This window comes from Solanum lycopersicum, chromosome 12, assembly GCF_036512215.1.
Source record: "Solanum lycopersicum chromosome 12, SLM_r2.1".
NCBI classification, from domain to species: domain Eukaryota; kingdom Viridiplantae; phylum Streptophyta; class Magnoliopsida; order Solanales; family Solanaceae; genus Solanum; species Solanum lycopersicum.
Window position 1 is genome coordinate 52,462,296 of NC_090811.1, and position 72,089 is coordinate 52,534,384.

At 36.0% G+C, this 72,089-nt stretch overlaps 2 protein-coding genes and 1 long non-coding RNA gene across 5 annotated transcripts in view; all 3 read left to right on the plus strand.

The window, feature by feature from the left end:
* The first annotated feature begins 1,551 nt into the window (after positions 1 to 1,551).
* LOC101264599 (cleavage stimulation factor subunit 50) lies at positions 1,552 to 32,684 on the plus strand. Of its 3 annotated transcripts, XM_019211507.3 has the most exons (15): positions 1,616 to 1,734; positions 1,873 to 2,002; positions 5,458 to 5,541; positions 5,667 to 5,788; positions 6,621 to 6,693; positions 6,792 to 6,875; positions 6,949 to 7,035; positions 7,469 to 7,539; positions 7,626 to 7,677; positions 7,781 to 7,838; positions 16,247 to 16,347; positions 16,414 to 16,568; positions 30,946 to 31,054; positions 31,831 to 31,887; positions 31,956 to 32,684. In XM_019211507.3, exons 2-15 carry the CDS (start codon positions 1,889 to 1,891, stop codon positions 32,100 to 32,102), a joined length of 1,314 nt encoding a protein of 437 aa, XP_019067052.1. In that variant the 5' UTR covers positions 1,616 to 1,734; positions 1,873 to 1,888; the 3' UTR covers positions 32,103 to 32,684. The 3 variants fall into 3 exon arrangements, with proteins under 3 accessions (XP_069148738.1, XP_019067052.1, XP_010314210.1); XM_069292637.1 differs by having other exon boundaries at positions 1,552 to 2,002; XM_010315908.3 differs by having other exon boundaries at positions 1,616 to 2,002; positions 5,677 to 5,788.
* Positions 32,685 to 54,734: 22,050 nt separating this feature from the next.
* Positions 54,735 to 60,022, plus strand: LOC101264900 (uncharacterized). Its single transcript, XR_011213248.1, has 8 exons — positions 54,735 to 55,123; positions 56,355 to 56,494; positions 57,316 to 57,452; positions 57,591 to 57,705; positions 58,238 to 58,329; positions 58,421 to 58,601; positions 58,734 to 58,909; positions 59,779 to 60,022. It is a non-coding gene; the product is annotated as an uncharacterized lncRNA (long non-coding RNA).
* A 1,604-nt stretch (positions 60,023 to 61,626) lies between these two features.
* LOC101265106 (RHOMBOID-like protein 12, mitochondrial) overlaps positions 61,627 to 72,089 on the plus strand; it is a 20,853-nt gene continuing 10,390 nt past the window's right edge. The window contains exons 1-3 of the mRNA XM_004252203.4: positions 61,627 to 62,108; positions 66,344 to 66,464; positions 66,573 to 66,692. Coding sequence (XP_004252251.1) covers positions 61,789 to 62,108; positions 66,344 to 66,464; positions 66,573 to 66,692 — 561 coding nt within the window. The 5' untranslated portion in view covers positions 61,627 to 61,788. The remainder of the gene's footprint in view (positions 62,109 to 66,343; positions 66,465 to 66,572; positions 66,693 to 72,089) is intronic.

A 72,089-nucleotide genomic window follows, 5' to 3' on the forward strand; every position in this document is an offset into this window, starting at 1 on the left:
GGGGGTTGCAACCCCAAAACAATAAAAGTCTAAGTCCAAAAAATGGACTAGCTAGATGGAAAAAATTAACCCATAGCAGCTCGGAGGAAGCAACTCAAGTCACAAAGACGTCGAAATAAGTCTTGTACTCAACAAATAAAATGAAAGTACAATATCAATACACAAAATTCATACTGTACTAGTAGGATCATCGGCCAACTCTAGTTATATGAAATATGAATAGGCAACTACAACTTAGTTAAACAAATAATATATGCAATAAATGTAATCACCAACATTACAACCAGTCAACTTGATTCACTCATGGAATCCATACACAAACAATAGCATGTACCAGACATGGTACCCGAGCCAACAATAGTAATTTGTACCGATGTGATACCAGAGCCAACCATATAGATGATCCATATCATGTATGGTATATAAGTCAACCAAATATGTATTGAGTGTGATATTTGAACCAACCAAGATATGTAATGTACTAGGCATGGTGCCCAACCGTTAGTATGTACTAGACGTGGTACTGAGCCAACCAACAATCACACATCACAATTTCAATGAATAAAAGTCACACTTGTACATCAAGTAATCACATTCAATATATGGTTGACCACAAGTTAATCATCTTAGTTTATACTTCTCTGATTTCTTAACCATACATTATATAAATAATATTAAAGAAGCAGTTAGCAATCACATATAACATAAACGGAATTCAAACAACCATCACTTACCTCAAATCAAACTTGAGTTTTCACCTCATGTTCTTGGTCAACTAACAATCATATAACACATAACATACCGAAATGGTCTAAATACATTCGAATAATATCCTGATCCCAAATCCCAAACTTTTCTTATAACTATCCCACCTAAATCAGGTTTATACCGCCATTAAGTTAAAGAAACCCTCCTATCATCATCACCACGTATTCGAAGGCTCTAGAATCGAATTACCAAGTTAGGGGAGTAGTTTACTTACCATTTTGTAACGGGAATCAGATCCACCGCTATAACAATGTATCACCCACTACAACAACCTAATTTCACTATAGCAGCATCATTGTAGCGGGAATTTAATCCATCGTTATAGAAGCGTATCACTCACTATACCAGCTTGCAAGAGACAAAGACTCACAATTCCTTCAAAATTAGCCTATTTCGCAACACACCTTCAAATCTTGACATTTCAAATCAATCCTTTCACGAAAAGTTCATAACTATGATAGGAGTTCTATTCTCCTGAATTCACTTCCGAAAACCCATATTATCTTCTTAATGTCTTAGCAACAAGGAAATTAGACTTTACCTAAACAGTTCTCTCAATCCTTTTCTCGGACTACTTCAGACCTTATCTTATTAAGATTTCAACCAAGAAAATTTCAACTTTTTAACCAAAAATTTTCTCACCCATTTTCTTTTAGGTATAGTTCGCTTATAACGACAAAACAATTCATTAGTACTAAATACTATATAAACAATTTCGGAGTAATAATATCGGCGCATCGCACAGATACCCATACTAATAACATGACTAATAGCAACTTGCTTATTGAATACTTAACTAAATCACTCCAATTATTTTAAAAAGAAAAACTTAAATTAACTTTTTCCTAAATCAATTGCAAAAGCAAAAAAAAATTGGACTACCAAGAAGCATTGTAGTGTACTCAAATGGCGGCGGTAGAGTTCTGAAGCTCATTGTACCTCAGTTTCATCCTCTTCCAAAAATCTGTACGAGCTTTAAGAAAAGGGTTTGCAGTTCACCATTATTGCTTTCTCTCTTTCAATCCCGAACACTGCAAAGCCAAATTTGTGAATCAACAAAGATTCTGGGGGTATTGTTCCTGATTGTTTCATTGAATAAATTAGGGAAGCAATAACTTAAATGGGGAGCAACCATAACAATGATAACTTGGAGCACAAACTGCAAGCCGGGAAATTGTTCCGTCATGTTAATTCTCTCATAGTCGCTCATCTTCGCGATAATAATCTCAATCAGGTACTGTTTCCTCAATTATTTGGTTTTATATACACATTCAACCTTTTGAAACTGCTTACCTTCTTTGGGTTCCTTGAGAACGTTGGGAGAAGAGAAATCTTTGGTGACTGTAAATATGTAACATTATAGTTGTTGGAAAAATTACAACTTTATTGAAACAAATCTTATGTTGTGGCGTTCGAGAGCGATTTCAGTCCTACTAGGATGCACATAGTTGTTAGCTGTTGCTCTCCGTGGTTCCACAGCTCAGAAATAACACAAAGAGGAGAAAATTTGGAGAAGAAAAGAGAATTTTTTTAGGGTAGGAAAATGGTCAAAATTCGTCTGCTTTATATAGGTTAATTCTGGAGGTGTTATAAAGGGGGTTTAGTGAGCTGTAACAAAATTAAGTTGATTGTCACAATTAACTTGGTAGCTACTAATTAAAATGGCTACTACAATAGTGATCGACTGTTCTTACAAAATTTATTTAGTAATATATCAGTATATGTTCTTGTAAACATGTATTTGGATACTTTATATGTAAATTAAAAAAAAAAACTAAAAATATTTTCTTAAAATCAGATTTGGGATAGGTCTCAGATATATACAGCATGCAGGGGAACATTGATCTGTTTTGTCTTCAAGCCACTTCTCATGTGCGCAAGACCACTCCTTTTTACTTGCTCGTTACAAGCCCAATAAAGGGCGATTACTCCTTTTTACTAGTTCGTTACAAGCGCAATAAAGGGCGATTAAAATAAGGAGAAAAGCAGTGTTTTTCTAATTAATGTGACTTTTGTTTCACATAAGACAAGAAATAGTTTGGGGAAAATGAACCTACAAGCATTCTTTATTCTTTGCATTATTTAAAAAGAAATAATGCCAAAGAAACGAAATGATAAAGAAATGATTCCAACAATCACTCACTAATGCTAAGGTAAAAAATGAGAACGAAGTTTGGGAAAAGGTTATCTAATGCTATTAAAGACAAAGGTAAAACTCGAAGCAAGGAGGTCAAGCTTCTATCCAAGCTCACCTTGCTGAGGGTAATGAAAGGAATTATTTCATCAACCCCCACTAATGCAGAAGGTCAAAAATAAGATCAAATTTTGGGGAAAGGCTGCCTAGTGCTATCAAAGATAAGGGAAAACCTTGAAGCAGGGAGGACAAGTTTCTATCCAAGCTCACCTTGTTGAGGGTGATGAAGAGACTGTTACCATTGTTGTCGAGGCAAACTCTGTAGCTAACAAGATTGATTGGGTATGGACTTTGGGGCCTTAAGACATGTTTGCATCAACTAGGAGTTGTTTCATTATTTTGAGGAGTCTACCGATGATGAGTGTGTCTACATGGGTAACTTCATCATTTCTAGAGTTATGGGTACATGAAAATTTTGCTTAATTTAACTTCTGGAAAAACGTTGGATTCTGTTTTTCCCTCCCTTTGTAAAACTTAGTTTCACTAGCACTTCTCCACAAAGCATGTCTTAAACTTGTTTTTGAAGCTGATAAAATAATTAATTTCTCACAAAAGGATTTGTTGGGAAGGGGTACCTCAATAAAGGTTTTGTTTGTGCGGAGTATGGTTCAAGAAGTTGTCAATAATGCAAGTAATTCTAGATCTGCTTATGTTGTTGAGTCTGCTAATTTTTGTCATGGTAGACTAGGTTGCTAATATTACTTTATTAAAGACTTAGAAAAATGAAATTAATCCCTGGGATAAAGTGTTAGGTGATTGAGTGACTCAGTTCAATTCAGACACTGGGGATGACCAAAATTGCATGCTTTATAGAAAATGGGAATTTGAATTGCAACTTACTGTCTTTCAGAAGAAAGTGTCTTTAATTGTTCCTCAAATACTACAATTCTCGTTGCCTCGTTGCAATTGTAATTAGTTATAGACTTATTGGAATAAAGAGCTTTTACATATATAACCTATGAAGGTTGCATAGCTTTGAAAAGTGCTTCTCTTATTTGTCCTCTATTCATGGTCTGTTTTCATACCTCCGTGATGCTCAATTGGTCATCATGACATGCTTATCATACCTCTTAGACCATAAGAGAAATTATTCTAACAGACTTGCCATGTCTTGTAATACTAGATACAGGAGCCTGTGCTAGCATAGGCCCAAACTATATTACTTTTGGTTACAATTTATGTCACATATAAAATTTGGAGAGTCAATCAAGTTTTTAAATATTTTAATTTGTTAATTATTATGATCTACAATACTTTTACGTAATTTTCAAATAATATATGTTACTTCCTTTGTCCCAATTTATGTGACACTAATAGAATTTAAGTGTCAACCAATTCTTTATATGTCTTCTAAATTTTTAAGTTGTATATTATCGTGATTCGATTTATAGTACTTTTTATGTCATTTTTATATTTTACTTCTTCTGTCCCAATTTATGTGGCACTGATAGAATTTCAAAGGTTTTTATATCTCTTTTGAATATTTTAAGTTGTCAATCATTGTGAATTATAGTACATTTTTCGTAATTTTCAAATAATATATGTTACTCTCTATCTCAATTTATGTGGCACTGATAGAAATTCGAGAATCATTTAATCTTTTTATGTCTTTTATTAAGTTATTTATTATTTTGATTTATAATATTTTTTTTCTGGCATTTCAAATAATACATGTTACTTCCTCTGTGTCCCAATTTGTTGGTACTGATAGAATTTTAAGAGTCAATCAAATTTTTTATGTCTTTTAAATATTTTAAGTTGCTCAATTATGTAATTTATAGTAATATTTATCTAACTTTCAAATATTTAACAAATTAAAAAGAAAAATCAGACGGACAAATTAAACAGAGTAAGAAATTGTTTTGCCCGAAATGACCAAAGTAGCCCTTGGGCAGCAAGCTTCCAAGGTGGTTCTATATATAGAGAAACATATTGGGGATTGAACAAATGATCATGGTTGCTATCATGGCATTTGGAATTTATCGCTACGTTGCAATCTAAGGTTTTTGATATTCAAACCTCACTTGGTGTTTCTTTTTGCGGTTTCAGCTAATAGGAGTCCCATGACTATCTTAGCTTCCTTGCTACAGAATTTCACAAAATTCTAGAGTTCACACTGCAATTATCCCCTAGAACAAGGAAATATCTACAAGAACTCCACAAAATTTGACTTTAAACTTTTCATTGCGGAGTCCAGCATGTGTATTCTTTGTTTTCCTTGGTCATTGTGCTGCATGTTTCTTGCTGTCTCTGATACATGATGCGGATACCTTCCATAGCATATCTGTAATAACATATGGGCTGCAAGTGAGGTCTCCTAACACAGTCATCTTTTCCTGGGTTTAACTGCTTGACCTAGCACTATGATTGGGTTCAAAAAAACAAAGTTGAGCACATCAGCTTGTGTGTCTTATACATGTTTTGAATATAACTGGTATGTAGCTAAGCTAAGTTATTTAGAGGTCTTGATGAATTCTGCTATGCGTGTATGACAGGCTGCAAGTGCTGTAGCTTCATCTACAATGACACCAATGAATGTTGAAGCTCCTCCCAACAAGCTACTGGAATTGGTTGCAAAGGTTTGTATCAGTTGGTAGCGTTTGACTTTGTTATGCTTTCACTGATTTTCTGCTGCTCAACATGGGGTAAGACTGTAAGAGAATAGATGTATAAAAACTTCTTTATCAGTCTAAGCCGTTAACAGGGTCTTGCAGTGGACAAAGATGACACACTGAGAGGAGTTTCTACAGCTATACCTTTTGATCCAATTGTAACTGCTGGATATGGCTCAATCCCGGCCCCTCGGGCTGCATATGTTGATTTCAGGCAATTTTTCTCCCATTAAACTATTTTCTTATTAACCTAAAGGGTTTAAGTTCTGTTTTATAAGTTTGAGTGCTTGAAGTACAATTAATGCGTTATCGGTTGACCAAGAGTTTAAAATCCTTATCCCATGCTGATGTATGCAGTTGACAAGTTCTACTGTGAGTGAAAAGGAGGAAGTTATCTGGTGATTGTAGGAAATTTTTGGATACTTGAGTTCTAATCTTCTGTAATCAAGAGTAATAACTAATAGGGAATGATTCCCATGTATGGAAAAACTAGAGTGTCCAATTGACTATCTTTTTCCAAAAGTATCCGATTGATCATCTTTTTTCCTTTTTTCATTATTTACATCTTTCTAACTGATTAGCTGCTGCACCTTTTGAACCAATCATAATTTTTATTCTGTATATTATTAAGTTCTGTACTGAATATATGCATGAGGGTGAAACTTTATTGTGTAACAGCTTTCATATTGAGCTAGGTCATGTCTATCATACTCTTCCTATGTAGACACTGTAACTTTGATCCTTTATAAGATCCTTTTGATCCGTGTATCAAGAGATCCAGCAGTGGCTTATACACTATAGCGAGCCATCAAAATGCATCTCATAGTCATTTGACCTAAGAATAATGTCTCAAGATTACCAGAGTGGGTTCACTTTCAGATTTCAGGATTCACCATAATTTAATTTATCTGTCTGGACCATGTAAGACCATTTCCTGGCTTGCTGCATCTGTGTGATAAATGTTTCTTCTTTCTTGTAACAAATTTATAAATGATGTTAAGCTTGTCATTTGTTGGAGTTCTGATAATCAATTTGTTTTGCAACAGTAGCATGAACAATACAAAAGGGCCGTCAAAAAATATCCCAAAGCATGAGTCACGACATATTTCCGAGCACAAGGTTGTATCTTAAACAGAACTGTAGGTTGTATGAGCTCTTGTCTTTGTTTCAATTGCCAATTCCCAGCAGTAAGTTTTAACACAAGAATTTTCTTTTAGAATGTTGCAAGGTGTGCCAGATTTAGCCCTGATGGAAGATTCCTTGCTACTGGAAGTGCAGACACATCAATTAAATTGTTTGAGGTATTGTATCATTTCTTTAGAACTCTGAACTTTCATTCTTGTACTTCTAATTCAAAAGCGTTAACTTGTGCAGATTGTAAAAGTTAAGCAAATGAAGCAGCCAGAAGCAAGGGATGGCCCAGTGAGGCCTGTTGTACGAACTTTTTATGATCATCAACAAGTAAGATCTTGATTGTGTGATACTTAAATTTCTTGAGTCAGATGTCCCTGTATACAACTTTTTAGGTCTGTTAATTTGAGCATTGGTTCAAAAGATCTCTCATTAGCCACTATATAGGTGAGACGTTTACTGGATTATTCTACCAAATTAAAGTTCACTGGACTTGTTTGTATTATTTTTTGCCTGTGGATGCTCCTCTCATTAAAATGGTAAAAAAATATAAAAAGTGGAGCATCCCTTTTATCATTTTTTTAAAGGGAGCATATAGCTGAGTAAGTTGAACATCATATTATCTCTGGCGATTTGATGGTGTGCTTCCCCTTAATTATTGATAGCACCCCCACACACTCTATTCCTGTGAATCTAAGTTTCTGATGTGTGATTATGTCAGGATTTTCCCTGTTTCTTACCCAAAACTTGTACATAACTGCAGCCTATAAATGACTTGGATTTTCATCCACAAAATACAGTACTCATATCTGGATCAAAAGATCGCACCATCAAGTAGGATTTATTACTAACTGTGAAGTTTCCTATTATGTTTGTCACTGGAATATTACCTAACTACTTTTTCCTTTGGCTTCTTTCAGGTTCTTTGATTTTTCCAAAGCGGTAGCAAAGAGAGCATTTAGAGTGATTCAGGTCACTCAAATGTTATTCAATTTTGAAACCAAACATTAAGCATGAATTTAGCTTAGAAAATATACTAACTGTTCTACTTGATTTGGATTAAATGTTTCAACAGGATACACATAATGTAAGGTCGGTGTCATTTCATCCTTCAGGGGACTATCTTCTGGCAGGCAAGTAAATTTCTTTCAAGTTATATACTGTACATTGGGCTACTATTTACTAGTTAGGTGAACTTAAAACTTATTTGATGATGCTATTTTAGAGGTGAATTAAAACCTGATTTAATGATGATATGTTGGACAACTTTTTATCCCTGAAGTTTTCTATGATCTTTTGCCCAATTTCTAGAGAAATGGGGAAGTCATACTTTACAGGTTTCTACCAGAACAAAAACGAGCAATCTATGCCTATGCTATGAAGTGTAAAAATCTGTTTGTTCATCTTTTTGGTATTGGTGATCAAATCTCGTAATGCAATATATTCTTATGTGCTAATCCATTCTCTGCAGTTACTTCTAACTAGATTTTTCGGTGTCTTTCTTGTTAAGTTGTTTTTTTTTTTTTGAAATAGGTAACTTTGATTTTTTGTTAAGTAATTACTTTTTGCATTATTCACCGCTGGACAAAGAAATGTAACCTTGTATTATTCACCAAACTCAGCACTAAGGAAATGCTGTGAATAACAGGAGTAAAGCCATCCCAAAAACAAATGTACAGAGCCTATGAAGTCCTAAATATTATTTACATCATCCACAAAATGAAAATTGAACTACAGTTAACAATGTTAAATTAGAAATGCTCTCTGGAACAGTTCTCTAGGCAGTTCTCTCTCCTCCCTCCTCCCTCCTACGTGGGAAAGCCCTCTCTCCTCCGGCACCCAATACCTCTGGTAATTACCTCATGTGATTATTCTTCTTTTCTTTCTACTCTCTTGCTTAGGCAAGCCATGGGGGGAAATAGGATTTGTTTTAATGCTAGTTTCAAGACTTTTGGTATTACCAGAAGGAATGATGAAGGCTCTGTTTGGTACGAGTGGGTGGAAAGAAGTCGAAGAATGATGCGAAGAACTACCGTGAGCAGTAAGGTAATGGAATGGATCTGTTTCCTGCTAAGAGAAGCTTCCACTGGTCAGAAGAAAGTCACAGGGAGATGGAGATATACTGAAAGAAAAGAGGAAACTTCTGCACTACGAAACATAATGAATATGGGAGATATATGAGCATTGTAGCCATTAATGTGGGGGGTAGATCTGTTATCATTATTCCAGAACCAGTCTTGAATGCTGGATGGTACAATTTAGCATTTAAGATAGAAAAACTTCATTAACTGCCCCAAATGGTCAATATCGACTAGTTTACCAAGACTTTTGAACTCCGGATACCCCTACTCAAAGGCTGTAATGGACAGCAAATGGCTATAAAAAAACCACAAGGAGACAAGCTCAGCAGAAAAGCAAGAGGATGGGCTTTTGGATAGGTGTCTTGTAGGGTATCTGGAGAAGGCCGCAAAGAGAAACCTTCTTTGTCTGAAATCAAAAGGTGGTCATCTTCTGAATGGAAGGCCTTCAGTGTCAATATTCACGAGCTATACGAAAACATGTTCCTTTTTGAATTTCCCAATAAATTCATTGCGGAACAAACTCTTCAAGGTTAGTGGAAATGGAGAAACCTGAGTTTCAACCTAGAATGGTGGAAGTTAAAAAAACTTGGAATATAAATTATAGGGATCCCCCCTACATCTATGGTCACAAGTATTTCAAGAAATAGAGCAACTATGTGGTGGTTGGGTTTTGTTGCAAACAGTGGTAGAAATATACCGAAAGAGGTTTCGATTTCGCGTGGTCGGATACCATTTTCTGATATGAGTTGAAGGCAAAGTAAGATATGAAATCTTGCCGGAAAAAGTTTTGAATCTCACCAGAGAAGAAGATAACAATTTGAAATCAGGGTATGTTATGGACCAGGAGATAATAAGGAGTAACATATGTACTGTAGTACAAAAATCCCCTTTTACCAGGGATCCTAGTACATATACCCATGTGGGGACTGGAAAGTTGACAGCTGTGGTGGTACCCACTGAGTCATATGAGAGCCATATGACCTCTTTAACGAAAGAATCTATTATGGGCCTTAGGTCTTAGGCCAGAACAACTAAAAGAAGAGTATAATGGGCTAGATCCAGCAAGCCTATTTATTTAATAGCATATCCAATTCCACCCAGCCCAATCCAGTAGAAGATTGGACTCTTCAAGATAAAGAAACACGGTTCTTCTCAAAGACATTGCAGGGAGCACAACTGAATACTGAGAAAGAGAGAACAACAACAGATAAAGTGGTGTTTTGGGTGATGTGGTTGTGCTAAATATGGAAGAATCAGAGGCACAAGTTCCAATTGGGGAGGAAAAAGAGGTATGCTATTGAAGACCAGAAAACTTTGACCTCTGTTGAAGAATGGGAAGTCGAAGAAGCAGAGCCACTATACACGCAACAACTGTTAATCGCAGAAAAAAGAGAGAAGTTTCTGCTTGGGTGAAACAAAATTTGATCAGACTGGGAAAATTGTTTGGGGCTGATTTCCCAGGTCATGAAGAGGAAGCTAAGGAACTCTTACTACAGGTGGACAGACAAGCCAGACACCAAGAAGCTGTAGCTGTATGCAAGAAGACGAGGTTCAAGGGCTCTAATGAATTGAAAAGTTTTGTAGCTTTTGATGTGAAGTTCAAAAGTGTGTGTGGTGGGGTGTGTGTGTGTGGGGGGGGGGGGTTAGAGATAAGGGGAGAAACTTCGTAACTATTTCTTGATGCAATTTAAACTTGTCTCATGGAATGTAAGGGGTTTAAACACTAGGGACAAACGGAGGGTTGTCAAGAGCATTATGGGGGATTGGAAAGCTGACGTTATTTGTGTTCAAGAAACCAAACTAGAGAGGGATCTTATGGGGCTAGTAAGGCAGATTAAGGGTGGTAGATGGATCAAAATGGCATGTTTGGAAGCTAGTGGGACAAGAGGAGGGATAATGATGCTTTGGGATAGTAGAATATGGAAAGGGGAAGTTTTATAGATCGGGACATATACCCTTTATCTGGAAGTTTGTGAGTTTGAATCACAGGTGCAGGACTTCTCATGCCATATAACAGGAGTATATGCTCCAAATTGCTATGTGGAAAGACTAGTATGGAAGAAATTGTCTCTATCAGAGGTTTAATAGAAGGTCCATGGCAGTTTGTGGTGATTTTAACGAGGCTAGATATGTATCAGAAAAGAGGAGAGGAGATGTATCATGAGAACAATAGGGTTGCGGGAGTTCTCTGATTTGATCGAGGATCTAAACCTAGTTGATCTTCAATTGGAAAATGCAAAGTTCACCTGGTTCAAAGGGGATAACCACCTGATAGCTTCAAGAATCGACAGGGTCTTGGTATCTCACGAATGGGATGATGCTTTTAGCAACTTGAAACAATGCACCATACAGAGAATAGTGTTCGACCACTCTCCAACACACTCCAAGGTGGTTCCCAGAAAATAGCAAGAGCTATTTTATGTTTGAGAACAGGTGGTTAGGGACTGAAGGTTTCATTGACAAATGACAGAGTAAGGATATGGTGGAGCTCTTTTTGATTATATTGGGAGGCCTGATTACATCCTTGCATCCAAATTAATAGCCTTGAAACACAAATTTAAGGAGTGGAGCAGAAGTGAGCGAGGGAATCTTGGCCAATAGAGGAGATCTTTACTTGAAAAGTTGGCTGATATGGAAAAGATTGCTACTGATAAAGAAGTAACTGAGGATGAGGCAACAGAAAAGACTAAGTTTAGTTTTGAACTTGGAGGATTTGATAAAAAATGAGAAGATCTACTGGAGGCAAAGATCAGATCAATTTGGTTAAAGGAAGGGGATAAGAACACCAAGTTCTTCCATAAGATAGCTAATGCACACAAGAGGTACCATAACGTATAGTAACTGCTAGTCCAGGGGAACATTGTCCAAGATCCAAAAATAATCCAAGGGGAAATAGTGGAGTTCTATTAGAAGCTTTATACAGAGGAGTTGCAGTGGGGACATGCCAACACATATTTTTTTCTCCCATTTGAACTTATTTCCATAATCTTTGTTGCTTTTATAGGTGCAATTGCTGTAGCTCGTCAATAAAATATTTCTATTAAAACTTGGAATTCAAATAAAATTTTGTGCTGTCTTATCACATTCACTTTTTTTCAATTCTATTTGAATTCTATCTGGATAAATAGAAAGACTCTAGGTCAATCTAGTACCAATATATTTATTTGTTCCAATTTTTTGAATTGCCCAAAGTTGACAGGGGAGGAAAAGGAGGATCTTGATATAAGCTTTGACAAGGAAGTTCTAAGGTGTTTAAAGCAGTGTGCAATTGATAAAGCACCAATGTTGGGAGGTGATGAAAGGTGACATAATGGAGAATTTTCAAATCTTCCATGAACAAGGGAGGTTGGAAAGAAGTCTGATTCTACATTCATAGCCCTAATCCCAAAAGAAGAAATGTGAAAAGAATTGAGGGACTTCAGACCTATTAGCTTTTTTAGGTAGTATGTATAAGATCTTTTCAGAAGTGCTTACCGAAAGGCTGAAAAAAGTGATGTACAAGCTTGTTGTATCACAACAATTAGCTTTTATTAAAGGGAGACAGATAATGGATGCAGTCCTCATAGCTAATGAAGTTGTAGATTCCAGGTTAGTCTAAAAAAATGACCAAGAAATGTATGCAAATTAGACATTGGGAAAGCATATGACCATGTCAATTGGGACTTTCTTATGGGTATGCTAGAGAAGAATTCTGCGTACCTTCAGTGAACTTCTCAGTATTGGTAAATGGCTCTCCAACAGGATATTGTAGGTCACATAGAGGCTCAGGGTGATCCCTTATCACCCTTCCTTTTCATACTAGTCATGGAGGGACTCAACAATATGATCAAGAATGCATGCAATGAAGGGTGGCTGAGAGGTTTTGAAGTTGCTAGAGCTGGAAGGGAAAGTCTAGAGATCACTCATTTACAATATGCAGATGACGCCTTGATCTTTTGTGATGCTGATAAAGACCACCTTAAAATATTAAGACTGACTCTAGTTACTTTTGAAGTTATATCTGGGCTACATGTCAACTAGAGGAAAAGCTTCTTGTATCAGTAAATGAAGAGTACCAAACATGGAAATTTTGAAGTCAATATTGGGATGTGAAGTAGCTGTCCTCCCAACCACATATTTGGGTATGCCTTTGGGGGCAAAATCCAAGTCTATGGAAATCTAGGATGGGGTGATTAAAAAGTGTGAGAAGAGGCTAGCAAGGTGGAAGTCTTAGTACCTTTCACTAGGGGGGAGACTAACTTTGATTAATTATGAGCTTGGTGCACTTCCAACATAAATGATGTCATTGTTTCCTGTCCCACTGGGAATCATCAATAGGTTGGATAGCATCATGAGAAAAATTTTATGGCAAGGCAACAAGGAAAGGAGAGGGTATCACTTAGTCAAATGGAAAACTGTGATCACTGAAAAGAGAGTTGAGGGTCTGGGGATCAAGAACATGAAGAATCAGAGCAAAGCTTTTAGGATTAAGTGGCTTTGGGAGTACTCAAATGATAATCAGAATTTATGGGGCTTAATCATAAAGGCAAAATATGAAGAGAGTGATAGTTGGATGACAAAGGAGGTTACCACCCCTTATGGTGTTAGCTTATGGAAATCCATTTGAGAACTCTGGTATGAATACAAACCTAATACCAAGATCAAAGTGGTAGATGGAATAAAAACTAGATTCTGGAAGGATGATTGGCATGCTGAAGGAAATATGGAGACTCTCTTCCCTGACATCCACAATTTAGCTCTTCAGCAACAAAGTACTATAGCTGACTTATGGACTCCTCAAGTGTGGAATTTTGTATTTAGAAGACACCTCAATGGGAAATTCCAAAAGTAACATAATTTTTTAGAAGCATTGATCAGTTTAGTGGTCTGGAAATAGGGTGGGACAGATCGCAGTGGTTGGGAAACAGTAAAGGGATTTTTAAACTAGGTGCAACATACGAGAAGTTGAACCATGAACCATCAAAATTTGCAGTTACTCAAGTGGCCCTGGAGACATATGGAAAGCCAAGATCCCCTACAAGGTGTCTTGCTTTGTGTGGTTATTGGCTAAAGAAGCAGTATAGACACGAGAGAATTTAATGAAGAGGAGAATTACACTTTGCTCTAGATGTTTTTTCTGTGGGAGAACTGCAGAAGTTCATCCAATATGAAGTCACCGTCCAGCTGTTGCTGAGACTTAAAAGCATCTCTTGGTCCATGCCTAGGAGAATTTCAGAAGCTATACAGGGACACGAGCAAAAAAACAGAACTAACTAGAGAATTGTCCCTGCCACTATTTGGTGGACAATATGGAAAGAGAAGAACCTTAGTGCTTTTGAGAATAGGGAGAATAGTATGCAACAAGTTAAACTGAATTGCATTTTGACTCGGCGTTTTGGTGTAATCAAATTTACTCTAATGATACCATCTCTATTATTGATGTCTTAGACTCATTATAGGGATAAGTCAATATAATTAGAGTTCTTGTGTAAATACGGGTTTCAATACAACCTATGTACTGTTGTACAGAAATAGAAACAACTACCATTTTCAAAAAAAAAATGAAAATGAAAATTAAACTAAATGTTAAGGCAGTTAAGGAAAAAAAAAGCCTTCTATCTGATATGATACCTGGTTTGATTGAATCAACATGTGATATTGACTTATAAATCTTAAAAGAGAAATGAAGCTCCGGAGGGCAGCTCGTTGATGATTGGTCTCAACTTCAACTAAGAGGAAATATAGATCCAAAGGTGTTGTAAGTTGTAACTACTTAATATGAAGTACAAAAACTACTATAACAACATACAATATAGTTCCACGACTAAGGTATGGGGAGAGTAGACTGTACGCAAACCTTATCTCTACCCGAGTTTTCGTGAGACCCTAGACTCAGAGAAAGCATAAACACAACATTTATGAATGCATAAAAAATAGCACTATAGTAAGATAATAGAGGCATGCAATACAAGTAGTAATAGAAGAATAATAACAATACAGAAACAGTAAAATAATAAATTTATCAAAAATAGTACTAATGCTACTAGCCAGAAAGACCATATGCAAAACTATTTATTGTTATTCTTCTGCCCGAATCCTCGACCTCCATACCCCTCCCATCAAGGGTCATGTTTTTGGTAAGCTAAAGTCTTGCCATGTCATTACCTCTCCCCAAACACTTCTTCGGCTACCCTTAGTCCTTACCTTCCCTCCTGCCTTCCAGTGTCAACATCCCACACCTTCTCACTGGGCATTTGTACATCTCCTCTTGACATGTCTGAACCTTGTCAGCCTAGCGTACCATATCTTGTCCACCACAGAGGCAACTTCAACCTTGGCCCGCATATCATAATTTATACCCTATAACATCCCTAGTCTTAGAACCCACCCATCTGGTCTCCTGAGCACAAGTTGTGATCTTCCTGTTCTTGAGAATCTTCACTAACTCTATACACTTCCCGTCAGAGTTCCTATGTTCCAAGACACTAACACTACCACTAATATACAAAAAAGAGAAGTGTCTTAAGACAATGGAATCTGCACGCAACACTACGCTATGCTAATGCAATATATATCTCTACAAGAGCGGAAGATAAGGGCTGAAAAGTGCACCCAAAGGTACCAACTCCTGGCGGATAGAACGTGGTATAGGCTGGAGATATCTACGCTCTGCTGCTGGTCTAGACTGAAATGATTTGCTGATGCTCACGCTCCGACACATACTGCTGCTGCCCCTGCAACTGGAGATTACTGTTCGCTGCTCAGTGTGCACCTGTACTACCAGACCACGAGAAACAAGGAAAAAAAAAGAAAAAGAAGAGGAAAGAAGCAACTATAAAGGAAAAGAACAAGAGGACAGAGAAGGTGGAGCGATGACTGTGGCTGATACTAAAACCACAGCAGCGGACTGGTGGTTTATGGTTCTCGGTAAAGAGAAAAAGAAACGAAGAAAAAGAGATAAACTAGAGTCTAGAGGGAATAAGACTGTTGCAGATCCTAGATTAGGAGCTAGGGTTTCTGCAAAGGAGAGAAGAAGGGGTGGAGAGGAGAGAGAAGCGGTCTGAGAAGATGAGAAAGAAGAGGAGATGACTTGCCTGGTGCAGCTTCCTGGTGGTCACCAACTGGAGTTAGGTCCAAGGGAGGTGGGGAGGGGAAGAAGACTGTTCAATGACATTGAGCGTTAGAAGAGAGAGAGAGAGAGAGAGAGAGAGAGAGAGAGCATTAGGAAATATTCACATTAGTGAAATTACTTCAAGTGCAAGAACTGTTAATAAAAATTCCAACCATAGTGGACGGTAAGCTTTCTTCTTAAGACTTGAAATCTAACAAGTTAAAATTGGTTAGAGAAGCAATTATTCGATTATGTATCATAAGATCATCATTTACTGCTAACTCATTCAGATGAAGTAGCAGTAATATTGAACACGATTTGCATTATGCCGATTGGCTAAATTGTCTCATGATAATGTTGGTTGTTACAGGAACTGATCATTCAATTCCCCACCTATATGACATAAACACTTTCAAATGCTACCTGCCACTAAATTTCCAAGATATGGGTGTCAATAGTGCTATTAATCAGGTAAATTGGGTATCATAGTATGCATTGGTCAGAGGATTCTTTACTCACCATTATATTTCCTTACAGGTTAGGTATTCATCTACAGGTGGAATGTATGTAACTGCATCCAAAGATGGTGCAATTCGGTTGTGGGATGGGGTAACAGCTAGCTGTGTGCGATCTATAGATGGTGCACATGGAGCGGCAGAGGCTACAAGTGCAAATTTCACGAAGGATCAAAGGTAAGAGATCCCTAATGGATACAGCTTACAATTAGGACCAGGAACTTCTTCAATTAGAGAAAAGAAGACGAAGAAAGAAAAAAGAACAAGAGGTTTATTCCACTTGAACCACTGCCTAGGTATGAATAGGGTTTATTGTTTCTTTTTACGTTGTGGAGGGTGGGGAACTTGTGAAAAGAGCTGCCAATGAGAATCTTCTCGTCGCACCCAAGGGTGTTGCCTAGTGGCCAATTAAGTGGATGAGAGCTATGAGGTCTCAGGTTCGAATCCCAACGAAGATAAAAACACTAGGTGATTCTTCCCATCTGTCCTAGCCTTGGTGGACAGAGTTACCTGGTACCTGTTGCTGGTGATGGGAGGTGACAGGTATCCCGTGGAATTAGTTGAGGTGCGCAAAAGTTGGCCGGACACTACGTCATCAAAAAAAAAAAAATCTTATCTTCATGTTATATCACAAAAAAGATCCAGTTAAGTATGGAGCTATGGCTTGCTTGATTACCAAGTTTACTGGTATGCTCCTCATGCTCTTAGACAAAAAGAATGATATTCATCTTTTGTATCAAATTGTTATTTGCGACCTATGTGGTCTATTTGACATCAAGTTTTATCTCTTATTTACACGTAGAACTTGCTTTACTTTTCTGTGACATATTCTTGACATTTTATTTTTTTTTTAACAATGAGATAGTCTTGATGTTTTTTCTTTTTGGTAAACTCCATATTTCATTCCTAGCCAAAAGTGTCTGTACAAACAGAGCAATATTGGACAACCTTCTCACTCATCTATACAAACAGATTCTACTAGCCCATATCCTTCTATATAGTACTTCCAATATAGATCAGTGATCTATTGCTATCTGTATCTAATCAGAAACTAAGGATAAACATTGAGTTGTTGAAGTGCATCCATTTTACCCTGGTCAGATTCTTGATGTGCATATGCATCACTATTTCCTTCAGCACTTCATCAGCGTTCATGCTCCTTTTCTGAAGTCTGATGAAGTTCCTTTCTCTCCATATGACATACACTAGCATACCAAAAACATTGCTTACAACTTCAGCTAGTCCAGACTTCTTCTTTGCCATCATAGATACCCATTTCTCCTCTGTCTCCCAGTCCTGAATAGCTCTTGACAAAACCCAGCCATACACACAATCTATTCCACAATGCCTTTGTCTCCTGGCATTAAAAGAATAGATGGCTGAATGTTTCTAATGTCAATCCACACTAAGCACAATCAGGAGGGACTTGAATCCCAAGCTTAATCAGCCTGTCAACAGTTGCTGATCTCTTCTGAACAACTAGCCATACAAAGAACTTGAATCTTGGATGAATCCTGGGGTATATAGCATGGCCTTCCAGTTAACTCTAGGAAATTGAGGCATCAATCTTGTGTACATCTTATGTATGGAGAAATTTTCACCTGCTTGGGTTGTATCAAAAGCTGAACTCAAGTCTCCTTGTGTTGTTTGTCCCTGTAGTATCCATTCCCTTGCTTCCAATATCGTCCTCACAACCCAAGAAGCATTCTTTGGTATTTGGACTGTTTCATTATCTTTCCTTCTTAGAAAAATAGTTGTGTACCCACTGGATTCATAAGCATTCTTTATTTCTTGCTATATTCTGTAACTGTTTCAATATTGCAACTCTATTTCACATACATATATTTATAATGTTCAGGCCCCAGCTGCAAAAGGTTTGCAAATATTCTCCCAAGAAACCAATGCTTTCTTTGATATGGTCACATTTCCAGTGCACAAGAAAGTTCTACAAATCTGTTCAATACTCTTCATCACCTTCTTAGGAGTCAAAAATCTTTGGGACTAGTAAGGTTGCACCCCAAAAAATAGTGACTTGGATCAATTGTACTCTTCCAGCATAGGATAGTATTTTAGCAGACCAACAAGTGATCTTTGCAGTAATTTTTTCAGAAAGTGGCAAAAAATGCTGAGCTTTTTAGATGCTAAAGGCACTCCTTAATATATGTATGGAAGGACACCTACAAGATATCCCAGCTCCTCAAGACTCTCTTCTTTTGTGTGATTGGCAACCCCAACAATATATAGTGAAAGTAAGAGATTTTCATATTCAGTTTCCACTACAGGTCTAACCTGCAGAAAGTTTGAAGGTTGATTACTTTCTGCAACAACAACAGTAACATACCCCATATATTCCCGCAAGTGGAGTCTAGGAGGGTGAGTGTACACGGATCTAGAAGCCAACATCTAGGTTCAACATAGGAAATCAAGAATTTTTGCATGAATGCTTTTGGGGGTGATGATCAATAAAGCTACAATCATCATTATAACAGCAAGCTATGGGAGATAAGATTTTCTTTGTTTCAGAAGATAAGTCCTTTGAAGTTGTAATTATTAGTGATGATTTTCCCAGATGGTTTTCCATTATAGAATGCAACAGGTGTTTCTCAAGCAACACCAAAATAGATGAAGATAACCTAAGGTGGGTCTGTGACAATCTCAAACAAGCTTCCAGGGGTGCAGGGGATCTTTATAGGAGATGGGGGCGAAAACAACAAGCACATCTTCTTAGAGTGTATCAGAATTACAATGTTTATGGGAGATTTGTAAGAATCGAGGCTTAATCAGGCCAGAAGAAATCGTCTGTGATAATTCCAGAAGCTGGATATAACTGGGGTTGGATAGACATTGCAAATAAGATTCTTAACTTTTTGGGTAAGCGGAGGTTCCCCAATATTCTTATTCCATCGGCACCTCAGTTGAGAATGTACTTCGAGGTAACAAAGTTATCGAGTTGGCAACATCGAGTTCAATCAACGATGTTGATAACTCCCATCCTCTGAGTAGATGCCTTGTTGGTGTCTTCAACGATCCCTTCAACCAGAGTCGTAACTCCGAAGTGATCCAGAAATGGTTCATCAATAGGTGGAAAATTACTGCAGGTCTCAAAGTCATTCCCTTAGCACACAATCAATTTTTGTTTGATTCCCTTCGAGACAAGAAGTAGCTCGCATCAAACCTAGTGATTGGTTCTGGAATTGGTAGGCGCCTATCACTCGCTTGGTGGTCTCTGACGATCGGAAACTCCCATGTGAAGTTGGAGCACAAATGGGTAAAAGCTTTTGGAATTCATTTGCATGCTTGGTCTTCAGAAACCTTTCGTAAGATAGGTGATTTTTGTGAGGGGTTTCTCTGAACTGATGAGGACACGAAGAATTGGACACGCTTTTACTGGGCTCAGATTTGTGTCACTCATACAGATACAGTTACACCCACCAAAATTGAGTTGTTGATTGGAGACTAAAATTTGTAATTTCACTTTTAGAAGATGTACTCTCCACCATCTCTACCGGAGTAGAAGCTGTTGTTACCAGAAAAGGGAAAGAGAAGATCTTTGCCAATTTCTCATCGAGCCACGAGAAAGATCGTGTTGTCAAATCAGTCAATGACCACGTGGGTATGAACTTTAATTCAAATTCATCGCTACAAAAGTTACCCTCTATGACTAGGGTACAATCTAAAACACCAGAGGTCTTAGTGGTTCAAAATTTGGACCGGGTTTATTATAACAAAGGCCCAAAGAGAAAAGGTATTAAAAGAGGAAAAAGAATTTGGAAAGTTGTTGGGCTTTTGAAAGCCCCAACTGTCAACAATAAAAATATCATTAGTCCAACTCCTCTTATTATCCCCCCTCCTATTGAAGCTAAGCTCGTATCACAAAACAAGAACACACTGGGGGATTTCTCTCACTCCAGTACAAATGCAGACGATGAAGTTGACACTTCAATTGCCATCACAAATTTTTTCTTCGCGGATTCCGCTCTTCACCGGAGCCGGTTCTGATGAGTGGCTCTGAAGCAAATTTTTCTTCTCAAAGTGAAACACTCTCTCTCCCATGAGTTGGAAAAGAATCCAATAGAGTGTTTGAAATTCAGAACCCTTTTTTTTTTTATGAAGTGATTAGTTTTATTGCAGGCATCAAGTAGATGCATAATAGTTACAAAAGCTTAGTAGCAAAGGTCAGCTCTCCTTTACATTGTTAATTGAATCAGGGAGCGAACATGGTTCAGAAATGAATCAGGGCAATCTAGAGGGGATGAATAAACCCAACTATACAAAAACATGAGGCAGTTAGCTTTTAAAGATTGGTAGGTAGTTGATATTCCATCAAAGCATCTTCTATTCCTTTCGTTCCAGATACTCTAAGAAATGTCTGCAGGTATCATCTTCCAAATTCTCTTGATGGTGCTATCAACTTTCCAGCAACCCCAGCTTATTACAGCATCCCTGATATTTTGAGGCATGACCCATTTGAGGCCAAAAAGATCTAAAAACATACTCCACAAGTTTGCTGCTATTTGACATTGTAGAAATAGGTTGTTGTCTGTTTCTGCTTCCTTCTTGCACATATAAATCTGGTAGCCATCTGAATTTCCTTCTGGTCAGGTTGTCTTGGGTCAGGCAAGCTCCATGGAATGCAATCCAGCTGAAGCAACTAATCTTAGGTGGCAATTTGATCTTCCATATAAGCTTCCAAGGCCAGTGGTCTGTAATTGCATTTCGTGGGTCTAGAAGCTTGAAGGCTGCTTTAACTGAGAACTTCCCACCCCTTTTTTCTCCCCAATTGAGCTGGTCTGGTATTTCACTGTTAATTGCAACATTGTGAAGTGCTGCTAGTAGGCTGACCAACTCCTCAATTTCCCAGTCTTCTATGTTCTTTCTGAGGATGAAGGTCCAAGAATTCCCTTCTCTGTATTGCTGAATAGTAGAGTTAGGCTCCTTTGCTTTCTGGAGCATGGTAGGATAAGCAACCATTAAGGAGGAGTTGCCTATCCATTTGTCTCTCCAGAAACTGATATGTTGTCCATTCCCTGCAAATTAAGTGTTTATGTTGAGAGAACTCCTCCAATAGTTTGTTTATACTTCTCCAGACACCAACTCCATATGGCGCTGTTGAAACATTAGAACACCAGTGGTTTAGTGCTCCATGTTTAGCAATAATCACATCCTTCCAAAGGCTATGCTCCTCTTGAGTGTATCTCCACAACCAATTCATAAGTAGGCATTTGTTGTGCAATGCTAACTCTCTATGCCCAAACCGCCTAACTTTTTTGGTAACAAGACTATTGGCCACTTGACAAAATGGAATTTATGGCTTTTGTTATTCCCTTCCCCTAGAAAATTCCTCCTGGTTTTGTCCAGTTGCTTCAAAGCATTACTAGATATGAGATGTAGTGACATACTATATGTTGGGATACTATCAAGTACACTGTTTATCAATGTAAGTCTTCCACCCATAGAGAGGTACTACATTTGCCGTGTAGCAAGCCTTTTTTCAAACTTTTCAATCATTCCACACCAGATGCCTTCCGCCTTGTATTTATCCCCCAATGGAAGGCCTAAGTAAGTGGTTGGGAAAATTTCAGTTCTACAACCCAATGTGTCTGCCAGCTCCTCAATGTTCTGCACCTCATTAACAAGATAGATCACACTCTTGAGCATGTTTATATGGAGACCTGAAAGAACTTCAAATACAAGTAGCGTAAGGTTTAGATATAGGACCTGCTCTCTGTCAGCCTCACAAAAGATCAATGTATCATTTGTGTAAAGCAAATGTGAGATGTTAACTGCTATATTCCTTCTTATATCAAAACCTTTGAGCCATTGCAGTTGTTTGGCTTTGTTCATTATTCTTACTCAACCCTTCCATAGCTAGGATGAATAGAAAAGGTGAAAGAGGATCACCTTGCCTTAGGCCTCTCTGTGCAGAGAAAAATCCTACTGGGCTTCTGTTGATTAGAACTGAATACTTCACTGTGGAAATGTTGAACTTAATCCATTTAATCCACCTATCACCAAACCCCATCTGCCTGAGAATAGATGAGATAAGACCAATTCAAATGGTCAAAGGCTTTCTCAACATCTAATTTGCAAAGTAGTCCAGCATTCCCTGTTTCAATTGCTAATCAAGCACCTCATTTGCTATGAGTGAGGCATCAATGATTTTTCTCCCTTTGATGAAGGCATTTTGTTGGTTTGGGACTAATTTCCCCATAACTGTCTTCAATCTATTTGCGAGGACTTTTGCAATTATCTTGTATATGCTTCCAATCAGACTGATAGGTCTGTAATCCCTAAGTTTGCTTGCCCCCTTTTTCTTAGGAATAAGTAATATGAATGAAGCATTACAAGACTTAACTATCCAGCAATGTTGATGGTAGTGTTGCATAGCTGCTAATAGATCTGTCTTGATAAACTCCCAAGAGCTCTGAAAGAAAGCCATACTAAAACCATCAGGTCCGGGGGCTTTGTCAGGGGCACTTGATTTAATGGTTGCTAATACTTCCTCCTCTCCAAAAGCTGCTTCTAAGTTACTGCTTTCCTCTGCTGTGATAGAGGCAATTCCTTCAAACATGATTTTAGGCCTCCACTCTTCTTGTTCAGTGTACGCTCCTTCAAAGAACTCCTGTCTTTTCTTTTTTAATTGTCTCCTTATCTTCAATGACCACATTGTCTACCAGAAGTCGGTCTATGCAATTGGATCTTCTATTAGAATTAGCAATCTTCTGAAAGTATTTGGTGTACCTATCCCCTTCCTTGACCCAGAGGCACCTGAATTTTTGCCTCCATGAGATCTCCTCTATCTTGGCTAATTGTTGTATCTCAGCTCTCAGGCTTGTCATTTGACTAGCCTCTACAGTGCTCATTTGTTTGCCTTCAGTGTTTTGTTCCAAGATCATCAACTCATCTAGTGCTTTTTTCCTTTCCTGGTCTCCAGTTTTCCAAATTCCTCCTTGTTCCAAGTGGTTATGTCCTTTAGACTCATCAATTTTTGCACAAGGATGAAATCAGGCCTCCCATTGAAATTGTAGCTCTGCCACCAGTGTTTTAGCTTATGTAGAAAGCCATCAACTTCCAGCCACATGTTCTCAAATTTAAAGTAGGAATCAGTGGCATCCCAATCCCCACTTTCCAGTAAAATGGGCTTGTGATTTGAAATTACCCTTGGCAATGCAATTTGTTTCACACCTTGAAAGAGTCATTCCATTCCGGGGATATGATGAATCTGTCAATTCTAGAAGCTTGTTGATTGTTCTCACCTCTGGACCAAGTGAATTGGGCTCCGTGCAATGGTAGGTCAATTATCCCCAGGCCTTGGATTATGTCTGAGAATGTTGCCATGGCTCTTGATCTCTTTTTGCAATTTAACCATTAACTTTCAAATCTGCATACATTGAAGTCACCCCCTATGACCCACTTATGTTCCCAAAGTCCTCTTAACCCTGCTAGTTCATCCCACATCTCCTCCCTTTCCGGATTAGTATGTGGACCATAAATGCCCGTGAAGCACCATCTGAACTCTCTTCAAGTGTACTTTGTAGCATACACGAGATCGAGTAACAGCCCAGTTGTGTGTACGTTTTCACCCATTTCCTTTTATCCCAGATCACTATAATACCACCTCTTGTGCCGTTTGCTGTAAGTTCCACCCAATCAGCCCATTTATTCCCCCATAATTGTTGTATTAGTCTACTATTGCAGCCTTGGATTTTGGTTTCTTGTAAACATAAAATGTCTACTTTCCACTTCTGAATGAGGGATTTGATAGTGCTTCTCTTCCCCTCCTCATTCAGCCCCCTTATATTCCAACTAAGGACTTTCAAATTCATCCAGACAGTGAGGTGTACTGCCTGCCCCTACTTCTACTACTTTGTTGTTCTTTTTTGTCATAATTGATCCCACAAATTAATCTTTTCCTCTCCCCTTCTCCTCTGTTTTTTTTTTCAGACTCCCGGACTCCTTTTGATTTAACTCCAACTTTTGAACTTGTTTTTGTCTTCTTTGCTCCATTCTTAGAACTAAATCTAAGAGATCATGTTCAAAACCTGTAGCATTGACCCCGAAGGCTTTGCATGCCTTAACCATTGTGCTTTTTGTCCACTTTGATGTCTCGACTACAGTTGGTTTGTCTATAACCTGTGGATTGGGGTTACCTTCATACCAAGTCAGTGATAAAGCTTCTCTTATTGCTATCGAGGGGAAATCTGTATCTGAGCTGGAAAAGGCAACCAGTCCCTGCTTGAGGTGTATTGTTGCAATGGCCTGTGGATTCTTTCAAGGGTAATTCTTTCATCATCTGCATCTGACTGCTCCACTCCTGATATTTGCTCTACGGATTCTGTTTGTGATAGAGCACTGAATCTATTAGAAGCTGGGTTGGGTTTTTTGACTTGCCAAATGGTTTTAAGCTTAAAGAGTTTGGCCTCATTTAAAACTTTAGTTTTTCCCCTCTTGCCATTTGGGCCTGTTTGGTAATAAATCTGATCAGCTTCTAGGCCCATTTGTAGTTGATTCAGCACTGGGCCCACTCCCATTAACATTATTAGATTCTTTGACTTTTGCCCTTCTGTCCACTAGACAATCCAGGTTGTCCCTTTTTGAAGTAAAGCTGTCCTCTTTTGAATTAAAGCTGCTCCTTTTTGAATTAGAGCTGTCCCTTTGTGTCTTTTCATGTGAGGTTCGAGGTGCCAACTTCTTCCTTTGACTTCCCTTTCTCGAGAAAAGTGGCTTTTCCGGCGAGATGAAAGACCGTATGTAGATCCTCTAAGACTGTGAGATCTCGAGATTACCTTCATGTTCTTCTTCACACAAATTCGAGCCCATAGCATGTGTGTTTGTGTTTCGTGTCTTCATCAACTCCAACATAGCATCCGCACTTATCTCCGATAAATTTAAAGTTTTCTGAAGACCATATGCATGTAGTGGAATTCCAAAAACCTTAATCCATTTATGATCAGATTTCTTTTAGGTTAGCTTCGAGCCAGCCACTGGAGACCACCATTCAAGAGTTAGCTTTCGTCCCTTCCAGAACCAATCACCAGCTTTTACCCTACATGCCTCCAGTCTGGATGGAAGCTCAAAAAGAAATTGATTATGGTTAATGGGTGTGACTTTAAGTCCTGCAGTAACTTGCCACCTGCCCACAGACCATTTTTGGATGATATCTGCATTTGGACTAGTGTTGAATGGGTCATTAAATTCTCCCACAAGACATCTCGAGAGGAAGTGCTCCCTTTTCCATCAACCCTTTGTGACTGGCATGTCCTGCTCCAGAACTGATTGTGTTTAGCCAAGTAGGGATCCTTGTTGCCTCCATGAAAGATTTAGATTGCTCATCTGCTAAATGGAATCTTGGATCTACCAAAGAGCCCAAATATTTTAGAATCTTTCTGGCAATATCATACCATCCCTTGTTGTATCTGTCTTTCAGAATGATAATGTTGCCCTTTTGTCCCCTAGAATAGTTTCTATTCTCACAAAGCGTCCATCATTGTTGAAATTTTGTATTGCTCTATCTGAATAAGCTTGTATTTTCCTTCCCCATCTTCTGCATTTGTTCCCCGACTGCTTGGAGGCCTGCTTTAGGGATATACATATCCATCTGAGATTACTTTCATCTATTCTGGTGCTGCTCGTGAACCTTCTGCTATATTCAGTTAAAATGAACCAACTGTCCCCACTGCTCGTTAGTCTAAAGAATTTCCCACTCGATGTAAAAGAAATTCCCTGCTCCATAACTTACGCAATGGTAGGTTTACCATCGAAAAGTGTATGCTGGAGAGAGAGAGAGAGAAGGGAAAGACTACCTACGGTAATTGAAACCTCCAAACCTCCAGGTGGACCAAAACTGTGATGGTCAAGGCATGCAAGGCTTTTGGGGTTGATATAACAGGATTTGAGCATGAAATCGTGGACATGGTCTTATTCATGGAACATAAGAGGCAGCTGCAATTGAATTAACAAAAATCAGAGGGTGGTTCAGCAAAAAAGTCTCGAAGAAAAGGTGAACTCGAGCTAGAAGGCTGAAATGTGGTTTAAATTATGATGGCATGGCAAAGGAGGATAGGGGCAGGTTTCACAAAGCTCTTTCTGAATGAAAGTAAAAATTATTAGTTGGAACGTGCGGGAGGTGAATGAAGCAGCTAAGCAAAGTTCAGTGAAATCTTTAATGGGTAAATGGAAAGCAGACATAATTTGCCTGCAGGAGACAAAAATAGTAGATTGGTAGTCACAGATGATTCAACAAATATGGGGCAATAGATGGGCTGGTTGGACTGAGCTGAAAGCAAGTGGTAGTAAGGGTGGGATAATAATTCTCTGGGATAAAAGGTTCTAGAGTTGCATTGATGTGCAACAAGGTTCATTCACTCTCTCGTGTATGTTAGAGAGTTCTTTGGAAGAATTCCGATGGTGTTTCACAGGTGTTTATGGCCCTCACTCTAATCCAGAAAGGGAGGATCTATGGCTCGAATTTGCAGCTATTAGAGGTATCTGGAATGAGCAGTGGGTCATCGGTGGTGATTTCAATGTATGCAGATTTCAAAGTGAAAGGTATAACTGCATCAGAAGATCGAAAGCCATGAAAAACTTCTCAGATACCATCCAAGATCTGAACTTAATTGACCTCCCTTTACAGGGTGCTTTCTATACTTGGTACTGAGGAGAAGATTCTATTCAAGATTCTAGAATAGACATGTTTTTGATATCACCTGAATGGAGTGACACCTTTAAATCTATAAAACAAATTGCTGTTCCAAAAGTTATGTCAGACCACAGACCTGTACTTCTGCTAAATGGTGACTGGGAAGACAATCCTTCCTATTTTAAATTTGAAAACATGTGGTTGCAAGAGGAATGGTTCTTAGATAAAATTAAAGAATGGTGGCAGAACTACTCTATTAGGGAGAGTCTAGATTTTATTTTATCTTAGAAATTGAGGTGTCTTAAACAAGATATCACCGACTGGAACAGAGAAGTCATTGGCAAGATGGAAACCAGAAAGAGCAAAGCACTGGATGAACTTATGGCTATTGAGCAGGCAATCGAAAACAGGCTCCCATCCCAAGCAGAAAAAGAAAAAATGATGGTCCTAAAAATGGAACTACAATAAATCGCTAAGGCGGAAGAAGTGTCATGGAGGCAAAAATCCAAGTGTTTATGGCTTAAGGAGGTTGATGGAAACACCAAATACTTCCAAAGGATTGCGAACTCCTTCAAGAGGAGCAATCAGATTGATACACTGAAGGTGGGAGATGAGATTATGGATGATAAATATCAAAACAACAATTCTCGACTTCTATCAAAATCTGTACACTAAAAAAGAGCAATGGAGGCCTACTGCAACCTTTGAAGATCTAGCCAGCCTTACAATGGAGCAAAGGGAATGTTTAGAAAGAGCTTTTGAGGAAGATGAAATACTTGCAACAATTAACCCTTGCGCCCCCGATAAAGCTCCAGGTCCCGATGGCTATACTATGGCATTTTACTAGAAGACATGGGATTTTATTAAAACTGATGTTTTGGGGGTGGGGGCAATGCATCACTTCCATCAGCGTTGTTACATGGTCGAGTCCAACAATACCTCTTTCATAGCACTGGTTCCAAAAAAGAAAGGTGCCATTGAACTCCTAGACTATAGGCCGATAAGCCTTATAGGCAGTGTTTACAGAATCCTCGCCAAAGTCCTGGCGGAAAGACTAAAAACTGTGATTGGGCAGCTGATTTCGGTGCAACAAAATGCTTTCATCAAGTCCAGGCAAATCGTAGATGCTGTTTTAATAGCTTATGAAGTTCTAGACTAGAGGCTCAAAAGTGGACAGCCAGGCATTTTGTGTAAACTGGATATTGAAAAAACCTTTGATTAAGTTAGTTGGACTTACCTATTGCATATGCTGAGGATGATGGATTTTGGAGATAGGTGAATTAAACGGATCGAATACAGCATCACTACAGTCAAATACTCTGTTTTAGTTAACAGAAGCCCAGTTGAATTTTTTTCTCCTCAGTAAGGCATCAGACAGGGTGATCCTCTCTCACACTTACTTTCTATTCTTGCCATGGAAGGCCTCAGCAAGATGTTGGACAGAGCCAAGCAGTTACAGTGGATTGAAGGGTTCACAGTGGGAAATAACATAGAAACCTCAGTATCAATTTCTCATTTGCTTTATGCAGATGATACCTTGATATTTTGTGGTGCCGATAGATTCCAAGTAGAGCATCTTAATCTGACCCTTCTTATATTTGAAGCTATTTTAGGTCTCCATATCAATATGTTGAAGAGTGTGATATACCCTGTGAATACAACTCCTGATCTTCATGATTTAGCTGAACAATTATGCTGTAGTGTTGGGTCTTTCTCGACAACCTACTTGGGTCTCCCTTTGGGGGCAAAATATAAGTCCATTGATATTTGGAGCAGTGTTATCAAGAAGGTGGAGAAAAGGCTAGCTACTTGGCAGAGGCAATATCTTTCTATGGTGGTAGACTAACTCTCATCAATAGTGTCATGGATAGTATCCCTACGTATCTCATGTCACTATTCCCATTGCCCGACAAGGTCTGAAATAGCTGGATAAAGTCAGGAGGAACTTCCTTTGGGAGGGTAACAGTGAAGGGCACAAGTTTTACTTAGTTAAATGGTGTAACGTGGTCAGTCCAAAGATGCAAGGGGGTTTGGGAATCAGGGACCTAGCCAAGCATAACAAAAGCGTGTTGTTAAAATGGCTATGGAGATATGGAATAGAGGGAAATAGCTTATGGAAGAAAGTGGTAGCAGCCAAGCATGGTGAACTAAGCCACTGGTGAACTAAGCAAAGCAATTCTTCACACGGGGTAGGGGCATGGAAACATATACGCAAATATTGGGAAGATTTTGTTCAATAAATTTCTTTCAAAGTTGGGAATGGTCTGAACATGAATTTCTGGAAAGATAGTTGGCTTTGGAATTTCATCTTGAAAGAGCTTTACCCAACTCTCTTCCTAATAGCACGTGATCCTGACTCTACAGTTGCGCAGAACAGAGAGGACAATAAATGGAATTTACTTTTCATGAGAAGCTTCAATGATTGGGAGCTTGGCAGTCTGATTGAATTAATGGGTAGACCGGAAGGTTACAACATGAATCCACAAGCTACGGATATCATGTGTTGGGGTCCTAAGGCAAAGGAATACACTATAAAGAAGGGGTATAAATTGTTGCACGCGCAGAATGATATTACAGATTTATGGCCGTGGAAACTAATCTGGAAAACAAAGTTACCACCAAAGATAATATGCCTCAGCTGGTTGGCATTAAAGATTGCTTGTTTGACAGTGGACAATCTTTGTAGAAGAAACTTCCAGCTGGTCAGCAGGTGTTATTTGTGTCAGGAAAGTGCAGAATCAGTAAATCATCTTTTCTTGCATTGTGCGGTGGCTGCAGGCATATGGCATATGTTCCTTTCCCTATTCAGTTTGAACTGGGTGATGCCTCAAACTATCAGAGAAGTTGTTGTGAGTTGGGGCCATTTGACAGTTGATGGGGCCATCAGGAACACCTGGAGAATGATTCCAGCATGTATTTTTTGGTGCCTATGGACAGAAAGGAATCAACGGTGTTTTGAGGGAATTTCAACTCCTAATCGCTCACTCAAAGCTAAATGTTTGTTCAGTCTTTTTTGTTGGTCCAACCTGTCTTATGTGAATAGTTACACTGCTTTCTTAGATTTATTAGCTCTTTAACTCTAGGCCAGACATAGTCATGTTTTAAGCCTTGTCTAGATCTTTTGAATTGGTGGCTGGCTCCCGTGTCTTAGCTGCTATCATGTAACGGAGCTAGCATATCTACTTTTGTACTGTTAGCATCTTCTTGATGCCGGTAATGAAACAACTTACTTCATCAAAATAAATAAATAAATATATATATAGTGAGCTTTTATCTACATTAGCCTGTAACCAGATGCGTTGGATAACTTCATGAATGCTTCATTAGCAACCTAACAGAGATAATGCCAGCCCTGCAGTACATCAATGGATCATCTGCAAAACAAATATGTACACTGCCCAACTTCCTGCACCTTGGGTGAAAATTGAAGTTCCCATTCCTAGCTAATTGATTCAGCCTTCTTCCCAAGTACTCCATAGCCAAGACAAAAAGACGTCTAATGCCTCTTTTGGTAATAAAAGGAGTCAATTAAGCATCAAGGAATAGGACACTATAGACACACGTGTCATAATCCAATGAATAAATTTGGCAGGAAACCCCATGTCTATTAACAATTTCCTTATAAAGCCCCATTCCAAAGTGTCATAAGCTTTCCTTAGGTCCACCTGAGAACACACCTTGGAGAAATCCATTTCCTAGAATAGCACTTAAAAATCTCATGACTAAACAATATATTATCAATAATGTCTCCCTTCAACAAATGCAGATTGGGAGCATTCCACTAATCCGCCAATTACCTGTTTAAGTCTCCTGGTTAAAATTCCTTTGAAATGATTTGTACAGGGTAGTACAGCATGCTATAGTATATAGGGCTATAAGCCTACTGAAGCTTGTTTATTTCAAATATGTCTCTAGGTATATTCTCTCTTCGGCAAAAGACTCTTCGGTGAAGCTTTGGGAAGTTGGCACAGGAAGACTGGTCAAACAATATGTTGGAGCTACACATACACAGTTGCGCTGCCAGGTATGTCAGGCTCACAGTTTGCTTTGAAGAGTTCATGTTTCATGTCACAGTTTTTATCATCTGTTTTTTTTATTCACATTTTTTTTTTATAATTATCTATTAGCAAAAGCCTAATTTGGCTGCTCCCTGTAGTTAAGCCGATATAGGCTAAACAGAAGCAATAATATGGAGTTACATATTTATGCAAATATCGACTGCTTTTCATTATTGAATATGCAATACGTGCTATCATATGGCAAGGCTGCTGTCGTCAGTTTATCATTCTTGTGAAAGGATTCCTAACTGCTTCTTGGATATTCTGTAACTATCATGATCATTATGGAATTCCATGAATAAAATAGAAGCTAATACATTTGAAATATCATGGCAACAATAATAGCTATGCTTCAATCCCAAGCTAGTTGGGTCGTCTATATGAATCTTCACTATCCAGGTACCCCATTTAGACCCATCTCAATCCAATATTCTCTCACATGAAAAGGTGAAATAGTTTTTCGCTTAAGATGAAGGAATCTGTAAGCTTATGTTAATTTCTTGATTGAAGTTCAGGTAATTTTGAGATGTGATAATTAGAGAGAACACCTAATGAAAGTGTTCCACATGGATTTCCTGCATCTTCATGTTCATTTTCTGTAATTAGGATGTATTTAATATATGCACCAATCAAAGTGTTTTTCTTTTGTTTTCTTTTTTATTTTTGCTATTGATATTTTTATTTGTATTTTGCTCTCACATTCTTGTTGACAATTGACAGTTGAAAATTGCTTTCAATGCAGGCTGTTTTCAATGATACAGAAGAATTTGTATTATCAATTGATGAATCTCTAAATGAGGTAAGTTTGTCTTCCTTCAATGCATACACAGGTAACACTACAGAGATTAATTAGGATGCTGGTCACAGATTGTTGCATGGGATTCTCTGACAACTGAAATAGTGGCTAGATGGCCCTCCAACCATATTGGTGCACCCCGTTGGCTTGAGCATTCCCCAGTAGAAGCTGCATTTGTGTCTTGTGGGATTGACCGATCCATTCGGCACTGGACTTAGTGCCACTACTGAGCCAGCAGCATTAGTAAAGCCAGAGATATGCCAGTGTAATTTAATAAGCTTGCTGTAACCTGTAAGAAACTCTGAGCACACTTGTTTGTTGTATACTTGAGAGAAGAGAAAGAGGCATTAGGAGAGGTCAACCTGGCAAAACTCTTAACCTCTTCTCGGCTGTGCAGTGGGCCAAGTAAATGGAAATGATTTTTGTCTATACATCCTCTCTGCCTCGATTCTTTCCTTAGTTGGTGAACGAAAGAAGAGGCAATGAGCTATAAAGCAGATTTCAAGTTGGTCCAATGGTCAGGCATGATGGTTAATCTCCTAGCTGACCTTTGCTGATCAACCAAATTGCTTTTAAGGGAAGACCGAATAATGCTTGCTGGACATGTATTTAGTTTTTTTTTTTATCTGCCCGGCAGGATTTCTTTCCATGTTTTTGTAATTGATTTGAAATTATTACACAATGTGGACATAAGCTTGATGTTCATTTGACATTCTTAGTAGCAACCTTGTACCCTCCAATAGGATATCCACGTCTCTTTGCAATGGATAGCTGCACTGTTGACTGTACCAAAAAGAAAATTTTCTTCTCACAGTAGACATTTCTTCCATTCCGAGTTTATGTAATGTTTGATGCGTGTTAAAATGAGCACCATTGAGACTGAAAGTAAGTAGGGAGTAGAATATAGCTTGACAATGACATTCCTGTTCCCATATTGTTCTGTATTTGTCACCTAAAATAAAACAACGTGAGAAATAGCTCTGTGGAGGCTAAAGTTAGTAAGCAAGACCAGCCTGATGGCCTTGATCATTGCAAATTTGCATTAGTTTAAAAGTTATTGCTGATCATTCTAGCGAAGTTTGGCACATTATTTTATAGCAGCTTAGCTCCATTAAAACTAGTTGTTTGCCGACTGACAAGCACAAACGCACTATGAGTTTTGTGCTTCACTAATCAAATATAGGATAGAAATCGTATTGGTACAGATAATAATTCAATCAAATCTTGCTATTATTATTCAAATGTTTAAAAGAAGAGAGTTGGTTGTGGTCATGAACCACTATTATAGTCTAAATGATAATTAAAAACAATTAGTAACTATGAAGTTTAATACCATGTCTTTTATGGTTCATACTTAAAATCATGATCAATTCGTTGATTCATGTGATTTCAATTGGAGAACATATCATTGGGTTAAAATAATCATAATAAGATCAAATTCAATGAATTGAATCAGCATAAATAGAACCCAAGAAGAATTAAATGAAAGCCTAATCAACTTGATGGAAATTGAATTGCATAATTTACATTGTTATCGAAAGACACCATCTCCTCCTTGGAAAAAAAGTCTCGATGGCTTTTTCAAAAACTGGCTTCTTTAAGTCAACTAATACCAAATCAAGATCTTGCTTAGCCTTCACATATGATATATAAGATGATTCAGAACCACTATGAACATTACACCACCTTTATTGAAATCAACCAAGCGAACACCCTATCGGGCCAATGTATGAACATCACGAACTAACTCCTTATCATCCTCTACACGAGCAACACTTCCCATTGATAGTCGACAAAGAGCATCCACCACCATATTTGCTTTTCTAGGATGATAGAGGACACTCATGTTGTAATCCTTCAAAAACACCTCTTTTGGAAAACATTCAAATCCTTTTGAGTGACCACATATTTCAAACTTTTATGGTCGGTAAACATATCTACATGAACACCATACAAGTAATGTCTCCAAATCTCTAGGGCAAACACTATCATTGCTAACTCCGAATCATGAGTCGGACAATTCTTCTCATGCACTTCTAATTGTTTTGAAGTATAAACAATGACTTTCCCATGTTGCATCAAAGTACAACGACGAATAATTTTTGAAGCATCATAATAAATCACAAAAGCATTCGGTGCTTCCGGTAATGTCAATATAGGGTTGAAGTGAGTATATTTTTCAATTCTTGGAAACTCTTTTCACAAGCTTCTGACCATAGGAATTTCACCTTCTTTTGAGTCAAGGTTGTCAAAGGCGATGCAATAGAGGAATTTTTTTCCATAAATACTCTTATAATAACCGGCCAAGCTCAAGATACTTGGTATATTCAAAGCAGACAAAGGCCTAGACCAATTCTTAATTCCCTTGGTTTTCTTAGGATCGAATTAAATACCTTTAGTGGTGACAATATGGACAAGGAAATCAACATACCTCAACCAAAACTCACACTTGCTAAATTTACCATACAACTCACGATCCTTGAGAATTTGCAACATAATCCTCAAATGCTAAACATGTTCATCTTCATGACTCTGTGAGTAAATCAAAATATCAGTAATAAACACAATTAAAAACATATCTAGATATTGTTTAAAGACACTATTCACCAAATCCATAAACATTGTCGAGGCATTAGTAAAACAAGAAGACATCACCAAAAACTCATAATGACATACCGAGTTTGAAAAACCATCGTTGGATTGTTACTTTCCTTCATCCTCAATAGGTGATAACTTGACATGAAGTCAATATTAGAGAAGTAACTCGCTTCTCGGAGTTGATCAAACAAATTATCTATTTTTGTGATAGGATATTTATTCTTAATGGTAACTTTATTCAATTATCGATAGTCAACACGCATTTGGAGAGAATAATCTTTTTTTTTAAACGAACAACAACGGAGCACTCCATGGTGAGATACTCAGTCTAATAAAACCTTGTCCAATAAATTCCTCAAGTTATCCTTTAGCTTCTTAAGTTCTATCGCGGCGATACCATAGGGAGGAATAAAGATAAGTTACGTATCTAGGAGACAGTCAATATCGAAGTCTTTTTTCCTTCCGGGAGAAATACCAGGAAGATCATCGGGAAAACTTCGGAAACTCACTTACAATTGGAACTAGCTCAAGAGTGGGGTTTTTGGAATTCGTATCCCTAACCCAAACTAGATGGTAGATACAACCCTTAGAAATTATTTTCCTAGCCTTTACTAAGATATAGACTTACCTTTAGGCATAGAATTTCCCCAATACTATGACATGATAATGTAACGACCCGGGAGCACCCCCAAGTCGTCACACAGCGTATTCGACCTCTCGGAGGTCTTATACAAGACCTTAGACATCATTCATCGCATATATATGAAAAGTAGTGCGGAATTAAAACTTTTCATCATAATAGTTCAAATCTTTATAGAATATAAGAAAGAACTAAGTCTCGTCATAGCCATATTAGACACAATTATATCATAGGGTCACAATCCTCACATCAATTTGAAAAGAAACTATAGTCTATTACAAAGTCTTTTAGAAAAGGAAACTAAACATAAGTCATGTCCTCGAACATATGAGGACATACCAATCTTGTGAGAATGTTATTCGCAAGCTTCAACTTCTAAGAATATTCTCACTTGCAACCTACACTTGTAGGCATAGAAAACATATGGAATTAACACATTGAATGCACTAAGTGTGGTGAAGCTGTAAGAAAACCATGCAGAAATATACAGTTACTTTAAGATATTGCTTTCATGCTATTTTTAAAGAAATCTTCATAATCTTCATCATAAGAGTTTAAAAGAAATATACAATTAAACCATCACATATAAGAGACATTCAACATTCACCAAATAAGCATTTTCATTCCTTTAAACCTCTACATAAAGTTACTCTAAGACTCACTTGAGTAAGACATGAAGAGACTGCCCATACACCCTCTTCAAGCACACCTAAGTGATCATCAAAGCTACTTTAGATAGGAACTTTTGAATTAAACATTTTTTACTAAGAGAACCTTATAATTTAGAGTCATTTAAAAGACAAGAAATCAATTAAAGGACTTCACATAATGGTCTTGGAGGACCTAGGGAACTCATCCTACCATTTTCAAAGCCTACTCGTGCCATGTACAGATAGCGTCTTATTCCACTACATACACCTCGTAGAACTTCTCCAATACCAGAATGCACATCTCATATGATGAGAATAGGGACTAACTGACATAAACAACACGAGCTAGGTATGGAATCTGATGTCATAAAGGACCACACACCGTGAAAGGTGTTCTACTTGCCAAAGGTAGAACTTATAATCATCCCATGTTGGCACATTGTTAAGGGATATCAAAGGCTTTTTTGTACTTTAGTCTTCTACTCAAGTAGAGCTACTACCACAAGCATATCCTCACGGTGATTTGACCTGTTTCTCATAGAGTAATTCATTCCCTAGGTGTATTAGAAAGGGTACCATAACTAAGTCCAACCAACTCATAATACTCTTTCTTTCAAGGATTGGTCAACTAGGGCTGCCAACCAAGGTCTCTTAGAATAGATCACTTGACTACTCTTGGAAGGGCGCCTTAGGCCTACCGATCCAAGCGTTATCATTAACCTTACATTATTCAAGGTTTCACATTCACTTAAGGTTCTAGACTCGTCAAGAAGGAGCACCATGCTTAGGTCTATCGGTTCAAGACATACTCTAGAATACCTCATTTTATCATTCAAGGAAGGGCACCAACTTAGGTCTACTGATCCTAGACATTCATTCTTTCATTCCTTCAGTACCATTCAAGTACCAAGTAGGGACAACTAGTCTACCACACAAGATACCACATCATTCTATAAAGGCTCTCCCTAGTCCTTCATCATCATATATCAACAACTAGAGAAGCAATAAATTCAATCATATCATTATAGTACCCATACAAGATCATCGCTTGAGTACTTTCACTTTATACTTTCACATATACCGTATCATGATCATACTATAGTTCACTTAATAATACCGACAAGGCTATGTTATAACGTATATAACAATTAAACACCTCCACCATATGTGGACCATACCAATCAATAAAAATTAAAATATCAATTCCATGCTAAACAAATGAATCAGGTCAACTCATCACCTTTTAATATCCATAATCACCATTCCTTAGCCTTTCCAACAATTCCACACAATAAGAGATCTTTACAATAATAATGAATACAAGGCTAGGCCAACAATTCATTCATATAAATGATCCATAAATACTCAATATAGATATCCATATTATAAGGCAAACTATGAACAATTCTAACATTGATCAATACATAATTCAATAACCCAATACAATATACACATGAATTAAATACAATTAAGCCATGATTAATTCACCAGTATAGAGCCAAAATTAGGAATTCATGGAATGCATGGATTCATGGATTTTTTTATCTTAAAACATTCAATTAACATTTATCATTCCAAAAAACATCACTTTAAATCTTTTCATGCAACAACCCATGGTTAGAATTCAAAATAGGACTTCAAGATTTTGAAAGATCTTTGAAAAGCCTTTGGAATTGGCTCCTTGAATGGAAGAAGAATCAAGGATGAATCACCATACCTTTATTGAAGAATTCACATGAAATTTATGGAGGAATCAATGAAGAACATCAATCCTAGCTTTAACCTTGCTTCAAGCTTCAATGGAGTCTAGAGAGAACTTAATTTGATCTTAGCTTTTGATTTGGAAAAGTGAGGTCTAATTTAGGTTTTATGTATATAAAATAACTTAAAATACCTAAAAACACATAAAATAACCGTCTAGGACATAATTAGAACATAAGATGAATTTCCCAACTTGCCCCCACCTTGGTCGAGACACCTGTAGAAAGTTGCAGGTATCAAATGACGGTTGCCACCTACTAGCCGTCGTTTGATCGATGAGGCGTCCTACTAGGCTTCATTTTTGTCAGAGGCTTTACATTTGGGGGATAATATCCCACACCAAGTGTAGAGCCACGCCCCCAATTGATGGGGCGTTAATGGAATTACTGGACATGGTTTGGTGGTCGTGGTTTGGATTGCCTTTTGGCAGTTTCTTGCCAAGGTTTGGGTCCTCTTCAAGAACCCTTAGGGTGGTCCTTGGGGAGTTTTACCCGAACGTTTTGACCCTAAATATATTAATTTAGATTTTTGGTTCCTCTCCTATCAATTTAGACAACAAACAACACATAAAACAGGCCAAGGCATATTAGTACACACAAAGACTAGTTTCCAAACGTCTTGGTCGTTCTTTGACGTTTGAATTCCAAGCTCTACAAACTGACTTATAATTCTAATATTCATCATATTGACACCTTCTTAATTCATGACACACTTGATAGTCTCTATATTAACCTAGTTCATTTTGATGGTTGTGACATTCTCCCCCACTTAGACAAACATTCGTCTTCGAATGACACTAAAACACTTTCAACGCTTTCAAGAGATAAAACTCAAGAATAGCATCTCATAACCATACCACACAATAAACACACTTGATAGGCTTTAGATTAACCTAGTTCAATTTTATGGTTGTGACATTCTCCCCAACTTAGACAAACGTTCGTCCTCGAATGACACTAAAACACTTTTAAGAGATAAAACTCAAGAATAGCATCTCATAAACAAACCACACAATAAACAATACACATAGCTAGGAGGAACATCAAATATACATAATAAAAAGACTCAAAACACAAAAAGAAAGTAGGAACAACATTTACGACTTATTATGCAATAAGACTCTACCTTTTCTCATTTCACATAGGAGGAACTTCCTTATCCACATATCATCATGCTATCACATTAATTATAAGCACATTATGCCAAGATTTCATAAAATACATTTATGCAATACTTTCAAGAACTTCACTGTTAAGCATGTCTTCAAGCTCACTCATGCAACCTTTAGGAAATTCATTATAGAGGCATAACAATATGAAAGACAAAATCATTTGAACCCAATTTACCATATAAACATAATCTCCTGAAAATATGCATAATGCAAGGAAATCAATGAAGTTTATTCTTACTTAGACTCCTAAACACATGCAACATGTTACTAGAAAGTTCTAACTCTCACGCTTGAATAAAATAGAAGAGAAAAGACAAGATTCATCAACCCAACTATTCACCATACTCCCCACTAGGGAAAAACTCATCAACACACAAAAGGGATAACTGTAACTTACTGGTACCTTTATCTGGATTTGCTTCCTTGTTATCTTCGAAGCAATAGAAATGATTCCTCAGTGGTTCACCAACATCCAGCCCACTAGAAGGATATTGTTTGGCCTCTCTTCTTCTAGACACCAAGGTAGGACAATCTCTCACCTTGTGGTCATTCTTTCCACAACCAAAACACCCAGTAGTACCGGCTAGACACTTTACAAAATGTTTCTTCCCATAATTTGAGCAAGTAGGTTTATCAATTCGGGACCACCACCCCTCTCATAGTTAGCCTTAGGAGCACTACGAACATCTTCATTTGGATCTTTCTTCTTAAACCTAGGTTGACTTTGCTCATCGTTTCTTCACCTCTTAGAATTTCTACCTTTCCTCCCAAGCTTAGAGTCTTAATTAGATTGAGCATACACCATAAGCCTAGATAGGGTCATATTACCATGAAGCATTGCCGTACGACACTCTTATTTCACAAGGTCGATAACATCGGTCAAGAACTTACTCATCTCATCTCTAGGGTTAGACACCAAGGATGGAGGATACTTAGACAATAGGGTAAATTTGAAGTGACTCCAAGGATGGAGGATACTTAGACAATAGGGTAAATTTCAAGTAATACTCTTTCACACTCATATTACATTGCTTAAGGTTTATAAACTCTTCAACCTTAACCTCTCTCTTCTCACGGGGAAAGTATATCTCTTAGAATGTTTCCTTAAACTCATCCCATTTTATAGGACCAATTCAACTAGCCTACTATCTTTCCATTATGTGTACCACACTTGTGCAACCACTTTCAATTGGCATGAAACCAACTCCTCCTTCTCCATAGAAGTCACCCCTATAACATGCACTATCTTATACACCTCATTCAAGAAGGCTTGGGGATATCTCCCACCTTAGAGACAAGAAATATAGAAGGATTTATCTTCACAAATTCTCTCAACCTAGAGGTCATGGTACTTTCAAGAGCATTCATTCTAGGCCTTACATCTCGATTCGCTTGGGCCATCATGGCTCGGGCTAGGGCAATAAGAGCTCATATAATCTCCTCATTAGTCATGTCCGAGGGAACCATCGGAACCTCATTCCCTTGATTAGCTATAGGGACTTGTTCAACTTGAGGAACTTGAACACCTTGGTTCAACTAGGGAAGGAACTCCCTCATTCACCACTTCTTCATCCACTCTTCTTGCGGGAGTCCTTCTTGTATTAATATCCTATAAACACAAGAGAAGAGATTAGGAAAAGACACTTTTAACCTCAACTCACACAAGAGTAATGAAGAAAGAAAAACTTCTATTGTCCTATATCCTCTCTCTCATAGATGTGTCGCAAATCACCACCGATGAACAAGACTTTAACTCGAGCTTAAGTCTAAAATTTCACGAAGTCTGAAACCATCCTACTAAACCTATTTACGACTCGTTATTTATCCTATGATTCATCGTGTTTGAGCAACTGCCAATAAATATTTTGCTCTATGACTTCTTAGAGGTTGGGGAATGGAAAAAAAATCATCATCGGGTTGGAATTTAAGACCTTAGTTGAAAATATCGCACACTCATGAGCCTTGTGGCGCGCCTGCGCAGCGTGAAGGTGTTAAGTCATTTAAATAAGTATACTTTTGAAAGGGAATTTATGCTATATGATGCTGGAGCTTGCCCGAGGGCCACATTATATCATAAAAAAAAGAGGACGAAAAGGCTAGGTTACGAAGAAGAGTGGTAGTGTGAGTCGTGGTAGTGGTGGTGGTGGTGGTGGTAGTATTGGCAGTGTGAGTCGTAGTGGTGGTAGTGGTGGTGGTGGTGGTGGTGGTGGTGGTAGTGGTGGTAGTAGTAGTAGTGGTAGTGGTGGTAGTAGTGGTGGTAGTGGTGGTGGTAGTGGTGGTAGTAGTAGTAGTAGTTGTGGTGGTAGTAGTGGTGGTAGTGGTGGTGGTAGTGGTGGTAGTAGTGGTGGTGGTAGTTGTGGTGGTAGTGGTGGTGGTAGTAGTGGTGGTAGTAGTGGTGGTAGTAGCAGCAGCAGCACAGTGGTAGTAGTAATGGTAGTAGTGGTAGCAGCAGCAGTAGCAGTAGTAGCAATAGTAATAGTAGTAGTAGTAGTAATGATAAAAGTGATAATGATAATAATGATAATGATGATAATGATAATGATAATGATAATGATAATAATGATAAACAACAACAACAACAACTTCAGCACCAGCACCACCACCACCAGCAGCAACAGCAATAACAACAACAACAACAACATCAACAACAACAATAACAACAACAACAACAACAACAACAACAAAAACAACAAAAACTGCAACAACAACAACAACAGTAACAGCAACAGCTGCATCAACAAAACCAATAACACCAACAACAACAACAACAACAACACTAACAGCAGCAACAGCAACAACAACAACAACAACAGCAACAACAACAGCAACAACAACACCACCACCACCAACAACAACAATAACAGCAACAACAGCAACAAGTTTGTCGTACCACTATAATGAAATTAAGCATATATAAATATAGATATTGAAATAAAGCCAATATTTGAACAAAAATATGTATAACCAAACTCAAAAACCAAGACACTATGATAAATACATAGTATTTTCATCTGAACTCCCTTCCCCATCATTTCACTCAGCTATTGATAGGTATTCTACTAATATTGAAGATAGTTTGCGTACTAAGTCGTCCACTTGAAAAGATAGTCATCAGGAAAAAAGTGAGGAGAAAGTGAAGCTATCAATGAACTTTTTATTGTCAATTAAAAAAAATTAATTATATCAAATATAGCTAACAATTATCATTTCGTACGAGTCTTAGCTTTTATTTTTATAAATTTTATCATTTGATGGAAGCTTAACCATGATATAATATACAATAAATGTCATTTTAAAACTTATATGTTTCATGTTAGTAATCCAAACATACTTGATTCACAATTCACATCTAATGGAGTACATCCCTTCCCTTTATTACTTATTATTACTTTATTATCATCACTAATTTTATTATTTTTCGTTTTCAAGAATAAAATTCAAGAATTTGAGATTTCTCCATAACTCTAATTCATTCCAAGATAATTCTTTAGAACCATGGAGACACAATTCATGGGAAGAACAAGGTGCTTCCATACATGCAAATAGCCTTGCATACCTTAATGATAAATATTGAATGAAGAACCTTCAAAGAGAATCTTTAACATGGAGAGACCCCTTTCTTGATGTTCTTATGTCTTTGGAGAAGGATAAATAAGTAGTGTAGAAGTTTTTATTCGTATTAGGACATTATTAGACTATAATACGGGTTTAGAGAAGTTGATTGAGGGTAAAAGTTCAAGAATACCCCTTTTAGAACGTAAGAGGACTATGAAAATTAAAGAAAATTGCATTTTAATGAATCGCATCGGTCAAATTGATAATATAAAGGTCTCATCATGAAAATACTTGATGGATCATCAAAGTGGAACCTTCAATTGCCAAAATTTTGTAGGTTATTAGTCCACTTAAGGGATGCATTTTGGAAAGATGTCAAATTATTCGGCTATTCACTTTTATTTTCAACCCAGACATGTTCCTGTAAAAAACCATAAATTTTTTACTCCACAGTCAAATTATAAAATGGTTGGCTACCTGAAATAATACTCATAGACCTATAATATGACTAGTGTTGATGCACATCTGTTGCACATGCATATGAAACCATGTAGTACACTATTTTAAAAACAATGCAACATTACTTAATGAAAAAATTAAGCAAACAATTATAAATGAAATATTAAAGTATAATTTTCTATCAATTGTGGATGTAAATTTTCTTATGTTTACTACCTAATGTTGTCAAATCTATATTTGAAATCACATATTTATTGATAATATAATTTAGATATAGATAAGGTGATGTGACACCTCTTTATGTCCTCCAAATTGGATTTAGCTTTTTATTCTATTTTATTTTTATTTCAAATTAATTGTGATATGCAAAATAAATATTGTCACTCTTAAAATCTCTTAATTACAACTCTTAGATATACCTTCTCCTCCCTCCCCTATAGTTTATTGCTTAGCTATTTTTGGATTGTTGGAATTTCTACTCTTAATATAATATAAATAAATATCGATATAAAATATAGAATATATACGAAATTGAGTGCTTTTAGTTTGAGTATAATAGTAATTTAACATTCAAGTTATGGAGTCTTCAAATTACGCTAACCTTCAAAATTACTCAATGTCTATTTTAAGAAAAGAAAATAAATATCATACCATTTGTAAAAATCACAATCCTTCGAAAGGTCACAGCTCATAAAAAGACACATCTCTTTAGAAAAATTATAATCATTCAATGTCAAAAGGTGTCTTATTTTAATATAATGTAATATAATATAAATAAATTAATATAACATATGCATGATAATTGAGTGGTTTAAGAAGAACAACAACAATAGAAAATATTTAAAAATTGTAGTTTTAAAATGTGCAGAAACCCCTCTAGTATAGTCAATAAAGGGTAGTATGATAAGCTCCTTATTGTGCATTATGAAAAACAATTTACAACCCTTTAGAAGAGTCACGATCCATTGAAAAGGTCACAACTAATCGTGAAAGTCGTAATCTTTGGAAAGTCAGAACTCTTCAAAGAGTCATACTCCCTCAACGTGAAAAAGTATCTGCCTTTAATATAAAAAAATATACAAAATAAAATTGAGCATATATATTTAAGTTTGTTTTTTAAGTTGGAGTATGAGAATAATTTATCATTTAAGCTATGGTATTCATGCTTTAAGGTAGAATAGATAAATATAGATATGTCTAATTTTCATTTGATATGAAAGTTTTTAAGAATAAAGAAGACTTTTAATTTTTGGTATTAAACTAAGGATATGTAGAATGTATAAAAATTTCCTTTAATTCTATGGTCTTAAATATGTCACATTAAAAAATTAAAATAAAAGAATATCCTCCACCCACCCTAAAAAATATTCTATTTTAAACTTAACAAAATAAAAGTTCAACTAAATACATTGAAAATATAGGAGCACTTGTTAAATGTATTTTGAAATATTCAAAACTTTGACCAAACCCTTTTTTCTCCCATAGTTATTGTGGAAAAACCCCTCTATTTATAGACAACAAAGAATATTTCATTCTCCTTGTTGCATCTAAAATGTATAGTGTGAAAATATATTTATTGTGTGTTATCTAAAAAGTCACAATGCTTCAAAAAATCACTACCATTCATAAAAGTCCCAACTCATCAGAAAAGTCACACTCTTTAAAAAATCATAACTTTTCAGAAAAGTCAAAATTGTCAATGTGAAAAGGTGTTAGTTATGTGTATGTGTGTGTTATAAATAAATAAGAAAATAATATAATATAATATAGTATATAGAAGACATACTAAATTAATTATTTTTAGTTGGGGACATGGGGGCATTATAGTAATTAAACATTCAGGTTATGGAGTTCGTGATTTAAGGTAGTATAGATAGATAGATATAGATAGACAAGTTGTAGGTCACCTAACTCTTCATACTCTAAAAGATGTGGTTGTTTGAAGATGTTTCTGTCATGATCGCATGAAAAAACTCAATCCATAGAGAAGCTTTGAAATTGATTTGGTGTTAGAGGTCTCTTATGACCTAAACCACATCAGATACACTTCTCAAAATTACAAATGAATTTTAACATATATGAACAATAGGAAATCGATCCAAGCTGATACACTTATGACAAATGGTTCGGATCCTAGAGTGGAATTCGTGAGGTGTTACATCTTTTTTGTTGATGTACTTGAGGCTAAATATATTTTATTTTAATCTTTATTAAAAAAAACATGTTTAGAACTTGTAATATACTTTACTCATGAAAAAAAAATACATATGAAATACTATGATAAGGTTTTCAATTAACTTTAGCTAAGAAAGATCGATGTGGTAGAGTCAGCATGATCCATAAATTTGAAAATCATCAATTATAAGAAGTACAATATAATTTCAATCATAGGATCAACAATTGGAAAGAAAGATAATTCAAAATCAAAAAATTTGGCTACCATCAGTTAAGAGAAAGCAAATGTGACACCTATTTTTCCAAGACAGATCTCAGATCTGGCTACCATCAGTTAAGAGTAAGCAAATGTGATATTTAAAAGACAGTTTTTAGAACCAAATATAGGCATTGCAAATTCTCGGTCATGTCCTTTGGGTTGACCAATGCGCCTGCAGCATTCATGGATAGTATGAATAAAATCTTCAAACCTTATTTAGATATGTTGTTATCATCTTCATTGATGACATAGTAATATGTTCAAGGAATGAAGAAAACCATGCTAGCAATCTCAGAATAGTTCTACAGGCTTTGAAGGATATAGAGTTGTATGCCAAGTTCTCTAAGTGTGATTTTCGGGTTGAGTATATGTCGTTCTTGGGTCACATAGTTTCCAATGATGGCATTAAAGTTGATACTCAGAAAATTGAGGCAGTGCAAAATTGGCCTAGAGCCACCTCTCCAACTGATATTAGGAGTTTTCGTCCCCTTTGACGAAGTTGACTTAGAAAACAATCAAGTTTCAATGGCCTAAAGCTTGTGAGAAAAGTTTTCAAGAATTGAAAAGATGTTGACTACTGCCCCATTTTTTATTTTACCAAAGAGTACTCAAGGTTTTGTGGTGTATTCTGATGCATCTAGAGTTAAGTTTTGACTGTATCCTAATGTAGAATGGCAAGGTTATAGCATATGTCTGTAGACAGTTGAAAGTTCATGAGAATAATTACCCAACACATGACTTAGAGTTGGCTGATTTAGTTTTTGCCTTGAAAATATGGCGTCACTATTTGTATGGTGTTCATGTTGATATATTCACTTATCACAAGAGACTATAATATGTGTTCACTCAAAAAGAGCTTAATCTTAGACAAAGAAGATGGTTAGAATTGCTCAAGAATTATGACATGAGCATTTTTTACCACCCAAGTAAGGCTAATGTGGTTGTTGATTCCCTAAGCATGTTGTATATGGGTAGTATCACCCATTTTGAAGAAGAGAAGAAGGAACTTGCAAAAGATGTGCATAGACTTGCACGCTTAAGATTCCTACTAATGGATTCATAGAAGGAGGAATAGTGGTGAAGAATGGAGTTGAATCATCCTTAGCGCCAGAAATGAAAGAAAAGCAAGACCAAGATCCCATTTTGCTTGAATTGAAATCAAATGTTCATTAACAAAGAGTATTAGCTTTTGAACAAGGGGGAGATGATGTATTGAGATATCAAGGTAGATTGTGTGTACCTATGGTGGATGAACTCCAAGAAAGGATCATGGAGGAAACTCATAGATCCATATATTTCATTCATCTGGGTTCCACAAATATGTACCGTGATTTCAGAGAATTATATTGATGGAATGGTATGAAGAAGCGCATTGCCAAATTTTTTACTAAGTGTCCAAACTGCCAACAAGTTAAAGTAGAGCACTAAAGTCCCAGTGGTTTGTCTCATAATATAGAACTTACGGAACGAAAGTGGAAGATGATTAACATGGATTTCATCACATACTTACCAAGGTCTTGCAGACAACATGATTATATTTGGGTGATTGTCAATCAAATGACAAAGTCAGCCCACTTTTTGTTGGTAAAGACTACCTATTAGGCAAAAGATTATGCTAGATTGTATATTCAAGAGGTGGTGAGGCTTCATGGAGTTCCTGTTTCCATTATTTTAGATAGAGGTGCATAATTCTGGAAATCTTTTTAGAAAGGTTTGGGTTCAAAGGTGAACTTAAGTACTGCCTTTCATCCTCAGACGGATGGCAAGCAGAGCGCACTATTCAGGCTTTAGAGGATATGTTGAGCGCATGTGTGATTGATTTCAAAGATAATTGGGATGATCACCTACCTCTAATTAAGTTTTCCTACAAAGACATTTCTCTATCTAGCATCCAAATGGCTTCTTATGAATCTCTTTATGGGAGAAGATGCAGATCTCCTATTGGATGGTTTGAAGTTAGTGAAGAAGGGTTAATATGACCAGATCTATTTCATCAAGCTATGGATAAGGTAAATGTGATTCAAGAGAGGTTGAGACGACACAGTCATAAAAAATCCTATGCGGATATTAGGAGGAGAGGATTGGATTCTGAAGTAGATGATTGAGTCAACTTAAAATTTTCACCCATGAAGGGTGTTATGAGGTTTGGTAGAAAGGGGAAACTTAGTCCCGATATATTGGACCTTATAGAATATCCAAGAGAATTGACGATGTAGCTTATGAGTTGGATCTATCACAAGAGTTAACGACAGTTCATCCAGTATATCATGTCTCCATGTTGAAGAAGTGCTTGGGTGATCCTTCATTGATCATTCCAACTGAAAATGTTGGGATCAAATATAACTTGTCTAACGAGGAGATTTCGGTGCAAATTCTATATCACAAATTTCGCAAGTTGAGAACAAAAGAGGTAGCATCAGTCAAGGTCCTTTGTATGAACAAATTTGTTAAAAAATCTACTTGGGAAGTTGAAGAGGACATGAAGAAGATATCCACATCGCTTCGAATCTTGAGAAAATACAGACCAAGGTATGGATTTTCTCTTAGTACTTTTTAAGTTATGAGTAAGCATGTTGTTGTTGTTGCATTTGCTCGTTGGGTGTTTGAACTTGATGTCATTACCCTTAGTCTAATAAGAGTAACCTCATTCAAGGACGAATGTTCCCAAGGGGAAGACCTTATAACATCTCATGACTAGAAAATACTAGAGAGGAGTTTAAAATCGAGAAATACTTATTTTGCAAAGTATAAGGAAATCTGGAAATTTTTAGTGAGTTTTTGGTCAACTTCGGACAGCCATAACTCCTAGATCAGGATGAGTTAGGTGTAGTTCCATGGTTGGAAAGCTCTTGGAACGATCTTTCCAGCCGCCTAGTTTGCGCAATTTTGAGTTTGTATGAGTGAGTTTTACTTTTTGAAAGTTGAGATGTAGGATTAAGGAAATGTTCAATTCCAAAATTTTAAAGGGTATTTTAGTCTTTTCACTACCTTATTATTTTAATGTATTTTTAGGAGTTTAATACGGGTCAAAACCTAACTTAAGTCAGTTTTAGAATTTGGGATTTTCACACTAGGGCTAAAGAGAAAGGAAGAAAGGAATAAGGGCAAATTCATCAAGATTAACAAAGAACATTGGTGTTTTCGCCAAAGGATTGCTTCTAACACGTATGTGAGTTTTCCATAATGCTGGGTTCGTTCACCACGTGGCAAGAATATTTTATTTAGAGTGAATCATTTTAAAATGATTGGAAATTAAATGTTCTTGTTGGTTGTTCTTGAATTGCTTTTGTTCTTGAACATGAGTTGAGGTTTGTGAATTTCTTGATATAAAAAATGTATTCTTGAGTTCATTGGATTAGCTCCTTTTATATATGATGTGGGTATATGAATCTAAAATGAATTTTAGAAAAATAATCGAATTAAAATAATATAAGGTCAGAAAATGAGAGGAAAAATTGACATATTTTTGCATAAGGAACAGGTTGGCGCAACGCGCCCCCATAGCGCTGGGAAGGATATGGAGGTGTGCCAGAAAAGAGTCTCAATCAAGTGAGGTTGGCGCGACGCACCCCAGACGCGCCTGAATCAACATTTTCACCCATTTTTTGTTATTCAGTCTGTTTAAGTCTTTTTAAAGTATATTAATAGTTTCCATTGATTCTAACTACTTCAAATGATTTATAGACACCTAGAAATCTTCCAAAAACACGAATCATAACCTTGAATTCATAATTCAGTTCAAGGAAAGTTAGAATCAATGCCGAGAGAATTTAAGAGTCAAGTCAAGAAGTTAAGAAGCAAGTTGAAGTAGAGTTTATTAAGTTTTCAAAAGTCTTTAACAATGTTTTAACCTTTGTTTTTAAGACTCCGGTTTCACGTTAGATAAGTTCATTTCTCCAAAATTTATAAGGGAACTAAGTATTCCTAAAAGTTTGTAAATGTTTTCACATTTAATACAAGAAAGGAAACTGATATTTTCAAATGAGTCATTGAGCTAGTTTTTCAGTGAAGAGGAAATCATGATTTCCCAGAGAGCTTTTAAGCTAAGTTTGAAAATTTACTCAAACCAGAGAGAAATTGTTTTAAACACATATGAGCTAGTATATTTTGGGAGTAGTATTGAGCATCGATATTGGGACACGAATTCATATTAAATCAAGCCCCCATAAATCATGTACCCATCATAGGCAAAGACAGGATCATACTTTTTAAATGATTTCATAGTACTTTTTAGCATAGACTAGTGGATCCAATTAGTGCGTTCAGGTTCGATACAGGTGGCAAGGTATATGATGGAGCGTTGTACCATAACCTAGGATCATAGTGATGGTTGTCAGTTAGAGAATCTCCCATAGAAGTTATTATATTTTTATATACATCAGTTTATTGTATTTTTATATACATTCAGAGTTATGTAGTATCCCTTTATATAAACAGAGTTGATATCATGTATTTAAACAAGTTTTTCTTTCTATTGCATCTGTTTTAAACTGATTCATAATGAAATAAGTTTAGTTAAGTATTCATGAGTTGAGAACAGCCAGGTAAGTGTTTTTCAGAATCTCTTTCAAACCTATCACTACAAAAAAAAATGCCAACATATTTCACTAACAACTTAAGTTGGTTAGTATTTACTAACAAATTACCAACATATATCTAACTGACTTATATTTTAAAGCTTAACAACGAAATTCTAACAGATTACCAACAAAAATCTTACTAACGAATTGTTTTAGTTGGTAAATACGGTGGGAAAATGGTACCAAGTTTAGCAACGTTCTATCAATGATTACCAACAGAAATATTACTAGCATACACCTTTTGTTGGTAATATAACCAACGAAGTATATACGATTGGTAAATATAACAAAAAAATTATTTAGATATTTTAATAACATATTGCCAATGAATTCCTAACCAAACATTTACCAACGACTGGATTGTGTTACTAAATTTAGCGAACAAATATAAATATGTTGGTAAATTAGTAAAGAAATGTAATATGTTGGTAAACTTGCCAACCAATATCTAATTAGTTGGAATCTTCGTTGAAGAATAAAGATTGTAGTTAGTAAATTATTAACATCATTAAAATAGTTGGTATTATTGTGATGTCAATTGGCCTACATCGTATTATGATGTAGACGTAGGTAACCAGAATCAACATCCAACGCCGCCTTATTGATCCGCTTTAGCATTCAAAGTTTGTTGGTGAGCCTCCTTGCATTTCGGAGAACTCTTTTATTTTGCTTTCTATTTTAGTTATTAGGATGTTGTGGGGTTTGTTCCAACTTCCATCTCAGTTGTTTAGAGGTTTCATAGACAGCCAAATATTAGTCATTTGACTCTTTTCATTTTCATCTATTATGTTAAAGACTTGGATTGCCAATTTTGACCAGCCAAATATTAGTCGTTTGAGTCTTTTCATTTTCATCTATTATGTTAAAGACTTGAATTGCCAATTTTGACCAAGTTGAATGTCTAATCTTTGAACATTCTCAGATTATGTTATTATTTAGTTCAGTTAGATGCTATTAATCCTTATAAATATGCATATAGTCTTCCCCTTGGTTAAGTAAGTCAGACCAAAGGTCCGCTTGAGGCCAGCAATGGTCTTCGAGTGTTGGTCACGCCCAGGGTGTAGGCTCAAGGCGTTACACAATTTTATCTTATAAATTTACAGGATGTTACAACTTTAGTTCCAATTATTGGTGTAGTATGGGAAACATTAGTAACCTTACATTTTTCCGCACCCTATGAAAATACAACATAATGTAAGCTCAATTAACAAACAAGAATAAGAATAACTACAACAATTTGATAATTGGTACACATTTCTGCTTTGAAGTTACTATCCAGGGTCTATTATAACTATTAACTGATAAAAGATGGTTCTTATCTTGCTACACCCCCAAACATTTCTCATTTGGTAGACAAAACCTCATTGTCTCTATTCTCATGGAGCCCTTTCACACAATCCTATAAGAAACTATACCAATAATACCAAGCTCACAACGTAGAGCAACTTTTGTTTAACTTTTGAGCTAAGAACACATAGATCCATGGAGAATTCCTAGCCTATGTCTTTGGTTAAAGGGTTTTTGACAATTTTCTAAATTGTTTTATATGAAATAGACGACACTTGGTCTCCACCGAGCTAGGGGCCTACTTAGTATACTTTCTTGTATAGTCTTGTAAAAATACAAATATCTCTCCATTATCAAATTGTATGGATGAACAATTTAGTGCCTTGAAAACTATGCTCGTCCTACGATTTGATGGGTAGTCAGTTCTCTAACCCTTTATAGACATCTTACCCAGATTTAGGAATTTTATGAAATAAATTTGCAATAACTTTTGCCAATTTTTTTTACAACTTGCTTAACTTCTAAACTTGACATTCTCCCATTGTGCGACTCAAATACATAACACATGCTTCAGATCATATTAAACATTGTTAGACTTTCCCTAATGTACTAATTGATTCAAACATCCCTAGTATTACACTTCTCCTATAGTTTCCCACCGGTTATTTACTATACGCAATGGCGAACCTAGGATTTTCATTTAGGGGTTCGAGAAATAAAAGTATAAACGTGTAAATAAGCCAACAATTTCCTTAGGAATGGAACCCTTGAATTCTTTTGGATTCAAAACTATACTTTTAGCATGTTTTATATATGAAAAAAAACTATAAAAGACGGAACTAGAACTAAAAAAATGAAACTAAACCACATTTTTAGCATGTTATATATATACACACTAGTCTTGTGGCACGTGTGTGTGCTACGTATAATATACGATGTTTTAAAAGACAATATACATATCATTTTTGTATAGTATACGATGTTGAAATCTTTTTAAACGATTAATACTCAGAATGATCAATATCATTGAAACATTTCTAAATCGATTTAAAGTTTAAATATGTGGAGAAAGTGACATTTTTTTATAATCTTTTACAAAATGTTATTACTCAATTAATATTTGAGCAAGACTTTCATAGAAAGATAATTTTACAAACAAAAAGTTTAGTTTGTTATTATAACGAATGATGTTAAATAGAAGTTTGAGCGTATGTGAAATATGTAGCTTGACAAGTGTTTTGAAAGGAAGGAGCGTGAGACGATATATTTTATACAGTAAAGAGCTAGGCATAAGCCCGGAGACACGGGGCATAAGTCCCATGAATCTACGCTTCGTAGTCTCATGTATATTTAATTCATAGTTTTATTACTAATAAAATAAGAAAAACAAACCTTTCAATGATTTTATAAATATTATTTTTTATAAAAACCTATAATATATAAAAATTATATTATGATTATTATTTGAAATAAGTATTAATAATGAATAATGAAGAAAGAAAAGTATCATAATTACTATTTGATAAATATCATTACAGTAATAATAAAAAATATGATTTAAAGCAAAAAAGGTTCAAAAAAACAAATTTAAAATGCCTGGGCCTACCTTTTTATGTTCAGGTCTTACGTTTTTATACTCGAGGCTTACACCATAATTTTAGAACTCACGCCTTATGGATCTACGTGTTTAATATACACCCTGGAGCATTTTTGGTACGCCCCGCCCCGAGACTCTTCCTGAAACTCGCCCCAAAATCATTTTTTAATACACTGAGCTTGACTAATTCTTTGTTTTAGATATATATATTTGAACAACATCAATTATGGTAAAAGATATTTCATTTCTTAAGTTTCTACCTTAACTTTGTGGAACTTTAGTTTTCTCGTTTTTTCTGCCGCATGTATATCATATAATTGGTGTCTAATAAAAGTATCTAGTATCTTATAGAAATCATATCGTGATATAAAATATTAAACTTTTTTAATGATAAAAATTAATAGATGAATAAAATTTAAAGTATTACTTGTAGAATCTATTTATTTGATTTAAGATCATTTTTATGAACAATCACAATTTTTTTAATCTATTTTTATATAGTTAACAAGGAGTGTATCTTTTGTAACATTTCCTCAATTATAATGAATACAACATAACAAAAAATTCATACTTAAAATTTTTGTTCATATAAATATAAAAAAAAAAGTATATGGAACAATGCAAAGCCAATTAAGAAGGAAGACGAAAATATATGTTTATGTTATATTCAATCTAGTGTTCCATTTGATTGAAACCTTGCCACAACCACGTTATTTCTCATTCATTTTAACATACATATCTAATAAAAAAAATAATGATTTTCATGGTAATATTATCATATAATAAGTAAACAGTAAAAAATTGTTTTTGAAACATTTGATTGAACATCAAAACTAATAATATAATGGACTACATAGATGCCCGTCGTTCAAGCAAAATTTGGAAGAAATTCCTTCATTTGAGGATAAAATCATAAAAAATAAAGAAGAAAATTTTTATCCAAATCATGTTTTTTTTTTCATATTTGTTTATTATTGTTGTGGCTCTCATAATTTCTTAACTCATGATAATCGTAAGTAAAAAAAATGAGTGTGAACTGATGAATGATTTGGTATAATTTTTTCACAAATTCTTTTTAATGTGGTAACTCGAAATTCATTGACTTTCAAACTTAATCAATTGTTCATAATAACACTTGAGATTTTTAAGAAGAAAAAGAGTAGAAAACTTAAAAAATCGTAGATTAAAAGTGAGACGAAATCCCTCTATTTATAACTAACAAATAGTGGTATGAATCGGTGCTAATTGTGTCTTATCAGAAAAGTCACAACCTTTTGAAAAAGTCATTGCTTATCAGAAGAGTCACAACCTTTAAAAAATCACCTTCTGAAAAGTCACAACTCATTGAAAATGTCACAACCCTTTGAAAAAGTCACAACTTATTGAAAAAGTCACAACCCTATAATATATATACATACATACATACATACATACATACATATATATATATATATATATATATATATATATATATATATATATACGAAACTAGAATTAAAAGAAAAATTTTGAAACTAAAAAAGTAAAAGTAAAATGCTATCTGAAGGATTTCAATCCTAGACGTCAAAGATTAGTTTTGGAGGAAACTGTCACTCGACTATCTCATTTTTCATGTCATTGATGGGGTTCAATATATATATATATTCATATAAATACAAATTTACTTTATATATATAGTATAATTCACTACTATTTTAGGCCTAAGGCCACATTAAATCTGGACAAGGCCTGTAAAGTGTTGTCTTTAGTATTTTTGGGTACACTTTTAAAGTGTAGCCTTAATTTTTAGGTTTTGACAATGATAACATTAGCAACATTTATAAAATGTGCTCTTTTATGGTATAGGCTACATTTTGTAAGCGCATTCAAATCATAATATAATCGTCTAACACTTGTTTACATATGTGAATGCACTTTTAATGTGTGGTACTTTTATTATTTTATAAATAACACTTTATAAGTGTGGCCTTATATACTTCCTAAAATTTCCACTAGGATATTTTATCCCCTTCAACATATTTAACTTCCCCTCTTATTTTCAATTAGCCAAAAAAGGAACTCATACAAAATAAATTTAAAAAACTCTCAATATAAACAACTCTAACTCTCATCTTCTATGGTTTTTGTAGAATCCAAGGAAAACCATGGCATCATCTAGGGTTTTCGGAAACTATTTCAGAACTCTAATGGCTGAAGCAAAGACCTCCGTCGAAAGACATCTCCGGCCACCACAACAACCGTGGCTGGAAAAGGTCGTTCTGAATGCATACTGAAACCTCAATCGATTTCACCTGCTCTGCAAAAATTTGTTGGTACTTTTGACATATCACGTAGTGATGCAGTTAAGAAAATCTGGAGTCCATCAAAACCAATAATCTTCAAGTTCACTTTCCATTTCCTCTTTATGTTACTTATGATAGAGAATAAACCTTTGAATGTTGATAGTATTGTTCTATGGAGTGGCCCTTTTTGTGGAAATGTTACATGGATGTTGTTAAGGATTAAAGGTATGAAAATGGAATCTTTGCTAAAATGAGGGGTTTTGCTTGAGCTATGCCAAGTATGGATACCTTGTCGTAAAATGCAATTGTTAGTATAGATGTATAGTAATTAGCACATTAGATGATAAAATAGAAAAAATTATTTATGATGGCTTATCCTAGCAGAATCCAAATGCACATGTCAGTAGGTGTGACAGTATGACAGATTTGAGGTGCTAAAAGTGACTTGTATAGTTAACATGGCACGGGAAGATATTGCATTTTTATTTTAATTAAACAATTTCCACAGGGATGATTGTTATTCCTGTGCTTCTGGAATATTTATCAACAATTAATAATATAGTAATGACTACTCTAGAATGTCATATGAAAATTGTAATTAACAATCAGTCTTTTATCTGATCCTTTGAGTGACTTTCTTGTTTCTAAGATAGTTTAATTGTCTTGATCAATCACATATTAGATGGAAATCTTAACATTCTTTGAAAGTCTAGTTGTTTCTGCGAGATTAAGAAGTCTAAAAAATAATCTGAAGATGTGCACCAGATTAAAGGATATTGTCATTTTCCCTATCTAGTAGACTAGCTGATTATGGAAGTAATGGGTATCCAAAGGTCTGTTGATATTTGGCATTGAGTTCTCTGTTATGAGTTGGGCTACTGATTTACATGTGATATAAAATGATCAATTCTCTCTCCCTCTCTGTCATTTTACAATGTGAAAGATGTACATAAACTAAGATTAAGCTTATTTTGGTTGGTCATTATAACTCTTGGGTAATTAGAGGCTGGTGTAGAATAGAATTAGCACACTACATGGTAATGAATAAACTGGTCGGTAGGATATCGTTTTCTGCAATTTTGACATGTATGATAATTTGATAAGTTAGACTTTGCGACAGTTTATATGAAGAAAGTAGGATGCTCATGGCTTGCGACCCTGAAATACTATGATGTGTGATTTAAATATCATGTGCTGAATAATGCCTAAGCTTTTATGCTCAAGCTACGTCAAACACTTCGTATGACCAGCTAGGGCATCTTTTATAAGACAAAGCCGTAAAAAATTGCTGATATATTACACCAGTTGTCATACATGTTTATCCATTGTTTTGTTCGAAGAAACATTAAAGATAATGGAGACGTATTTAGTGGACATGAAGGTTATATGTACATTTTCAATTTTTCTGACTCCCATAATGTCTATCCAAAAGGAAAATATATTGTTTTTTTTACAGAAGCTGAAATCAACAACCCGCAAAACGAGCTAAAGTCTGGCATAGACATTCTTGGGGCTCTCAATGGGATATTTTAAGTAACTTATGACAAATTCCTACCTTCAGACGATTTTGATGCTGATATATGTTACATATCAAAAGTAAGTTCCGATACTAGTTACTGATTCTATTCTATTTCTACAACTATTTCATCTAAAATATATCATCCAACAGCTATGGCCATGTTAATACATGTTCAGACTATGAGCTTTTATTTCTCCAAAAGAATGAAAACATAGTTTTTCCATATGATCCTAGATTCTATAGAATTATTATTGAAAACAGATAGGGCCCGTTAAAAGAGATGTTTTCTTTGTCAAAAAGAATAGTTATCTGCCAGAGACTTCTTATGCAATTTAATATAACTGAAGAGTGAAGAGTGAGAAATACTGTATCAATTTTTTTTGCATTCTGTTTCTTATTTTAGTTGAAGTGTTGGCAGTTGATTTAGTAATCTAGGGATACAATAGTAACCTTATTTGTAGGTGATTCATGATTGTGAAGTAGGAACATAAAACATGGTGACATCGTGTTAGAATCAATCACAGTTGTTTATAGCTATAGCTACCTATTGAATCCTTGACCTCAGACAATTGGTACCATCTAATTGTATATGTCAACCCTGAACTTGACAAGCCACCGCTCTTTCCATTTTCCCCAATTAGCTGCTCCGTCTGAAATGCAGAGTCTCACTAAATTCACTATTATATAAATTTTGCTTTCTATCTGGAAGTTTCTAATGTCATCGTCTTTCCCTCAATTCACTCACCTTCTACCTTCAAATTGCTATTTATTGATTATAGCATGTCAAAATGCTTATTGCTATGTACATTACTGTCTGCAATTGTTAGAATTGTTGAAGATATACCATCATGTATTTGAATTAATGTTGAAAATTGTACACGAGAAAATTGTATGGCAGCAATACGCTAGAAATGGGATGCAAGGACCAACGAGTTTGTCCAAGATCAGCAGTGGTGGATACTATGGTACAAAACCATCTGAGATACCTTACTACATGGCACCAATAAATGGCATTGGAGTGCCACCTGTTGGAGGGTACTACTACACTCCTTACTGACTTTTCCAAGTGTACATCACTTTTTCTATTTCATTGTTATGTTCTTTATCTAGTGCTTTGATTTTTCAACTGTATTCTATTGATTATGGATATATTTTCAATTTGTGCATTGTAAGTGAGGGTACGTAGTCGATGAGAAGAAGATAAAATTGGCTGAAGAGAATGAATACTGTGGAGTTGATGGTATATAAATTGATATGGGCGGACATTTCAAAATTTCTCTAATAGAAGGTGAGTGCATATAAACTATTTTGAAGTTGCTGCAATTTATTTTTATTTCCAACCAAGTTTCTGTTACTTCTCTCAAGCTTTTCTGCTATTTATTCTTGTGATTGTGTTACTGTATTATCGTAAGGCTACTTTTGATAACATTGTAGTGAGCCATGGAAACCCCATCCTTTTCAACTATCACAGATATACTGCAAATTTCCCTTCTTTTTGCATCTATATTAGGCCATGTATCTATCTATCCAAAAGATACTTTTTGTTGAATATATGTTGAAAGTTTGCATTTCGATAATTTTGTGATTGGGGAAAGCTCGTTCAACTTGATTGATGACTCTTGTTTTTCTGTTGTAATGAATAAACATGCTAATCTTTAGCTATATGATTCGACATATAGCCTACTCATGCTGATACTCATGTTGATATTCTTCTTATACATCAAGTTTAACATGCTTAAACTCGGGCACTACCATTTTTTATATGCTGCTTAGTTTGATATGAATGAGACATGCCTTACTTTGTATAATATGATGATCAGGAAAATTCAGCTTCCAACAGATGTGATATGTGTGAAATGAAGAGGACACAACAACATAATAGGTCCACGACTAATCCTTGCATGTCCAGAAAGTATGTTTATTAATTCAATTCTTTTCCAAGTTTTTTGATTATATAACTATATGATTACTGATATAGAAATATTGAAGGTATCTTTATGCAGATTTTTATGCAGGTACAATGTGGGCAGTCACTAAAATCCTAAGGACAATGGAACATTCAAAACGACCATCTTGAGAGTGTCTTGCTAAGAAAAAGAGATGTTAGACTATCTTGAGAGTGTTCTTGCATCTGAGCATGTTGTTGTGAAGAGTGGGCAGTTCATTGTTGAAGTTAAGCCTCAGGTTTGCCATATCTTAGCCTTTGCATTTGATGTTGACTTACTTGTTCCTTCTGTTTTAATAGACGAATCAATCAACTAGGCCTCATTTCATTGAAATCCTACCTCGTTTAACTTAACGGGATAATATAAACAGGTACAAACTGCAAGACCCAATGAATATAGTAGGAGATATGTATGCTACTGTTATGTTCCTTGGCGGAACAAACAGATTCTACTATATTTTCAAAGAGGAGGATGCCTAGTATTGCCAAAATCAATAAAAAATACCAAAATTGGAGAAGGATGACAGGACATCTCATTGTACTTGAGGTAATGTACTGATTCTTAGTGTATGCTGTGATGTAGAAAATTAGAGCACAATCTTTTTAATCCTTAAACAGATTAATCTCTTATAAGCTTTTGAATTGGTTGTTTCACCTGGATTTCGACATATTATGTTTGTTTTGAATGCGCTTTAGCAAATAGTGAAGTGATTTAGTGGGGAGCCATGCCAATTCTAAGTGTCACTTTGTCTATGTCAAAAATTACAACATTTTTCTTCTAGTATTATTGGCAGAACATGGTCACACTATTTTTGTCTACTAGTTCTGCCTTATTACTTTCCTTCTCAAATAGAAAAAATATTTATCCTACTAGCCTAATATGTTATTGAACTCTTTATTTTTTCTACATTCTGCCTTATGATGTTGCTTGATTCTTAATAGCAGTTGTAAAGTAATAAAATACATTTGAACTTCTAAATTCACAAATCTAGTTGATGGTCTTTTTTGAATCTATTTAATTTTTCCTAATTATACTGAGCAAAGGTGAATAACAATTTAGTTGTCTGATGAGCTGTCTGATTACCATGTATAACACGAATATGCAACAACTGCATCTGATAAAATATGAGAAAGATGTCAATCCAGTCCATCTAAGTGTTTTTTTAATTGTTGTAACTAGTTGGTGTGTAACTTAAAGTTGCAATCTAGAATAGATCTGAAACTTGAAGTGTAATTTGCAATCTACAATTTGGTTTAAATTTGCCTCAGAATCTGCAAAGTGAACTAAAAAATTCTACAGTCTGCAGTATTAAACTGCTGTAATATTAAACTGTTGCAATATGAAATTTATCTTGAACTTCTTCCCTCTTCTATAACTGTTGCAATCTGATTTTGCTGTACATTTTAAATGTTTAGGGAAGTGAAGGTGAGCAAATTTGAAGGTCGCCACTAGTCAAATTGATCTCATTGAAGTGGATGATGGAGAGTATTTGAACTGTTTTAAATGTTTGAATACATTATGGTTGATTTTGTGAAATATATTCATTGCTAGAATATATTGAACTACTGTAAGAGTATTTTTTGAACTATTGTGTACACAACACATATTATGTTTTGAAGATTATGGAAAATATATAAATTTGAATTACTTATAAGCTAATTTGATTCTTGCGATTATTTATTGCAAAAAAATATTGGTGTATTTTAGAAATTGTGGCATATAAATCTTTTAGAGCCAAAATAATATTACCACACTTAAAAGTGTAGCCATAGGACTGTAAATTGTATATGCATATGGGCAAAGACTACACTTCAAAGTGTTGTCATATATTAGATATAAAAGGCAACACTTCATAATTGTGGGCAATATGATAGCAAAGGCCACACTTAAGCGTAGCTGCAAAGTGTGCCCTTTTTTCCTATTAGGCTACGCTTGAAAGTGTAGGTTATAAGACAAAACTATTAAGCGTAGTTGCAAAGCGTGGTCTTTTTGCCTTTAAAGCTACGCTTAAAAGTGTAGCTGATAAGGCAACACTTTTAAGCGTAGCTGAAAAAGCGTGGCCTTTTTGCCTTTTGGCAACGCTTTTAAGCGCAGCTGATAAGGCAACACTTTTAGTGTTGCCTAAACTCTAAGGTTACAGGGCTTTCAGCCACCCCTGAACAAGTGTGGTTTAAAGTGAAAAAGTGTGGCCTTTTATCAAATGCCACACTTTTCCATAGTTTAGGCCACCCTTTCCTAGGGTGGTTGTAGACATAAAATAGTGTAGTGATTTTTCAATGAGGAGGTTCTGGTGAATCCCTGGAATACATGTGGGTTTGCCCCTTTTATGGGCTCCCCAATTTTGAATAACAAATTATATTAGCATGATTTCTAAGGTAAAAGTTCATTGTTATTCGATTCTCATGTGACTTCGAACACATGGTTTACTGACCACCAAGACTCAACTTTTAGGATTTAATATAGGGAAAATTGTACAATGACAAATTAATAAATCAAATTAAATGTTATAATCTCACTTTGATTTAATTGTGCCATGTAGCAAACTATTTGTCAATCACATCTCTCCCTCAAACTCTCGCTCGCCGCTCCCCTTGCTTTTATACAAACACAAATGTATAAAATGCATTTGTGTTTGTATAAAGCGAGACAAAATTCTATACATACATATATTTTCGTGTCCCTCTCCCAGATCTCGCTCGCCACTTCCGAGATCTCGCTCGTCGCGCTCGCATCTATCACTTATACAAACAAAAACAAAATGTATAAATTGTGTTTTGTTTGTATAAAGCGAGAGAAAATTGTATATACACATGCAAATGTATATATCTTCGTCCTATACACTTATAATTGTACAAATAAATATGCCCTTGTCCAATTTTATTTTGTCTTTCTCTCTTTCTCGTTTTATACGTGCACAAATTATACAATTATTTGTATACAACTATTTTCTTTTATATATATAACGAATTATACAATTGATTTCTTTGTATATGTATAGCGAATTATACAACTGTTTTTTTGTATATGTATAGCAAAATATACATATTTATGTTTGCTGTGGAGCACAATTATGCAAACTTTGCTATAACATACAAATATGAATTTTGTGTTTGTTATATGTGAAAATTGCTCTTTAATATATTACTTATTCTTTTATTGTTCTTAAAATTGTTAATTTTTTCTTTTTGGTTGGAATTTTTCTAATTATAAATTGAACCATTAAAATAAGAGACTTGTTCGAATAATAAATACACTCACTTTCCATAAGGATTGTGAGTTCGAGTCTAACATTGTGGTCCATTGCCATAACATGGAATCTGTTCAATTACCTTTTGGAATGAAGTCGAGCGAAATACATAAGCAGACCTATTGGCCACTCCAAGTATAAACTAACACCTTTAACAAATTCTCCATCTACAGGAACTATGCAGAGGCTCCTGTCACTCAAACTCCTCCCACAAATACATAGAAATCTCTCAAATGGGGCCACAAATCTCTCCAAGGCAAACCATTGTTTTTCTGCCCCATACACCACTTCCTCACACTCATGGAGGCTGCAAAATGTGAAATTTTCTCATGGGGTTTTCTCAAACCCACTTTTCTCGAAGCAGTTGTTAGCAAATACCCATTTCAGAGGTGATCCGAGCAAGGTTTTAGCTTACCGTACTGTTGGGCTTGGGAGGACTCAGTTAGGAAGAAGAAATTTTCATTCCAATTCCTTAGTTGGTTCCATTCGCCGCAGCTGGTACTTTACTATTCCCTTTAAGCATCATTACTTGTTCTCCTCTCCGGATACTCATTTCATTTCAATACTGAATAAATTGTGTCAAGGCAAAAACCCTTTACATTCCGCTCAATTCTTGCCAATTTTGTTCTGATTATAAATATTACTCCTCCATTTCATTGTTTCTCTTACTTTTGTATATTCTATGTCTCTATCTTTAGTTTAACTACTACAATTTATTTGTCTTTTGTTGAGATATTATAGTGAATCGAGTCTTGACTTCAAAACTAGTATTTGATTTTGCTGATGGATAGGTAAGTTGTACACTTGTAAGCAAGTTCCATTCAGTGTATTTTCCTGGGTTTTTGCGGAAGTAGCAGGAAATATAGTGATAGGGTGTGATCTTTACGGGCTCGGTCCCTTTGGAGATAGGAAACTTGAACCTAGCTGTTGTTTTCAGTTTTTATTGATCTCTTAATAGTTGGGGGAGAACTATGAGTTGCTTAAAATGGGAATTCTTTTGGGACTTAAAATATAGTTTTGGACTTGATTCCCTTGCATTTAGTATCCCCTCTCTTTTTCAATTGCACCATATTACTATTTTTTAAATTTGAGCCATAATCTCTTCATTTTATTTTATGCGAAGTTCTTTTGCATCATAATTTATGCTCACACTATTTATTTTCTAGTTTATTATTGAGAGTAGGTTAAGATTTCTAAAATAATTGGATTCATTTTATCTGTAGTGATTATTAGATCATTTGCACCTCACACATGAGTTATGGTACTCTCCAGGAGGGGCAAACCGTATTTGGATCTACAACTTGGTCTTGCTAAAAATTTTGTTTCATCTTTATTATTCCTTCACTTTTTTTCTTGAGAAGAACACCTTCATGTTTGTTATTTACATTCATGAGTTACCCATTCTCGGAAATTTGGAAATAAAATGTCTTGATTAGGGGTGTCAAATGGGTGGATTGGGTTAAAATTGGAGATATTAAAATGGGTTGGGATAGAAATCGGATTTTGTCCTGACCCGCCCAAGTTTACTTTGGGCTCAAATGAGCTATAAAATGGGTTAGGTCAATTTGACTCGATTAATCTCTATAATTTAACATATTAATATTTAACATTTATAATCATAGTTTGGATTTATGCTCAAGAATTTTTGTTAAAAAGTAATAAATGGATAGATAAATTTTAAAAGATGTTAAATAGATAATAATTCATATCTTCAATATACGATATGTTAATAAAAAGTTCTAAAACGGGTTGAAATTGGAGATTAAATTGGGCTCACTTGAGGATTCTCTTCAAACGGGTTAAGCTTGAATGAGTTTAGATTGAACCCAATTCAAATTATCTTGAGCCCAACCCTTAAAATTCTGGGCGGGTTATCTATGTTTGGATTCATTTTTGACACCCCTAGTCTTGAGGCAACTAGCTGACTTAGAGGAGATATAGGATCATAGAGCACTAGAGAAAGAAGAAATAACCTCTAGACTGGCACTTAACATGTAGTTTTAAGACATAGGTAAAAGGGAAGTGATTGTATGGAGGCAGAGGTTCATGACAGTTTGTTAAAGCAAGGTATAGAAACACTGATTTCTTTCACCGAACTGCTAATGCACACAGGAGAATAAACACAATTTCCTAGCTGGAGGTGAGAGTGAGATTATGACAAAACCAGAAGAGATGCAAAAGGAGGTAGTAGCCTATTATGAGAAGCTATACTCAGTCAGAAAATTGGAGACAACATCTAGATATGAGATATGGTCCCGTGATTGGAGAAGAGGAAAATAACCTCCTGATGGCACCTTTTGAGCAACTGGAAATACCAGAGAGCATAAAAGCATGTGCAAGTGACAAAGCACCAGGGCTAGATGGTTTTTCCATGTCATTCTTCAGTCTTTTGTCAATGCTGTTATTAGTTCAGAGCTAGTAGCAACCGTACAGAATTTTACAAGGTAGGAATTTTTGAAAGGAGCATCAATGCCACATTTGTAGCTCTAATACCATAGAAAGTGGGAACCATGGAGCTAAATGATTTCGGACCTATAAGCTTGACAGGAGGGGTGTACAAGATCATAGCCAAACTTTTGGTAGAAAAACTGGAAGAAGTGATAAACTCAGTGGGCAGACAACAAATGCCATTTATAAAAGGATGACAAATTGTGGATGTAGTGCTGATAGCAAATGAGTGTGTGGAATCTAGACAAAGAAGTCAACAATCTGGGTTTCTATGCAAACTAGCCATTTAGAAGGCATATGACCATCCGTCTGGAACTTTCTGATTCTTATGATGTAAAGGATGAGTTTTGGAGCTTAATGGATCGGCTGGATGAGATACTGCATTAGTATAGTTAAGTTTTCTGTAGTAATCAACATAACTCCCAATAGTTTCTTTCTGTCCTTGACGGGCTTTAGATAGGGTAACCCCTTGTCCCCCTTTCTATTCATCTTAGCAATGGAAGGAATGAGCAGCATGATGTGTATTCTACTTGCTTACCTCCACTCTTTGTGCATTCACAAGGGTGGGGCCTTTTTGGGGGGTCTCACGTGTATAATAGGTGGGAAACTAACCAACAAATTCAACCTCATGCATGTGATATTTTGATATTATTCCTCATAGATAATCTCATAAATCTCATGTGAGGTGCAATCTATTTCACTTGTAGATATAAAAGTAAAATATGACATATTTCATTTGAAATTTTAACCTAGTCTCACATGTAGGCTTAGTAATAGGGTAGGAATCATAGACGGGACATACATTAGACCTGCAATTCGATGAGCTCATGATTCTGCAAGAACCTTAGAATAAGGGAATTGATCAGAATAAATAAAAGAATAAGGTACAAATTACGGAAGGGAATATGCATGAAGGCTGCAAATGCAGAGAACGCCAGATCTTTGGTTGACTTCAATTGTAAGAATAGCATTCTGATGATAGAAGTAGAGCTTTAGATGTGTCATTTATCCACTGTATGAAAGATCTCTAGTTTTATAATCTAGTGTGGCTTCTTGTAGTTTACACCAAAGCAGTTTCAATCTTCCTCTCTCAGATACCCTACTAGAGACAAAACCATGTGTACCACTGTTAGACCATTGTCAATATTAGTACTACCTCCTAGAAATGTTTTTGGTTACTTTTTGCTTTCTATTTTCCATTTGTGAGACCACATTCAAACCTCAAGAATATGATTAGTTATTGAATGCAAGAGAAGTTGCAGATAAAGTATTATAGTGCATATTCTTTTACAGTTTCCATTCTGCTCTTTTCTTTTTGTGAATTGCTCATCACAATGGTTAAACAATATCATGCTTAAGTAGAACTTCTATGGAATAATAAATGGAACATCGAGCAAACAAAAACAGCTATAATAAGGATCATACCAATTATCCTGTTACAGGTAAATTTTGTGTCAGATGAATTACTTGTGTGGTGTAACTGATTGTTCCTTATTCTTCTTGATTTTTTGAGCTTCTGGTACTATTTTTTTTTTTTGAAATAGGTAATTGTTGAGCCTCTGGTACTATTATGCACAGTAAGATAAATATTGCTCCTTTAGGAGCTACTTTACATTTTTGTTTGTCCCAAAAAGCTTGACCAATTTTCTTGAAGTGGCAAACTTTTTCTCCTTCAACCATTCTAACTAGTATAAACTAATTTTACATTATATCTTAAAGTTGATTTGACATAGTTTTAGGGGACTTCACTACTTAGTTTTCTCTTTGCACTTATTACTGTATCACCTATTATTTAGATAGTTATTTTTCTTAACCAATATAATTATCTATTCAACCATCTTACTCTTAGTCTCCACCAAAGCGGAGGTACATCATTTTTATTGGTATGAAGTGAGTTGTATTTATTGACACTGACGTGCATGAATTGTGACAGCTAGGAGTTCGTTATGGCTTAAACTGTTCCTAAACATTTTAAGTTTCTGGTTGGAGAAAAGGCAGCAATCTGTGTGATATACTGATATCATGCTCTTGCCCTTAGTCCAACTACACACATTTTTCTACTCTAAGTTATGACTTCTTTAATAGAATGGAGTGAGTAATATTTAATCACACTGATCTGCAGTGACTAATGAGTTGTGACAGCTTGGAGTGTAATGGTTTCACCTGATTCTAGCCTTTCAAAGTTATGTCAGGAGAAAAGGCAATCTATGGTGATGACAGTCCTTGCCCTTAATCCAACTCATATGATTTATATTATCTAAGACATGAGCATTTCCAATTTGTAGGAGATCAAGTTATGGGAGGTTTTCTACTGATGGCGTGGTGCTATGCCTGATCTTCACTAACGTAGCTGTGTTCTTGTTATGGCGTGTTGCTGATAGTAGATTCATGATGAGGAACTTCATGGTCAGTCGCTAAGATAACTCTCATAAAATAAACTTATTTTTTGATGCAATATACAAGCTAAGATAGTTTTCCAACTTACATTTTTTTTGAGTTGTATCTGGTGCTTAGATTTCAGTGGACAATTTTACAAGTGGACGGGTTCATACATTGATAACATCAGCTTTCAGTCATATAAGTACTTGGCATCTTGTCTCTAATATGATTGGACTCTACTTCTTTGGAACAAGTGTAAGTTCACCTGTTTGTCCACTCTTTTTTTGAGGTTAAAAGATAAGAATGTTATTGAGTCTAAAGCTTTCTAGCTACGTAGGTATGCAGTAGCCTCAATTTTGATGTTGAACTTAAGCAACTAATGGAATTGTATACTGTTTTATTACAGAAGGACAGGGACTTAAAAAATGTATTTGCTAGTAAAATACATATCTTTTGAATGCCCACATGCATTCTTTGGACCATTTGGAGACAGAGTAACATGATATGTTTTTATGGGATTTTGGCACATTCCCTCCAGGAAAAAAGTTCGACACTTCTTTTTTAGTTAGTAATCTCAGAAATGTAAATAATATGTAGATGAATTGTGAATTTTGTTAGCTCCCTATCTTTTGCTTAGAAGTTTGAACCTTGAGCCGCTGATGCTTTTGGTTTCTCTATTATAAAATAAAAAAGGAAAAAAAATACTATTTTAAAAGAAAAATATTGTTATTATTAGATAGAACTAGATTAGTGGAAGGGGTGGTAGTGGTACGAAGTGTTGATAAGGTTACTATTCTACAACAACAACATACCTAATATAATCCCACAAGTGGGGCATGAGGAGGGTAGATTGCAGCCTGGATCTTACTCCTACCTTGGGAGGTAGAGAGATTGTTTTCTATAGACCCTCGGCTCAAGGGAAAGCATATCAAAAAAGAATTAATGGAAGTAAATAAATCATGGCAAAATACGTAAAAGCATGGCAAAACATTCTTAAAAAGAATAGTAAGTACAACAAATAGTGCGATAAAGAGACAATACATAGTAACAAAAATCGAAGGACAAGAAACTAAAGGAGAAATGCTACGACTACTAGTATCGAAGATAAAGCGAGAGAATACTCTACTACCTACTAACCTTCTATCCTAATTCTTGACCTCCACAACCTCCTATCTAAGGTCATGTCCCGTTGCAACTATGTCATGTCCTTTCTAATCACCTCTCCTGAATACTTCTTCGGCCTACCACTACCTCTTGAAACCATTCGTATCCAACCTCCGCACTGGGCATTTGTGCATCTCCTCTTCACATTCCAGAGCCACCTCAACCTCACTTCCTACATCTTGTTTTCCACCGAGGCCACTCCTACCTTGTCCTGTATATCTTAATTTCCAATCTTCTTTCTCCTAGGATGCCCACACATCCAGTCCTATCTCAAGATTTCATTTTTGTATCTATTTCTGCTATCATACGTTTTTTCCTTTTATGTACAGATGTATTACACACTACTCATCTATATAGATATCTATGCCGTATTTGCATTTATTCTTCTCTCAACTTATTCTCTTCAAAACAATTTTAGTTGCAATTTTTCCATGTCCATCATTGATTCCTTGATGTAACCTTAGAGGTAGCCTGATGCATCTGGCCGTTGTGATATAATTTGCTAGTTCATGTCATGATGTGGAGGCCAAGGTTTGGTTCTTGTACTTTTTATTTTGAGAATTAGTACTGTTGTATTCTTCAGCATTGGGAATGCTGGCCACCATCAGAAACAAGTTACAAAACAAGTAGACTCTAGCTTTACAAAGCTCCTAGAAATTCTACTAACTCCTCTATTTCCTCTATATAGTTATTTTTACACCAAAAAATTAAAGTCTCCAGGCAATTCCATTTCACATCATGGACTGGTCTGATTTCGTCTTCAAAACACCTTCCATTTCTCTCCCTCCAGACTGACCACCGTATGCAAGAGGGTATTATCGTCCACCATTTTTTCTGACTTTTACTTCCCCCTCTCTTCATCCAACAACTCATTAGATCGGTTGTATGTTCTGGCATTGTTCACACTGTCTTTGTGAGACTGAAAAACATGTTCCACAATTGGGTAGTGAATTTACGTTGTAGGAACAATTGATTGCTTGTCTCCCTAGTCTCATTGCACAAAAAACATCTAGTCACCACAACTCTCCCCTTCTTTTGTAACACTTCATGTGTAAGACATGCCTTTCTTACCACTAGCCATGTGAAACATTTCACTTTTGTAGGGGCTATGTTCTTCCATACATTTCTCCATATCTTTAGCTCTTCATCCTGCATAATGCTATTCTCCCTCTTGTATACCTTATTTACGGTGAAACTTCCTTCTGAGCTGTGTCTCCATCTAAGTCTATCAGGCTCCATTATTGTCCCACCAAAAGTATCCACTTCTTTAAGCAGGTCAACTACTACCTCCTAATCATTTAAGTGCCTTCTGAAGTTTAGATCCCACCCCTGGGGGACCAGCAATCAGACAACAATTTCAGGGTTGCTAGATAGTAACATGAGATCTGGAAATTTATCCTGCAGTGGTACTTCTCCTATCCAACTATCCTTCCAAAACCTAACATTGTTACCATTGCCCACTCTAAATTTGGAATTCTCCTGGAGCTTTGACCATAGACCTCTGATAGCCCTTCATACACCCGTCCCATTAGTGCAATTCACTTCATTTGAGCACCAAGGACTGTTCTGTCCAAACTTTTGAATAATTACTTCCTTCCAGAGGGAAGTTTCTTCATCACAGAATCTCCAAAGCCATTTCATCAAAAGGCACCTGTTTTGAATTTCGAGATTCTTTATTCCTAATCCTCCTTGTTCTTTTCTTAATTGAGTGACCTCCCATTCAACCAGATTATATCTCCCCCTCTCTTGTACCGTATATTTTGGAGCAGGTAACATTTGTATTATAGTAGTACTTAGGTAGTAGGGGGTAAAACCCATATTTAAAACTTAAAGGGGGTATAGTCTTCACCTAGAGCTAAACTTACTCTAGAGTCTAGGTGGACCCTAAAACATCTAGAACTGACTCGGGATGTGTTCGGTATTCCCATGTTCGGTTGGCCAAATATTTTGGAAATCATTTTGTATAGGAAAACAAGCTCCTCAAAACCGAGGAAAATGAGCTCCCAATGGAAGTAGGGAAAACAAGCTCTACTAGTGACATCTCACATTGATTGTGTCCTCCCCACTTCCAACACACCTCATCTTCCCCTTCAGCCCCCATATCACTCATCCCCACCATCCAACTTCCCACCCTCACCTCCTATAGTATTTGTCTAAAAATTATCTGCAAATGCTTGTAGGATAATATATTTTGGTTACCTACCGAACACAAGAAAATAAGTAGGAAACGCACTTAGTTTCCTAGAAAATAATTTTCAAGAAAACACATTTTCCTTCAGACCGAACACCCTCAGTCTCATTGGAATGGACATTTGTACGCCAAAAAGGCAACAAAATACATTTGAGTTTAACCTCATGTAAGTTGTTACTCCTATTCTCAGAGACTCAGATATCTATCATTTCTCCATCTCCATGTAGTCCACCAAATACATGTCATGATCATCCTCCATCTACTTCTATTTCTAGCTCCCTATCCGGCCTCCTCCCAATTGAATAGAGTCTTATCAATCTTACTAGGGCATAGTCCAGGATATGCCTTTGAGATTAAGGAATATCTGCCACATCTGGTAGTGAATCTACAATGTGGGCAGAGATGTCTGACAGTCTGTTGCTTTCCCACATGATGAACACATAAATAGATTCCTTTCTTGGCATCATTGTCCAAGGTCAAAACTGCCTCGTTAGTCAGAAGCCAAGTAAAGCATGCTACTTTTTGTGGCACTTTGGTTTTTCACATATGCTTCCATGGCCATTTGAGGTCTTGATCACCACTTTGATTTTTCTTGCTTGTATCCCTCTTTTACTGTGAGAAATATTGGAAAAGAATAGTATTGAATTGTTGTTGTTTCTAGAATATTACATTGAGTCCTATTTATAGACACTAGAATATAATCCTTTACCAATAAGAATACTATTTACTATTCCTATTCCTATTTGTATTCCTATTCGTTTTTTCTTTTTTTTTAAGGCTGGTAACATTAGTCTATAGATATTCACAGGTAAACTACAGCCAAAAGTGTAGTTCCCCTTCAAAAAAAAAGTATTACATCTTACAGGATCTTTGACTTAATTAGATTGATGCCTATAAAGTATAATCAATCTAGTACATCAAAGATGTCTTCTGTTCTAGCTAAAATATCTTGTTTGCACCAAAAATAGAGAAGAGCTAAGCAATTCATTTTGATCTTCTGAAGGCTATTCTGTACATTCTCAAAGCTCCTATTGTTTCTCTTTCCAAATTGTCCACCAAACGCATGCTGGGACAAACTCCCATCTCTCCTCCTCTGAAGCATTGCCATCCCTAATCCAGCTACTTAGAACTCCTTTGATGTTTCCTGGTTTCACCCAGGTAATTCCTTTCCGGCAAATGAACATTCAAAATTGCTGCACAGTTCACTTACAGTGTAAAAAAAAGGGTTGATTGTCTCTGTTTGCTCTCCACAAAGAGTACATCTAGAGGCAAATTGATATCCTCTTTTCTTCAGATTTTCATGGGCCAGAACCGCTTCTTTTGACAGCAACCACAAAAAGAAATTCACTTTGTAGGGCACTTTTGGCTTCCAGATCATCCTCCGTGGCCAGACTGTCTCTTGGTCTGCAGTCTTGTTGAGTGCCCTATGTGCTGAATTGACTGAGAATTTACCAGGAATGTCACTCTGCCAAACCAGTGAGTCCTCCTCAGTAAGATTGCTAAAATTAGCTACTGAATTCTGCAGTGCAATTACCTTCTCTATTTCCCAGTCATTTAGGTGTCTCCTTAGGAACAAATTCCAGCCTTGACCAGTCCACATTGTGGCCACTGCTGCCTGTTGTTGTTGATATCTAAATAGGACTGCGTAAACCTATTCCTAGTCTAATAGGATTGTGTTAACCTATTCCTATTCTAAAAGGAATGTATAAACCTATTCATGTTCTAACACTCACCCTCAAGCTAGTGCATACAATTTATGTACCTAGCTTATTACATATGTAATTAATAAGAGGACCAATGAGGGGCTTGGTGAGATATCTGTAAGTTGATTACCCGACTTCACAAAATTGACGGTCAATCTCAATGTGCTTGTCTTCTCATTTAATACAGGGCTTGATGCATAATGTCAGGCAACCTCAATGTGTTTAATCTTCTCATGAAATATTGAATTTGATGCATAATGCTGATGAAACACAGTGTGATAAAATTACAGTGCTGAACTTTCCAAACCAAACTTGCAAAGACTATTTCAGACAACATAGAGTGACTCACATAATCGAATACAAGGCTACTAAACTCCCCCGAGCAACAAAGTACTCATAATCTAGTATATAGTATTGGGATCATTTTGGAATCAATAAATGAGTCGATATTAAACAAGCTATGGAAAAATTGGCTAGAACGTGCTCATATGCCGGGGTATTAGATTTGATGCCTAAAAGTGGTCACAATCTTAGAAATAAAATTATATGGGTAGGGTCAAAATGATATCACAACGCAACTAGAAAATAGAAATT

Bases quoted from the DNA above. Each gene is read 5' to 3' on its own strand.
- LOC101264599 (XM_069292637.1), top strand. From the start codon at position 1,889: ATGGGGAGCAACCATAACAATGATAACTTGGAGCACAAACTGCAAGCC. The intron at 6,694-6,791 runs GTTGTATCTTAA...ATTTTCTTTTAG, and splicing joins GACATATTTCCGAGCACAAG to AATGTTGCAAGGTGTGCCAG. The intron at 7,036-7,468 runs GTAAGATCTTGA...ACATAACTGCAG, and splicing joins CTTTTTATGATCATCAACAA to CCTATAAATGACTTGGATTT.